We start from the raw sequence: 70362 nt of genomic DNA on the forward strand, positions 1-70362 counted from the left end.
ACCATCTCTTCCCTGCCTCCTCCAGCTCATACCACAAACACCTGGTCTACCTGGTAAACTCAGAGTCTTCCTTCAAGACTACAGTTAAAATGTTTTCTCATTCCCAAGCCTCACTAGGCCAAGGCTGATGCCCCTCTATGATACTTCGTGCCAACTTGGGTTAGAGAATTCACAGGATTGGATTCTGATTATTTGTACACATCAGTCCCACCATTAAACTGTGAGCTCCTCACGAGTACTCACTGTGCCTTATTCTCCTCTGTATCCCCAGCACTTGGTGTGATACCTGATACAAGGTATCAGGATGGATGAATACAATATTTTCTAACAATTTCTGGTTATCGTTTATTGAGCACATCTTTTGCGCCAAATGCTGTGCTAGAAGCTTTCAGTCCTGAATCAGTCTAGGTTCTCAGTTGCAGGCAGCATAAATAGACTTTGGCCATTGTAAACAGAAATGGAATTCACCAGAAGGCTATCAATTCGGTCATAGAATCAATGGAAAGACTAAAGAAGTCGACTGAGAAATTGGCAGGAGCCAACACAGACCAGCCAGCAGAGACAGGCTGAGGTCACATCTGGGCAACGTCCAGCCAGGACGCCACTGCTGGCATCACCCACACCGAACACTCCCTCCACTGATGCCAGAACCTTGAAATGCCCGCTCCCTCCTCCACTACTCTCCAACATGTATGTGTACCCTGCCTCGGCTGATCTACACAGCCCTTTGAAGCAGAGCCTCTCCTCCACTTTACAGATGACGAAATTGAGTCTTAGAAGGCTACGGTCACACAGCCAATCAATAAGGTGGGTAGAATTGGAATCAAGATCTGTCTGACTTCAAGGCCTTCCAACCACTCTGCACTGTCTCCTTCCTGGGGGCACCACTGACATTGTTCTTCATGGAGGAGATCCTTGTGTAACACTATACAGCAGCCCTGAGATTCCACACTGATGTGGGCTGATTGAAAGTGCTTCCAAGAGGTTGTACATCAGACACCCAGAGATCCTGGAAAACAGGAGTCTGGACTAAGGCTCAGGGAGGCCTGCAGAATCTAGTGAAGGACTGCAGTGTCCCCGCCTACCCTTTCCACCTCCTATGTTCCATGGCTCCCTATTAGCCACCCTGGGCAGGCTTAGTAAAGGACAGACAGAGCCAAAGGTTATCTGCTCTTCAGCCCAGCCCACTTCCAGGGTCATAGCTGCCCCCAAGACTGTTCTCTCATATCCTCTGGATGGCATGGCTCTTACCAGGTCCAAAAGATGCCCCCACCAGGGACATCCTCCTTAAACCCAGATGACCTGGGGGAGTCAAGGACAGAGCTCCAGGCAGGGAACCCACACACCCAGTCCTAGCCCAGCTCCACCCCCACTGCTCTGTGACCTTGGCCCAATCATTTCACCCTTCTGGCTTTGGTTTCTTTGTGACTCAGTCCCTCTCTACTGCCCTGCCCTCCTGCCCTCCCACCTTCCACACTAGCCAAATTGTTTCATAAAAAAAGAACTCAGGGTTCTTTGAGCTCTTTGGAGAGACCACATAAATGCAGGGCATTATTAGCATCATTACTATTAAATATTAATAATGACATTAGCATCATCTATTATAAGCCTGAAAAAGGAACTGCAAGAGCCCCGGGTTGAAATGGCAAAGAGAATAATTAGGCCCCTCCGGGCCACAGACCCCTCCGGGCCCTCATGTGGAATTAGGAAGGCAAATGCAGACAGGGCATTGAGATCTTCCTTCCAGCACCCCTGCTAGGTCAACTGGGCTCCTCCAGGCATTATACAAATCATGCTCTTCCCAGGCCCCACTTCTTGGCTCCTGCCACACCACATGCCCCCACGCCAGAAACACATTCCCCACCTCCTCTCTGCCCATCCAGGTTCAATTCAAGATGCACCCACCCCCCCCCACTGAAACCTTCACCCACATCCTGCCTCCCTCTCTCCTCTGAATGTTTACTATAGCTGCTCTCCTTCATTCATTCACCCAGTCAACAAATATCTATTGAGTCTCCACTATGCACCAGGCACAGTGCTAAGCAGGAGGGTGGGGGATTGGGAGAATACGGACTGATGAGATAATCCCTACTTTCTGAAATGCATAGCTGAGGGAATGACCATCAGTATTTAATATGGCACCTTGTAATTCAAAGTGCTTTTAAAAGCCATTATGTTTAATTCACATATCCTCACTACCGTCCTAGATAGGAGTAAGGTCATTCCTATTTTACTGATGAAGAAATGGATTCTCTGGGCAATTAAGTGTCATTCTGTTACCTGCCCAGTGTCATCCAGGTAGGAGTGACAGAGCTGAGACAGAGTCCAGTTCTCTTGACTACAAATCCAGAGCCACCCCAACTACTTGCAGCCCTTCCTGCTCTGCCTCATATCCTTGTTTTACAGAAGGGGGAGGCTAAATCCCAAAAGGGAAATCCTGGCGTTTTCCGAGCACCTGCTGTGCTGGATACTTCACGTGTAATTCAACACTCGCATCAACTCAGTGAGGTATGTGTCTTCATCCACATTCTGGGTGAAGAGGTATGTGGCTCGCCCATGGCCGCACAGCTCCTCGGTAGCAGGATTGGGTGTCAAACGCGTCTGTCTGCAGAGCTTTGCCTCACGGCCATATCAGTCTTCCCAAGAGCTGTGGATGGACGGTCCTGTTACCACTGTTACACTGCTTCCAAAAAGGTCACTGGCACTTTGAAGACTGCATCCCCTGGCTCTTGGATCCCTACATTCCAGGCAGAGGAGCTGCTCCATAAATACATGGCCTCCCGGGTAAAGGGTCTGGGCAAAGATGCTGGTGGCTGAAGAGGCCAGGAGAGGAGAGGTGAGGCGGGGACCGGTGAGGAAAGAGACAGCAAAGCTGCAGCATCCTGGGGCCATGGCAGGGTCTCATCTCCTTCCCACTTGTCCCCAGGGACGGGGCCTAGAGGTCCCTTCTTGATCGGTTAGAGACCCACTGGACTCCATTACTATCAATCTTGTGCGGCTGCAGTAGGAAGAAGCAGATGGTGAGGGCAGGGTTGGGTGGCCCTCAAAATGCCTTCTGACCCCCACCCACCACCACCAAGGGAACACCACATGTTTGCAGACAAATTTATAAGCCATTTGATTAGCCACCTGATTATCTTGAACTGGCCCTTTCTTTCCCTCCTTAAAAGTCTGTGGGGACTCAACTTTGAGATACGGGGTCCCAGTATGACATGGAGTCATACTGATTGGCCACAGAAAGGAGAGGCGGCCCTTATGGTCAGCTGCACTGAAGATTTTGGGCTCTGGCTGTCATCAAAGAAGAAACTGTTCTGCCCCCTATTTTGCCCATCTCAAAAGAACAGACAGTAAGTAGCTAGAGTCCACAGCACGGTGGCTAAGCCAGGATGCTGGAGGCCGATCCCAGGCCTCACTTTGTCATCTAGGCTGGAGTGCAGCGGCACGATCACAGTTCACTGCAGGCTCACCCTCCCAGGCTCAAGTCATCTTCCTACCTCAGCCTCCTAGGTAGCTGGGACTACAGGTGTGCGCCACCACACTGGCTACTTTTTGTGTGTTTTTTGTTGAGATAGGGTTTCGCCACATTGCCCAGGCTTCCACTTGTTTACTGTTTCCTTTGAGTAAGTTCCTTACTCTTACTGAGCAGCATCTGAAAAATGAGGATAAGAACATGGACCTCTTGGGTGAGTAATTCAGATAACGCATTTAGCACAGCTCCTGGCATATGGGAGGCATTCAAAACAGATATTATTTCTGTTATTATCAAGGTAATGGGCCCCATGAGCAAAACTCAGCCTGCACCCCCAAATGCCCACCCCACTCTCTCCTCAGGAACAGGAGCATCTCAAGGCCTGGCGGTGCAGATCCCCCTAATCCCCCCAGACTCATTCATACCAGACTTCACCGAGAGCTTCAGACAAGTGAGAAGATGAGACTTTGGGAACTGTCTCCCCATCCAAGTCTAGGCTTGGCAAACATTCTTGTTTTTACTTATTGTGTCTGCCAGCGTCCACATGGAGCATGCTGGTTGCATTGAGATCTGAGAGTCTTTGAGACCCAAGTCACCTGTGCTAATGACCCTCCCCAGAGAGCCAGCTCCTACCCCAGGGCAGCAGTTGTCCTAAAATAGAGTCACAAAGACAGCTGTCTCCGTCTAGAGCAATCCTTGCAAGCATTTTCAGACAGTTGGTTCCTGGGCCAGCCAATTTCCTGGCCCGTCAGCCCCCTGCAGCAGACATAGCATCCTTTTCTTGGCAAGGACCTGTTCCTGTCGGTTTCTGCTGGGAGAGAACTTGCAGAGCCTCTCTTTGGAGCCCAGGCAGACTTGAGTAGTGTCAAAGAGCAAGGTTCACCTCAGGAGCTCAGAGCCAATGTACCAGCCCTCAGACATACAGACAGGCAAGGACAGTGTGGGCAGGGGCAGGAAGGGAAAGATATCCTGGCAAGGGGTTGATGTGTCTATCTACAGAACAGCATTCAATGTTATTTAAGAAACATCATTAGCAAAATTCAAGTCCTCCCCATCAGGAACAAAGAAGACTGTCTCTCAAGTTGGGCAAGACCTTTGGAGGGGCTCAGAAGGAAAGGAGGGGAGCGCATGTGGGGCCTGGGCAGACATTCCAGCCTTGGGGGCTGAGCAGCAGAACCTCCTTGACTCCTTCTCCTTTTCCAGACCCTCTCATTCTGGCCCGGGTCCCCAGGACCTCCTCCACTCCGGGAGACAAGGAGCCATGATCCAGGCTTGACAGGTATAGCCATTTAAAACTGGGAGGCTGGCCTGGCCCTGCCAGCTGTTGCAGCAGCTGGACTGCTCACCGATCTTGCCTGTGCAAGCTGGACAGCAGGCAGATCAGAGGGGGGTGAGACAACAGTGACAGCCTGACAGGGCCGACTGGTGCTGCAGATGGCTGGTCCCTCCGCCTTCGGACCACAGCCTTCCTGGGCACTCCCCCACATGACAGGAGCAGGGCAGGAGAAATGCATCGCTGACAAGGGTGAGCACGTAGAATCTCAGAGCTGGCGGGACTGTGTCCATTTTTAATCCCTTCAGGTACCAGTGAGGCTCAGAGAGGGCAGGGCACTCAGCCAAGCACACACAGCCAGTTGGTTGCGGAGCCCAGAGAATAAATGCTTCAGACACCCAGACCCCTAATCCAGGGAATTTTTCATGACATCGCACTGCTGATTGCTTAAAAATGGGATTGGATCCAAACCTACTGATGCACAAAAGTGTCCAAGATCAGTTATACAGTGAAAAGTGTTTTGCCAGTCCTACTGTTTTATGTCATCACTTTTGTGTGAAATAACCCTAATAACCCATGTAATTGTATACATGAAAATCATAAACCTGGGGGCATGTGCTTAAATTTATTAAGACCAGCAGTTAAGGGACTTTCACTATGTATTTTTAAATGTCCTCTAACATTTAGATATTTTGACAAAAAGCTCAAACTACTTTTGAACAAGGGAAACAATAAAGAGGAACATGCGGTGGACCGGGAAACAGAGACAGCCCCTCCCTCCCACTTGCCCCACACAGCAAGCTGGGGTTTCTGGTTTGGATCTGTTCCTCTGATAGAGGATTTCTGGGGAAACAAGGAGGTTTGGCTCCATGGGTCTCGAGGATTTGAGGAGTAAGAGCCACTTTCTTTTCCCTCCTCACCCCTCCCCTCTCCTGCCCCTTCGGCCCTGGGCACTAGAAGTGTGGCTGGGCAGGATCGGGAGGACAGGCGGGCCAGACAGCGCCCCGCGGCCTGTCCATGAGCCGCCCATGCATTATGGAAGACGCGCGCTGGGCTCGCTCCCTGGTCCTTAAATGACAGCAAATGAGGTAAAGCCAGGAGGGTGGGGACGGAAGGGGGGTGGGAGGGGGGCAGAAGGAAGCCATCTCCAGGGCCCCCGAGCGTTGGCTGAGGACCGGAGCCAGCCAGTGAGCGGAGCTTGGGAGAGGGAGGAGCACATCTTGATGCAGAGATGCTGCAGTGGCTCCGGGCGCGCTCACACACACGCGCCCTCACCCGCCACCGCCGCCGCGGCCGCCGCCGCACCCGGACAGCAAGCGGCTGAGGCCGCCAGGGCCCAGGGGAGGGCGGCCCAGGGGCTGGCGGCCTGGCCGGCCCTGGCTCACCGACTCGGGCAGTGTCCACCTGCCCCAGCCAACACCCTTCTCTCGCCCCAGGTAGGTGCCAAACCCTTTTGTCTCCTCCAACCCAGGGGCTTCCCCGCGCGTTGTCATGGGCCAGGGCTCCCGGCTCAGTTCCTGTAAATATCCCCCTTGTAACTTGGGAGGGAACAGGGACAGGAACGCTAGCAGGTAGGGGCCATTCTGACTTCTCCCCTCAGCCCCTGTCTACCTCAGGGTGGGTGCTGGGGCTCCCCTCCGCCCTGTCTACGTGGGCGGCATCCCGCAGGGCTCTATCAGGCCGAGCTTGGCCGAAAAGCTGGACCCCAGGAGTATGTCCAGGAATTCGAGTTGGCCAGCGGGCAGTGGCAGCTGCCTGTGGAGAGGGCAGTTTCTCCTGTGCCGGCCCTGAGCACCCGGTCCAGGACAGGACCAGTCCATACGGCCAGGCCCTGGGCCCTGGCCTGTCCCAGAAGTCCCTGCATGGAATTGAGCGGGAGTCCTCAGATTTGAGGTTACCCAGGGTCTACCTCCGCAGGGTGACCTCTTTACAAAGTCTTGCTTCAGTTGGACGGCGGGGGAGGCTGTGCAAGAGAGAGGGGAGAGTGGAGCACAAGTTTGGGCAAAGGCCTGTCCAGGAACTGGGACTCAGGGAGGAGAGTCCTGAGGCCAGTCACATCCCAAAAGGCGAGAGGCTGGGGCCACCAGGCTGAAATTCCTTTCCTTCCCTTCCCCCTCCCAACCTTAGCTTCTCCTCAAATCCCTCCCCTCTATCCTCACTGGTGGGAGGGAAGGATTTGCACAAAGTTTGGCTTTCCATAAGGAAAGGGGCTGGGGCCAGAGTGGTATGGGGAGGGGAAGGGGCAGAGCTGGGGGGTTCTGGAAAGAGAGGGAAGTCCTTCTGCCCAGCACCGTGGGGCTTACGTAATGGGCTAGAGGTGGGGGCAGCCCCGGCCAGTAAGTGTCCGGAGCTGAATCCTGTCACCTTCTCCAAGAGGGTCTCTCAGGTCTGGGAAGCAGTGGGACGTGGAGGAGGCAGTGCCTATGGAAGGGGAGAATCCTGCTGCTACTTGGGGATGGAGTCGGGCACCCTCTAGCCCCAGACCACTGGGGGATGAGCCTGTGTCCTGGGGGTGGGGGATCCAGTGAGATCAGGAGGGAGTGGGGTTGTGCATGCCATGTCCCCAGCCCTGGAGAAAGGTGGGTTTCAGCATCTTTTCCCTCTGCTCAGAAGGAGGTGGGAGGAGGAACAGCTCTAGAAACCCAGTGCACAGGTGATGTTCTGGTCTCGTCTGGGCAACAGTTTCAGCCTCCTCTTCCAACTCTCTGGCCAAAGACCCCTCAGCTCACTTAGCCTCCAAGTCTCTCTACCTCCTGGTCCCATTCAGGGGGGCCGAATGAGCCACTGGAGATCGAGTGCAGCAAAAGGTGGCCCACCTGTGGGAGAGGCTGCTGTGACAGCACCTCCTGGGGGTGGGGCAGGGAGATGGCCTGGAGGTCACAACAGGTGCCCTCACTCCTGGCCTTGGGAGAAGGGAGCTCTCCCCTTAAAGACAGCAGCATCCAAGCCCCTCCCCAGGGTGCCCACCAGTTAACCCCTTTCTAGCCAAGTTGCAGAACCACGGACAGGGCTTTTGCCACAAGGTCAAAGTTCTTCCTAATCGCCTGTGGGAGTCCTCAGCCAGTAAGAGGGAGGCAGGAGGTGAGACAGACAAGAAAGGGCCCCTGAGCCAATGATGTCAAAGTCACCCAAGGTCCACCTGCCTCACAGGTGCAGGGACCACCGTGCTGACACCATGAGCAGTGAGGGAAGCAGAGGCACACTGTTCATGGAGATGAGTGCCCCAGACTCCAGGAGCCTGCGCTCATTCCCGGCTCTCTCTCTCTTACTCTCCTTCCTTCCCCTACTCCTTCTTTCCTCGCACTCCCTTCTCTGGTTGCATGTACTCCACCGGCTTCAGCCCTCGGCCTCCCCCCCGCCAACCATTTCCCCTGCCAGATTTCACTCCTTATGCAACTCCATTCCAGCACCTTCTCTGTCAACAGTTGTTCAAACAGAGACACATGTGGGATAGACCTCCAAGGAATTGTGCTCAACGCGGTGGTTGCACATCTCGTCTCTGGCTGACCAAACTTACTCCTTAGGAGCATGTACATAGACAGGGGACCCCAAGGCATCCTTTCTGCCTCTAAAGCCACCAGGGAAGCAATGCACTTGGGGTGGCTTGGAGGATGCGTAGTCTCCTCTTCAGAAACGTCCTCGAGCCAAACGTTGGTGAGAAAGTGTATTTCAAAGACAATCTCTAAGCCTGAGTGTGGGTGGTATTTGTATTTTTGGAGGGATTCCTAGGGCAGAACCAGGGGGTTGGAGAAGAGGTGGTTGATACACAGGGGAGGAAGAACCAGAGCAAAGAATATGCCAGAGAAGCCAGAGGGACTTATGTTAGATTGCAGGAGATACTTCCTGGCTAGAAGGGTGAGCCATGAGGAGGTGGGGCAGTCTCCTTTCAGATGACTCTAAGGATGGTGTGGAGAACTGGGGTCTGGTCCAAGGTTAAAGAGCCTAGAGGCAAAGGTTGGGCTGGTTGACCCTATAAGTTTCTTCCAACTTCCAGTAATCCTATTTCAAATGGTAAAAGGTGGATGTGACTCAGGAATCCATAAGAAGGCAGACATACTTTTCATTCCCTCGTGCATTCTGGCCACCCCTTCATCCCTCAGGACCACAACCCCAATCTAGACCAACCCCCCAGAGGCTGTTGCTAACCTGGAACATTTATGGGAGTTTCTGTGGGCTCTGTGTCCTGATGGTAATCATCCTGGAATAAGTGCTTTCTTCAGTTTGATGATTCCTTGCTATGAGATTAGCCCATGTTTCTTTGTTTATCAAAGAGGATGCAAACAAAAGCAAGGTGTGTGATGTTCTCACCCGAAACCTGAACACCTACCATCCCAGGACACATTCAGGCCCACACACATCTCAGCGCCCTTCTTACCTAATGAGCCATTAAGTTCCCTACTTAGATGGGGAAGTCAACGCCAGCCTCTCACACACACCCATTTAGTCAAACCTGCTGGGTTTCCTCCAGCCCAAGCCCACATCTTTTCAGTGCCTGCCACCCTCAAGGACCAAGGGGTTCTCCCACCCTGTGCCTGGCTGGAGGGCAGCCTTCCTGCAGTGCTGCCCAAGAGGTGAAGCTAATCTGGACCCCAAATCCAAAGGAAACTAGCTTGAGAGGAGGAGCAGTTTGGACCCCACCTCCACCAGGCTTAAGTGCTGAACCACCCTGGAGGAAGCTGTCTAGGAACTGGGGGGAGCCTCCTTGCAGCAGAGTTGGGGGGACATGCAGAAATTGCTCTGCTAATGCAGGAGGAAATTTTCTTCCTGATTTGCTTCTTCAGAAACAAGTTGAAACCATTGTTCTTATGCCTGGCATCTCAAAAAGGGATCCTTCTACAGCGCTCATTCACTGCTTCACACCACACAGAGAGCAGGGCAGGCAAGTAGGAACACCTGTGGTCTGGGGGTGGCTGGCTCCTGATCCTGAGCTTCCCAGGAGGACGGAAGCCTCTCCTCTTCTGTCCACTCCCTACTTTAAAGGGTCTCTCTGTTAGAGTAGGTCTCTCCTGCAGGGGCAAAGACTCTAGGCTCAGATCAAGGGCCAGACTCCCCCCTGCCCAATGCTGAAAGCTCAAACAAACCCATGAGCCTGGGAGCCACAGCTCGCCCCAGAGGGCACGTAAGCATGAGGGCCGGGCCTCAGGGAAGCAGCTACAGTCACAAAGAGCCTGCAGACAGAGCTGAGCAGCACACAGAGGGGGCTAAGGAAGGACAGAGCTGCACAGCTCCCCTGGTCCCCACTGGGGCTGAGGAGGTCCCTATGCCCCCATATCTCCCCTAAGGATGTCTGCAGCTCAGGGTACCACAGAGACCCCTCAATCACAATCCTTCACCCTGCCCCTTCCAGTTGCTGCCTTGGCCTGGGACGCTGAGATCCTAGCAGCCCCCACCCACTCCACCGCAGGGCCCTGTACTGACCAGAGGGGCATGGGGGTGGTTCAGACCTTCCTGGAGGATGATGGTGCTTGCCTCCTGGGCAATTCTTGTCTTAGGCAAAGGAAAGGGTACTGATCTTAGATCCCACCGGGCAGGAGGTGAGGGCAGTTGAGAAGGAGTACCTGTCCTGGCCGCGTGACCCCCTGAGCACATTGTACCAGGTATAACTCTGTCATGGGGGCTGTGTCCTTGTGCCCTAGTCTGGGGTGGTATGCTAGTGCCTACCTATGACCATTGCACCTGTGGGGTGTAAGAGGCGGGAGGCACCTGCCCAGGAGATTGTGGGTCTGTCAGTCTCCTAAATACATATGAGTGCCACCTGGATGTTGTGACTGTATAGAAGTAAGCCAGACAGGCCCAGTGGCTGTGGACACAAGGCTGTGAGATTTCTCAGTTCTAAGATCTGATCTTTCCTGAGCACTCACTATGAGCCTGTGACGGTGCTGACCTCACAGCAGTCCCATGAAGCAGGTCCTACCCTTCTCATTCCCACTCTTGCAGATGGGAGAGTGAGGCTGGGACTGGTTAAGTAATGACTGTGATAACCAGGATTATACTAGTTAGTTGTATTAGGGGTATTAGGGGTATGCTAGCTAGACAGCACCAGGCAGGTTGACCCAATAGCCTGCCCTGTTAACCAGTGTGCTGTTTTATAGGATAGAGGTCAAGCGGGGAACTGAAGGGCTCCTCAAGTACTTTGTAGGCTGATAATAAATCACTTAGTCTCTGCCTACAGCTGGGCTCCAAACTCTTCTTTCCTACCACCATCCATCGGAAGTTGCCAAATCTCTCATTGCTCTCCAATCTCCATTACTGGGGAGAAGAGGAGAGACATTCAGGACCAGGAGCTGGGCGTCCCAATAGGCAGCACTCTGGGGTGGAGGGTGTACCTTTTATTTTCTGACTGGCTCCGTGCAGGGGGCCTTATCCCAGAAACCCTGTCGTGTGTTGGAGCCCCACTCACAGCCTTCTGTCCCCCAGCTGTCCCCCAGGCCCTTTGTTTCCTGGGCCCGACAATTCGGCCAGCTCCCCCTGGTGCCCTGAACCCCCCAGCGGTCCACTCCCCCTGTGCTGGTGCCTCGCAGGACCAGCCCCTGCTGGTGACAGCCTGTGCTCGCCTGTGCCAGTCTGCGCCTGCACTCCTGCACTAGGGCAGCTGGCCTGGGCGAGACTTGGCTGGCTTAGGGCTCGCAGGGCCAGCTCTGGGCCTGGCATAGCTCCACTCCAGCCTTGCTCCTGACAAAAAAGCCTCCTCCATCCTGGGCATTCTAGAACGTACAATAGGGCAGATGGTATGGGGAGATGACTGATCGGTGAACTCATGAGCACATCCTAGGCTGCACTCAGGTGGTCAGGGAGCTCTGTAGAGGCAGTAACTTTATTACCGTCTCCCTGTGCTTAGCACAATGCCTGGCACATGGTCAGTAAATACTGTGATGGAAATGAATGCAGGGCAGGACTGGACGCCAACTGGCTCACCTTTAGGGAGGCAAGGAGCTCCAACCTTTAGTCCAGACTCTGGTGTGTGTGTGTGTGTGTGTTTTCACCCAAGGCTGTGGCACACAATGGAGCTCAATATACATCTGATCAGGCTGATGGGTCTCCGGTGCTCCTGGAGGGCAAGCCCTGGTGCTCCTGGATCCCGGCCCCTCCCCCGCAGTCTCCTCTAAGGCTGTATGTCTTGATCCCTGGAGGGTACCCAGGATCCTTGGGCTGGATTATTCGTGATTACCCACGGTAATTACTTATGGTAATAGAGATAACAGACAATCTTGACTACTGGAGGTGGAGGCGAAGGATCTATGATGCAAACCTCCTGGTGGGTTGCAGGGAAACAAGGCAAGGGGCTGAGTCCTCACACCTGAGACACACACACACACACACACAAAGACCAGACATCATCATACACAGACACACAGACACATGCATACATGCAGACACAAAACTCAGATCACACATATACACAGGGACATATAGACACAACAGACAGATACCCACAAGCATTATATCCATGCACACTGGGACATAAACATGCACACACACCCAGCTCTCACCAGCACTGCTGTGGGAGCCGGGGACTCCAGGTAGGAATCTGCCCAGAGGCTATCCCGGAGTCTCCAGCCCCTGGTTGTCTGTCTCTGCCTTGCTCTGGCACATTCAGTACAAGTGCCTGGAGCCCAGGCTCCTCCCTAGGCCGGCACCCTGCCCCCAGTGAGCTCCTGGGCCTGGCAGGCTGGCAAAGAGCAGGGAGCAAACGATGATTGAGCACCTTCTCTGTGCCAGGCATCAGGACTCAGCACACCAGTGCCAACGGGGTGATTTTCCAACTTTTTGGAGCCATGAAGTCCTTTGTTTAAAGGGAACTTCATAGGAAAGTCCTGTATATAAAGCAGATACAAGTGGAGCTGCTCTGGCTGGAGTGGAGAAAGAGTCTCGAGCCCCATGCTCTCTCCCTAGTCTCCCATGGTGGCCCTGAGACAGGTACAAACAGCCCCAAGACTTCACAGCAGTTTGAAAACCACTGCAAGGCACTCTAGCACCTCATGGAACCCTCCAAAGAACTCTGTAAAGTGCATGTTATGATCTCCACTTTGCAGATGAGAAAACTGAGTCTTCACAAGGGGCATTAACCTGTCCAAGCTCACGAAGCTGTTCAGAGGTGAAGTCAATATTAACAACTCCTGTTCATCAGATTCAAATTCTGGAAGGTCCCAACACCTCTCTATTCTGAGGATGACTCCCTGCATTTGTATAGCATCCAGGGACATATGTCTGTGATTTCCCCTGACCAGATACCCTGCTGACCCTAGAGCTCTGAGTGTGTGTGTGTATGAGAGAGAGAGAGAAAGAGAAAGGGAGAGTTTGCCTTGGGGTTGCCCCCAGAAAGCACAGAAGACCTGTCAGCTCTGTCAAGTACATACAGACTGTCCCTGACTTATAGTGACTTGACTTACAATTATTCAAATTTACGATGGTGCAAAAGCAATACACATTCAATGGAAACCATACTTCGAGTATCCAACAACTATTCTGTTTTTCACTTTGAGTACAGTATTCAATACATAACATGAGATACCTAACACGCTATTGTAAAATAGGCTTTGTATTTGGTGACTTTGCCCAACTGCAGGGGAATGTAAGTGTTCTGAGTACATTTTATTTTATTTTTTTTTTTTGAGATGGAGTTTTGCTCTTGTTGCCCAGGCTGCAGTGCAATGGCTCACTGCAACCTCCGCCTCCCGAGTTCGAGCGATTCTCATGCCTCAGCCTCCCGAGTAGCTGGGATTACAGGGACCTGCCACCATGCCCAGCTAATTTTTGTATTTTTAGTAGAGATGGGGTTTCACCATGTTGGCCAGGCTGATCTCGAACTCCTGACCTCAGGTGATCCACCCGTCTCGGCCTTGCAAAGTGCTGGGATTACAGGCGTGAGCCACAGTGCCCGGCCTTCTGAGTACATTTAAGGTGGGTTAGGCTAAGCTATGATGTTCAGTAGATTAGGTGTATTAAACGAATTTTCAACTTACAATATTTTCAACTTTTGGTGAGTTTATCGGTATGTAACCCCATCGTAAGTCAAGGAGCATCTGCATGAGCCCCATCACGTGTGCCCACGCATGTGTTCACTGGCTCCTGGAGGCATATAATCACAGTTGTTCTTGACCAGTTAAATGCAACATACAAGTAACAACTATGATGTGCCAGGTACTTTGCTAGGCATAGGTAATACCAAAATGAACACAACACAATCACTCCCCTGGGCAGCTCGGAACCTTCTAATGGAGACGGACACAGTTCCACAGGCAGGGTACCAGAGGTGTAGTCAAGAACAGAGTGAACTGAATTCTTTGTGCAGACAGGGGCATCTTAGGCACTTCCCGGCAGGGGTGAGACATGGACAGGGCCTTGCAGGAGAGACTGCCTTGCCTAGGAAGGGCATTACAGGAGAATGGAGATAGATGGGCTGGGGGAATGTCAGAGGGGTTGCAAGTGCAGAATGTCTTGAGTTCAAGTCTGGAACTGAGAGTGGCAAGGACAGGGAGGAACAGGTATTCAGGGAGAACTGGCACCTGGGCACCCTGCCTGTCAATGGGAAGTGGATATGAGGCCGCAGTCGGGGTGGAGGAGAGAGTGCCATCTGCTCCAACGCCCTGCCCCCTGCAAAACACCCAGCTTCTTGGCTTCCTTGCCCATATCCTTCCTGACAGGCCCTGGGGCCACCTCTCCCTTCTCTTCCCCCAGGCTCCTTTGGGTGCCAGCTGTGGCTGTGAAAGAGGCAGGAAAAAGTTGTGGGGTGATCAGATGTGGAGGGTTAAAGGGGTTCGAGAGCTCTCTTCCTGAGGGACTAGAGTGTGATGTGAGACAGGGCAGACCCTGAGCTTGCACCGGCCTTCAGCCCCTGCACAGGCCCAAGGAGCAATCTTAGGTCCTCTGCAGCCTTCCTTCTCCACCCGAGTCCCCATCCAGGGGACAGCATTCCCAGGCCCTTGGCCACTCTGCATTCTGGGAGCATCACCAGAGGCGGAACACTGAGATCCAGAGATGGGATGGGTCTTTTTGGCAGTTTGCAAAAGGGCCCCCAGCCAGGCTCTCTCCCCAAGCCCTGACCCCCTCCCGCTGCTCTTAGGTTTCTGCAAAGAGGGCAGGTAGAGCAGAGCAGCAGAATCTGCAGCCGGGCTCGCTGGTCCCTGTGGAGGCTCTGAGCTCAGTGATCCAGGTTCACTCTGATAACCAATAACTGGAAAGCAGGCTCCTGACATTCCACACTCCCCTCCGAACTAGGAAAGTCCTCCCAGGGACTGGGAGTGAACGGGGAGGCTGGCTCTGCCCCTGCCCTCACCTCCCAAGAGGAGGCCCCATCTCTCAGACTGATGGGACAGGTGTCTGACTTGCTCTCAGCAGCTACAGGGAACAGGTTCTTCTCCAGAGCTCAAAGATTGAACCCAGCCTCAGGTCATCTCTGTGCAAGAGGGAGGCTCCTCTGGGAGCTGCGTTAACTCTTTCGACCCAGAAAGCCTGCTGGGCCCCTTCACCCATCTGGTTGGGGGCATTGCTAATGGGGCCAAGGTCATGACTCCGCTGGTAAGAGGGTGTGGACAGATCAGTGAGACCCCTCCTCCCTGCTAGGAAAACAAGACTGGGAGACTTAAGGCAGCTCCCAAAGGGGTTTATTAGCCCCCCACCCAGACAGCTGAGGGGAAGGGGCAGGGGGAAAGTCGGCCCCAAGCCCGCCTGCCAGAGGAAAACGTTACTGACTTCCAGCCCAGGCAACGGTCCTGTTCTCTTCCAATCTCGCCTTAAGAGCTGATGGGCGAGAGGGCAGGTGGGTTCTTACCTCCCAATTAATCTCTGCTTTCACTTCTTAAGCGGCACCCCGCTGGCTGGAGTGGGGGCGTGTGGGGGTACAGGGCTGAGCCAGACTCCCAAGGGACCAGTAGGAGGCACTCAGCCCCAGGAAGAGCTTCTCGGTAATAGCCAAGCCCCTTCCTCTGGGGCCCTGGGGAGAATTAGTGCTTGGGCAATTCCGGCAGCTCCCCAGGCCGAGGTAAAAGCTTTAGAGACCCAGATGTGCCTGGAGCTGGGAGGGGCGCTCCTCGGCTCAGAGCCCTCCTGTCTGCCTGCCTCCCCAGGTCCTTCTCAGCCTCCAGCTGGGCTGTCCACAAGCTGAGCTGAGGCTCTTCTCCTCCAATCCCCACCTCTGCCCGGACATCCACCATGGGGACAGCCACCAGGAGGAAGCCACACCTGCTGCTGGTAGCTGCTGTGGCCCTTGTCTCCTCTTCAGGTAAGAGGGCTCATCGGGGCTTTGAAGCCTAGCAGGCATGATTATAGCATTATATCCTTGCTATGATTTGGGTGACAATTACAGAAATCATTGACTCTGCATTGTAGGAGCAGCTAGATTTCTGAGGCCATTTCCTTGCTGAAATTTCCCATTTGTAGATCTTACCTTTCCTTTGAGTTTAGGAGGAAAGGGAATATGTCTTTGCCGTGTTACAGATGAAGGAAGAATGACCCAGAGAGGGTGAGTGGCTTGCCCTGGGTCACACAGCAAGACAATGGCATGCCCAGATCTCCACAATATCACCCGGAGTTGCAGTCTCAAAGGCTGCACTGTCCACTACGGAAGGTAATAGCCACATGGGACTACTACAACTCAGATTCAATTCCATTTTAAAAATAATTTCCTCAGGTGCACTAGCCACATTCGAATGTTCAGTAGCCATATTGGATAGCACAGAGCATAGAACATTTCCATCATTGCAGGACGTTCTCCCAGACAGGGCTCTGTAGTCCCTGACATGAGCAGACAGCAGTCAACCCCAGTAAACGCTGGAAGGGTTTATTAAGGTAATGCTGCATCCCAGCAAATGGATCAAGCATAGAACAGGATCTGGGAAGAGATGTGGCAGAGGAGGGAGCTCAGGTTCTCCTCCCAGGGGAGCTCCCAGCTTGGAGGAGAGGCAGAGGGACACTGGCAGGAGGGGAAGGAGAGGGTGAAGAGGGCGGGCTGAGAGCCACAGGCCAGCTGGACTCTGGAGAGCATGTCAGGCCAGAGGAGCCAGGCAGCTGGTCTGTCCTAGGGCAAGAGGGAGGTCCCCAGCCGCCTCCTGCTCTAAGGGGTCTGCTGGACCCACTGCTTGGCCTCTACCCTGACCCTCAGCCCAGATCAATAGATGCTTCTTTTCTCCTTAAACATCCCCGTGGGAGTCTCCATGGTCCTGGAGTTCTAAGCACCTCAGACTCCACCTTCCCCACCCCACACCCCCTGGAAGGCTACAGCCAGTGCATTTCAGTTCCTTTGTCTCACCAGGGAAGGACTCCACTGGCATACTTGCAGATGTTCTCATTCTGTCCTCACTGCTTCCCAGTCCTGCAGCTCAGTCAGTGAGGCTGCCGGGAAACAGGGCTGACTCAGAGTGTCGGGGGAGCCACCTAGCCCCCCAGGCCTCGCTACCTGTCCCAGGGTCCACCAGACTGGGAAGAGCTACAGGGATGGGGAGCCTCAACTGCACAGAGTGGGAGATGCCAACCCCAGAAGGAGCAGAGGGGAGGCACCTGGGCTTCTAGCATCCCCTCCCTCAGGGACACCTCAGTGCTGGATCCACACCATCTAAGGAAAGGGGTACGGACAGCCTCCAAGGTCCTCAGACCCAGAGACACACGAAGCCAATGGCCAAGGGGCTGGGATCTGTTTTGCCACCTCCCAGAGCTCCAGAGAGAGACAGGGTGGCAAATCCCATCGCTGGCCTCCTCGGAAGGTGCCTCAGCTCTGGGCTTTTCTTGCTGCCCTGTCCTCGGGATATAGCTGTGGATTCCTGGCACTCCAGTGCAAGGAGGAGTATCAAGGATCCCCCTCCACCTTCTCATCTCTCTAACTCCCTTCCTCTGCAAGGTTTCTGATGCCTGTGTTTGGGGGAAGTTACCATGACAGGGCATCAGAAAAGAATCAGAGAGGATGCGGAACAAGAATAAGGAAGGGCTGGCCTTGCCTGGGAGAGTGTGTGTTGTTGTTGTTTGGGGTTTTGGTTTTGTTTTTGAGATGGAATCTCACTCTGTCACCCAGGCTGGAGTGCAGTGGTGTGATCTCGGCTCACTGCAACCTCTGACTCCTGGGTTCAAGTAGTTTTCCTGCCTCAGCCTCCCGAGTAGCTGGGATTACAGACACCCGCCACCACACCCGGCTAATTTTTGTATTTTTAGTAGAGACGGGGTTTCACCATGTTGGCCAGGCTGGTCTCGAACTCTTGACCTCAGGTGATCTTCCCGCCTCCACCTCTCAAAGTGCTGGGATTACAGGCAGAGAGTGTGTTTTTGTGTGTGCATGTGTAAGCACACACACGGGAAGGCTCATGTGTGGGTGGGTGTGTATGTAGCTGAAGAGGTAAGTGTGGGTGTGTGAGGGTGTCTGTGGATATGGATGGCTGAGAGGCTAGAGGTATGAGTGAGGTGTCTGCATGGAGGTGGTGCTATGCTGGGGATAATGAATGTGTCCAGAAAGTCTCACAGCACAGTGCGACCAGCTCTCATACCCCAGCCTCCCTGTAGAATGCCCGGGGGCATTTTCTAAGACTTGGACTCCCAAGCCTCACTCCGAGAGATTCTGACTCCTTATCTGTGAGATGGAGCAGGGCCTCTGGTGGTTCTGATGGGAAACAGAGGTCAAGAGTCAGGGACACTGGGGTTAAGAATGCTGGTGGTGGGGTCAGCCTGGCCAAGGTCCAAACCCCTAGATCTGCTCCTTCAAGCTGTGGGATCTGGAGCAAGTTATTAAAGCTTTCTAACTCTCAGCTTCCACATCAGGAATATAAGAAAATGGCAATACCTATCTTGTAAAGAGGTTATGAGAAGGAAATATGGAGCATGGTATGGGATAAATAGTAAGCACTCCATCAGTAGCACCTATTTTTATTATTATGAATGCATAGATTATATATAAAAGTCTCCATGGCCATCTATAGCTGTGTGTTGGGGGAAAATGGATGTGTGTGTAAATGTGTGTATCTGGCCATTTGAGCAGCTTAGGGAGATGCATATGTACGAATTTATGTATGATATGAGTGTGCATATAAGAAAATGTGTGGAGGTGAGAGATGCAGATGGGCGTGTATGTGAATATTTGGGTGAGTGGACGGCTGAGAGCAGAGGAGAAAGGTTTCTCAGGAAGAAAGAGTCTGAATGTATCAATGTGCCCCAAGCCCACTCAGCCACGCCATCACCCAGAGTTCCTGGAAGCTGCTATTGTATGAGGTGGTTCTCAGCAGCCCGGCTGCCTCCTAGCCCCTCCTTTGCCCCCCCTCCCAGCAGTGCCAGCTGGGGCAGGGCTCATACCCTACACCACCATCATTAACTTGGGATTAAGCTGGGCTCTCCAGCCGAGATGATGCCGTCACCGCCCGCCGCCTCCGCCTCTGAGGCCTGGGGCGGCAGTGAGGGAGAATGGCACGAGGGATGCCTGCACCGGGCCATTTCTGGGAGCACTGCCTCCTACTTCATTCTGAGAGCTGCTTAGCAGCTGCCCTCACTCCCAGGGGGCCAGGACTGGGCCTCAGCTGCAGCATGGGGTCCCCCCCTACCCCTGGAAGAGGACTGATGGCTGGATGCGCCGGGAAAGGAGCTAATTGGTTAATGGGGATCCCTTTCCCCATGACCCACCAAGGAAGGCCTGAAATCAGCTGTGTTAAGAGGTAGAAGCCAATTAGGGATAGCCTGGCTCCCACCTGACACGGCAGAGGCAAAACAGACTGGCCTCACCAGTCAGTAGAGAGCCCACCCCAGCCCTGTCGAAAGGCAGGTGCGATGTCCGGCCAATCTGTGGCTCTTCATCCCCTGCCCTGCCCTGCAGCAGGACAATGATGCATGAAGAGAAGGGTCTGCCCCATTTGCCTGTGTGGTACTCATTGGTCCACCAAGCTCAGGAGGAATTGATCTGTCTGTGCCACAGACTTGCTGGGTGACCATGGGCAAGTCACTCCCTTTCTGAACATTTCTTGAATTGTGATACTGGAATTGTATAAAACTGCCACCAAAGCAAACTGCCCACCCTCCACCCATCAAAGCAAACTACCCACCCTCCACTCCTCAAAGCAGACTGCCCACCCTCCACCCATCAAAGCAAACTGCCCACCCTCTACCCACCTTCTCTTCCAAGTCCCCACCCAACATGTGGCTCCAGCAGACATCTGCTTGCCCGCCACCTTCCAAGGGTTTGTCTGGCTGAATCCTCACGCAGACCCTGGGAGGTGAATTCATATTCTTTTCATATCACAGGTGAAGACATTGAGGCTCAGAAGGGTTCCACAACTTTCCCAAGGTCCCACGGCTAGTAGAGGGCCAGTCTAGTCCCCAGGCCCAGGCCTCGTGGTCCACACTACCCCAGTAAGGGCATTAGGCTCCAGGGACATACATCCTGTCTGCATGTTTGTGGCTGGCAATGTCTCATGCACCTCACACCCCACAGATCAGTTCTTCTGCAAGGCTCCCTTGAAAGCCCCCTGAGAGGTAGAACAGCTTCCATTCTGAGGCCCCAGCACCTTGAACTGTATGGCATTTGCCACCTTGCACTGCCAATTTCCTGTTTCCCTCCTTGGACCGCAAGCCCCTTGAAGAAGAGGGACTGTGTCTTAATCATTTTTACAAGCCAGTCTCTAGCCCAGTGCTGGGTATAGAGCGGGTGCTCAATACCTGAGTGTAAGATGGGTGATTGACTGAACTGATATGGCCAGATGGGGCCTGCCGAGCCTATTTAAATTCAAATTTAAATGAATTGAATAAAATGTAAAATGTCGTCCCTCAGTCGCAACAGCCACATGTCACTTGCTCAATAGCCCCACGTGGCTAGTGGTTACCACATTGAACAGTGCAGAAAATGGAACATTCCCATCATCAGAGAAAGTTTTACTGGACAGCACAGCCCAAGAGGCCAGGCTCCGGCCAGGCCCAGGCTCTGAGGCCTCTGGTGGTGTCATCACCTGCAGTTTGCACTTCAGCCGTGGGATCTCCAACCACCTTTGGGCCTGTCTTTGAAGACCAACCCCTCAGTGTGCTATTCCCAGAGGAGTCCACGGAGGAGCAGGTGTTGCTGGCATGCCGCGCCCGGGCCAGCCCTCCAGCCACCTATCGGTAAGGCCTCTGCAGCGGGTGCTGGGAGGCCCTGGGCAGCCATTGAACCTTCCCTCTCATCAGCCCTGCCACCAGGCAGGACTCAGAGGTCCCCTTCCTCCGTCCCCTGCTGCAGGTGGAAGATGAATGGCACCGAGATGAAGCTGGAGCCAGGTTCCCGTCACCAACTGGTGGGGGGCAACCTGGTCATCATGAACCCCACCAAGGCACAGGATGCCGGGGTCTACCAGTGCCTGGCCTCCAACCCAGTGGGCACCGTTGTCAGCAGGGAGGCCATCCTCCGCTTCGGCTGTGAGACCCGCGGGGGACCAAGACACTGTGCGGGAGGGGGAGAGGGGGCTAGGAGAAAGTACCCAGAACGGACAAGTGACACCCTCAAGCCAGGCTTTCCTGACCTCACATGACATGCCTTAGTGAACTGCTGCTTCTCTGTGAAGGATGAGTCAGGGAGGGGCTCGCAGGCCAGGAGGACAGTGCCTGAGCCCCTGGTCTCTGCCTCCAGTTCTGCAGGAATTCTCCAAGGAGGAGCGAGACCCAGTGAAAACTCATGAAGGCTGGGGGGTGATGTTGCCCTGTAACCCACCTGCCCACTACCCAGGTGAGTCCAGACCTTGGGCCACAGTGAGAGAGGGCACAGGAAGGGCTACCAGAAATTTGGCAGAAGAAGGATGGAATAAAAGGTGATCCCTGCAAATGACCCTTAGAAGCACCCATCCCTGGGACCCTAATTTTAAATGATCTGTGTTTTCTTTATGGGTCTGTCATTTTCCGTCTCTGTGCCCTGCTTCCACCTTCAAACTGGGTGGTCCCTGAGGGCTGCGATCCCTGACAGACTTAGTGCTCTCTAAGGGCAGGAATAGTCACTTCTTCCCTCTACGTCTCCCCTTAGCCCCAGTTCAGAGCATGGTGGCTGTCAGGACAGGGCTTGCAGAACCCCACCAGCATGCTGGGGTCCCACCCAGAGTGGTCCTGTTAGCCCAGCACCCCCTGGTTTCCTCAAACTCCTCACATCCTAGGCTTGTCCTACCGCTGGCTCCTCAATGAGTTCCCCAACTTCATCCCGACGGACGGGCGTCACTTCGTATCCCAGACCACAGGGAATCTGTACATTGCCCGAACCAATGCCTCAGACCTGGGCAACTACTCCTGTTTGGCCACCAGCCATATGGACTTCTCCACCAAGAGCGTCTTCAGCAAATTTGCTCAGCTCAACTTGGCTGCTGAAGGTCAGGCTCGGCCAGGTGTGGCGGGAGGGAGGGAACTGGAAGGGTCAGCGGGCATTGGGAAAAGGGTTTTTCCTTTGGAGATTGGAAGATTGGCTTGCAGGGCACTGATTCTAGGCCCTGGACCCCCAGATCCTCCTGCTTCAAATCCTCAGGCCCTTGCCCTAGGCCTCAGGGAGATTCCACACAGCTGCCAAGACATAGTTGGCTCTGAAAGGTGCTGAGATCCCAAGCACGGTAGCACCTGACCTGGAGTCATCTGCATCTGATTTGTCAAATTCTCTCTCCCCAGATACCCGGCTCTTTGCACCCAGCATCAAGGCCCGGTTCCCAGCAGAGACCTATGCACTGGTGGGGCAGCAGGTCACCCTGGAGTGCTTCGCCTTTGGGAAGTGAGTGTGAAAAGGGAAGGGTACCAGGGCACAGTCTCTTGGGGGCACAGGTGACCCCAGGGTGAGGGCAGGCAGAGTCAGGGCTGTCATCTTAGTGTCCCTCACAGGGTCTAGCAAAGTACTGGGCACATAGTGGGTATTGACCACCACTCACTGGACACTAACTCTCCGGGTGAGGCACCGCATGTGCCAGGGGCCTTCCACGGCCAGAATCACTTGGTCCTCCAGCAGCGTATGGCAGGCTCAGACAGCTTGAGTAACACCCAAGGCTGGAGGCAGGCAGCACAGTGTACAGACTCCAAACCTGTCTGCCTCGTTCAGACCCCAGCTCTGCTACCCACAGACCTTGGGTAAGCTGCCTAACCTCTCTGTGCCTCAGTTTCTTTATGGTGGTGATAATAGTACCCACCTCATAGGGTTGTCATGAGGATTAAATCAGTTCATATATGTGAGGTGCTGAGAACAGTGCCTGGAATTTAGGAAAGTGTTCCGTGAACGTTAACAGTGATCTATTTGAGAATCACAACAGAAAGCGTTCTCTTTCTTGCACTCTTAGAAGAAAGATTCACTGGAACAGGGCTAAGCAACCAGCAGGTGCTCAATAAATGTTTGTAGAATGAACGAAAGAATGTGATTTGTACTTTGGCTCCCTCCTCCTTCAACTATCTCCTGTGGTTACTTGGGATAATCTTTGCCTTGTGGGAAGTTTTGGGCTTCCAGAAAATCCACATGAAAAGCATGTGGAAGGGGGGCCAGGTACAGTGGTTCACATCTGTAATCCCAGCACTTTGGGAAGCCAAGGAGGGCAGATCACAAGGTCAGGAGATCGAGACCATCCTGGCTAACACGGTGAAATCCCGTCTTTACTAAAAATACAAAAAAACTAGCTGGGCGTGATGGGGGACGCCTGTAGTTCCAGCTACTCTGGAGGCTGAGGCAGGAGAATGGCGTGAACCCGGGAGGCGGAGCTTGCAGTGAGCCGAGATAGTGCCACTGCACTCCAGCCTGGGCGAGAGAGCGAGACTCCATCTGAAAAAAAAAAAAAAAAGAAAAAGAAGAAAAGCATGTGGAAGAGGAATGTATTAACCATTAAAATTGATACCTCAGTCCGTTTTAGTGCACAGATTACTAATAGCTAAAGTCCCTTTGAAAAGTAGGGGGGCAAGGCCTGCCCCGTAGAGGCAACGGAAAAGAGAACCCATAAAGACCCAGTTCACAGGCCACTGTGGCGGAGGGCAGACCCCGCTTCAGAGTGCAGACCCCGCAGAAGCCCAGCTTCACTGGCTCGAGGGTTGTTGCAGGAGGGATGGGTAGAGGAGCCCTGCCTCTTGCCCCTTCCCTGCGTGTGCTCCGAGCCTACCTGGGAGAAGAGAGTGAGGACCAGCCAGAAGGCACCCTCTCTCCCTCTGTTCCTCCCAGGCCCAGCGTCTCAGGAGGGCTGGGTATGAGAGTCTGGGTATGAGGAGCTGTGGGCACTGGAGGGGTAGGCCCAGCTTAGCCCACACCCTCTGGCTTTGTCTCTCCTGCCAGCCCTGTACCCCGGATCAAGTGGCGCAAAGTGGACGGCTCCCTGTCCCCACAGTGGACCACAGCTGAGCCCACCCTGCAGATCCCCAGCGTCAGCTTTGAGGATGAGGGCACCTACGAGTGTGAGGCGGAGAACTCCAAGGGCCGAGACACCGTGCAGGGCCGTATCATCGTGCAGGGTACAGAGCCAGGGTCACCTCCTCCGCCCCTCCCGACCCCCCTTCCTGCCTTCACCCTTGTCCCCAAGGAAACAGACCCAAAAGTCAGGGAGGAGACCGGGAGGCCCCCTGCATGAGCCTGCTTGCCCTAGGACTGCACTGAGTCTGGGACCAGAAGAAGCTAGTGCTGTGGTCAGCTCAGAGCTTCAGTCAGGGGTGCAGAAAGCACACAGGTGGCTCCAGAATGATTTAAGTTGCGAAAGCAGCCACTGGCACAACCACAGAGTGCCAGCTTTCTTGTGCCTCCTTCTTCCTGCCCCTCCTCTTTGTCCTCTCCGTCCCGGAATGCTGATGGCACCCTCTGCTGTCTGGCACAGGTACTGCTACCCTGATTTTCTGTTCCTTTTAATGAGCTAGAAGCTCCTCCTAGCTCATGCCAGGTTTTCTTTTCCGGGCTCCCACAGCTCAGCCGGAGTGGCTAAAAGTGATCTCGGACACAGAGGCTGACATTGGCTCCAACCTGCGTTGGGGCTGTGCAGCCGCCGGCAAGCCCCGGCCTACGGTGCGCTGGCTGCGGAACGGGGAGCCTCTGGCCTCCCAGGTAGGAGACATGGGATTCCTCCCACACATAACTGTCCTCTGCTCACTTGGTTCCCTCACCCCCCAGAACTTCCCCTGCACCACTAGTAGCCCTCTGGGCTAATTAGGGTGTCAAAGGGCGGTCCTAGGACCACCTGAGGACTTCTTCCCATCCCAGTCCCATGGCCACAGGCTGGGCCTGGATCCAGGCACAATTCAGCCACAAAAGAAGTAATGTGGTCCTGACTGGATCACCTCACCCTTCCAGCTTTGGGGAGGCCTAGGTAATCTGCATCCTGAGGTTGCAGGTGGCCCAGAGGTAGGACTGGACATACGAGCCATATCCTCTAGGGATTATCAGCCTAAAATCTCCACTGCCCCCACCCCTGCCAACCCCTCCTCCCTGTGGCTCCAGTGGTCCTGATCCCCCTGGGCTCTGGGCTCTTCTGCACAGAACCGGGTGGAGGTGTTGGCCGGGGACCTGCGGTTCTCCAAGCTGAGCCTGGAGGACTCGGGCATGTACCAGTGTGTGGCAGAGAATAAGCACGGTACCATCTACGCCAGTGCCGAGCTAGCCGTGCAAGGTAAGGGGCCCAGGGAGGCAGGGGACATCCCAAGGACATGCATATGGTGGCTTTCACAGCTCTGAGTTTAGGTGTTTCCAAACACACACACATACCCTGTAGCACTTTTCCTTGGTTTTCCAAGTTTCTAAGTAGGAGAACTCAGAGATTTCAGAAAGGAGATGAGACACAGGGTTGAGAGCTGCCAGAGGGCAGGGTCTCTGACTTGTCCCATGTCTGGCACACAGTAAATATTTGCTGCACTGAAAAAAAATGGAAACCAAATCAATCAGATCTGTGTAACCCAACCCTTTCGGCTATGTGAGCTTTGGCAAGTTACTTAGTGTTTCTGTGTTTCAGTTTCTTGATTATAAAATATAGGCAGTAATAGTCCTGCCCTCCTGGGCTGCTGTAGGGAACAAGTGAGATGAAAGAGGTACAGCATAAAAGGCCTGCCCATTTTATGCTGGTGCCTGGGAAATGCCAGCCAGTGCTAATATTTAGTTGTGTGATTTGATCTCACTGAGCCTCAGTTTCCTCATCCATAAAATGGACACAGTGATACCCACCACATCAAGTTTTAGTGAAGCTTTGCTAAGAAGCATTCATTCGTTCCTTCATCCATTCAACCAATACTTACTCAACACCTCACAGAGGACGAATACGAAAGACACAGTCTCTGCCTTTAAGTAGCTTACAATCCAGTAGAGGAAAAGGGACAAATAAACCCAAAATCAAACAATTAAACAATTTCAGCTAGCCATCAAATATAGTATAAAGAAAATCCAGGCAGGGTGCAGTGGCTCATGCCTGTAATCCCAGCACTTTGGGAGGCAGGGGTGGGTGGATCACCTCGAGCTCAGGAGTTCGAGACCAGCCTTGGCAACATGGTGAAACCCCATGTCTATGAAAAATGCAAAAATTAGCCAGCCATGGTAGCACACACGTGTAGTCCCAGCTACACAGGAGGCTGAGGCAGGAGAATCAATTGAGCCCTGGAGGCAGAGGCTGCAGTGAGCTGAGATCGTGCCATTGCACTCCAGCCTGGGCAACAGAGCAAGACTTGTCTTAAAAGAAAAGAAAGGAAAATCCAGTAGAGTGATGGGTGAGATGGGCCCGTTAGATGGGGTGGTCAGAGAAGTCTTCTATGAGGAAGTCCCACTTAGGCTGTGACCTGAATGTTATGGAGCCAGCCGTGTGAAGATCTGGGGAATTTCCAGGCAAGATTTACAGCAAGTGCAAAGGTCTGGAGGCAGGAAAAGACTTCACAACTTCAAAAGAGAGAGGGGAAAAAAAAAGGCTAGGTGATTGGAACATAATGAGTGGGAGAGAGAGTGGAGCAAGATGTGATTGGAAAGATGGAGACTTATTTGTGAAGAGCCGGGCTCCACTGAGTGTGAGTTGAAAAAGCTGTTCATTCCTCGCTGGGTGGAGAAAAGACTGTAGGAGGAATGCGCAGAAACAGGAAGACTGAAGTGGGGTGGCGGCGGCAGCGGGGGGTTGAGGGTGGGGGGCTGGGGAGGGCGGTGTTGTCAATAGTCCAGGCAAGAGATTTGAGAGCTTAGGCCAGAGAAAAAAGGGTTTGGTTCTGAAAGAATTCTGGAAGAGGTGCTGGTAGGAGTCACTCATGAGGCGGCCTCAAAGGGCAGGCCAAGTAACGTCTTCATCAAGGGTGACAGTACTTTTCTCTGTGGGTCTCCCCTTTCCTTCCAGCACTCGCCCCTGACTTCAGGCTGAATCCTGTGAGGCGTCTGATCCCTGCAGCCCGCGGGGGAGAGATCGTTATCCCCTGCCAGCCCCGGGCAGCTCCAAAGGCCGTGGTGCTCTGGAGCAAAGGCACGGAGATTTTGGTCAACAGCAGCAGGTACCACCCACACCCCACCCTGCACAGTTCCTGCTCCTCCTCGTTAGGAGGCTAATTCCCCTCCTGTGACAACCGTCCCTGAGTTGGGCACATCTGCTTTGTCCTTGCCACAGAGTGACTGTAACTCCAGATGGCACCTTGATCATAAGAAACATCAGTCGGTCAGATGAAGGCAAATACACCTGCTTTGCTGAGAACTTCATGGGCAAAGCCAACAGCACTGGAATCCTGTCTGTGCGAGGTGAGGGCTCCCATGTGGGTAGGCCGGGGGCTCAGCCTCCTCAGGGTACTGTCCTCCCCGTCATCCTGCTCCTGTGTCCCACATTGCTCCTAGTCTGGTGTCAAGGCCAACCCCAGATTCAGTTTCGCTTGGGACCACCCCCTGGCCACCATCAAGACTCCGGTCATGCTTCCCTGCCTGCCACACACTCATGCAGTCCTGGGCAGTTGGGACATGTGGGTCACACCGCCTCTTCTCTTTGCTGGACCTTAGGACAGAGCCTCTCAGCCGGCCCTGCGGCCCCTGCCTGTGCCCGTTTCCTCCCCCATCCACCCAGGGGCCTTGTTTTACTTGGCAGATGCAACCAAGATCACCCTAGCCCCCTCGAGTGCTGACATCAACTTGGGTGACAACCTGACCCTACAGTGCCATGCCTCCCACGACCCCACCATGGACCTCACCTTCACCTGGACCCTGGACGACTTCCCCATCAACTTTGATAAGCCCGGAGGGCACTATCGGAGAACCAATGTGGTGAGGCCTACGGCCAGAGCCCCATGGCTTCTCCCTCTTTCCAGAGAGACAGGGGCCCCAGGATATCCTTAGCCATCCCCACCTTTAAGTCCCCCATAGCCTAAGCATCCCCATTCCCTCAGGCCCACGCATGGCAAACTCATCCTTGGATGAATAGCCGTCCTTCCTGGATTCTACCCAGGGACCATGCATATATGAGAGGGTTAGGGACAAACCTGGAATTGTGGGCAGCCACCAAGACACTCCCACTACTGTTCTTGTTGGCCTGCCCCCTAGGGCAAAGGACATTATTAATGTGGACAGTCATTGACTGTCTCCTGAAACAAACTTTGTTGTTTAGTCCCCAGTGGTTCTAAGTGATGAATCATGATTCCTCCCATTGAACAGACAGGAAAACTGAGATCCAGCGGGGTCCATGGATGTCACGGAGTAGGGGACTCCCAAGCTCTGCCTCATGTCTCATAGCCTGCTTCACTGGTCAGGGCCGGTGCTCTGACCTGCCGCCCCAACTGTCCCCATGTGCAGAAGGAGACCATTGGGGATCTGACCATCCTGAATGCCCAGCTGCGCCATGGGGGGAAGTACACGTGCATGGCCCAGACGGTGGTGGACAGCGCATCCAAGGAGGCCACAGTCCTGGTCCGAGGTGAGGGATTTCCCACCTCTACCCCTACCCCAACTCCCTTAAAGCCCAGCTGGGCTGTTCTGACCTGCTCGCCCCATCTCCCCTCCACTCCCTCAAAGCTGTGGGGAAGGCCTTCTGGCGGAACTCCTGTGAGCTGGATATATCCTGCAGTTCTTCACAGGACCTAAATGATCAGGACATTTTTCTTCCAAAGCCAAAGTTTAAAAAATCCACTCCTAAACACATCCCAAGACAGGAGTGCTTTACTGAGCCCTGAAGTTTTCAAAGCCTAGTGCTGGGAAATCTATGCACCTCTCCATGTGACAGCCTCTGTGAGCCCCCCAGCCTTGAGACACATCACTCCACCCTCCAACTGGCACCCACCCTCCAACTGGCACCCGCCCCAACTGCCCACATCCCTTGCTGGCGCTCCCTCCTGGGTGTGTGTTCACTGCGCCCTCTGCTGACCTGTCTTGGTACTGTACCAGCTCAAGCCTGGCTGGGAGGAGGCTGGCTCAAATTGGAAGCTGCCCAATTCTGACCCACTGTGCTCTGACCTCTTGGTGCAGGTCCGCCAGGTCCCCCAGGAGGCGTGGTGGTGAGGGACATTGGCGACACCACCATCCAGCTCAGCTGGAGCCGTGGCTTCGACAACCACAGTCCCATCGCTAAGTACACCCTGCAAGCTCGCACTCCACCTGCAGGGAAGTGGAAGCAGGTTCGGACCAGTAAGTGTGACCCCACCCAGGTCAGTGCTGATAAGGCTTGGCTGGGTGTAGGAGGTACAAAGAGTCAAGGGTTGGGGATCAGGGGTCTGAGGGCCAGGGCTGAGCCTGGAGCTTCAAAGAGGGACAAGCTTTGCCCTCTGCCAGCAGAGAGCATGCAGGCAGGCAGGAAGACAGTCACATAGGAAGTAGGACAGTCGGGAAAGTTAGAAGAGGAGGTGCTTGGTCTATGCCCTTGAAGAATTGGTAGGATTGTTACTGGAGCAATGAAAATATTCGTAGCGGCGTGGGGGTGCACACAGCTGTAGCAGAGGTACCAAGATAGGGAAATTGAGTAGTTTTTCAATAATTTCTGAAAAAGGTACTGAGTGCTTAGTATATGGCAAGTACCGAAGTGCGGGCTGGGTAGATAAGTGGTGATTCAGGCCAGTGCCTGCCCTCTGCATCCAGATGAATAAGCAAATGCTGGAACATGGACTCCCTGGTGCCTTGCAGATCCTGCAAACATCGAGGGCAATGCCGAGACTGCACAGGTGCTGGGCCTCACCCCCTGGATGGACTACGAGTTCCGAGTCATAGCCAGCAACATTCTGGGCACTGGGGAGCCTAGTGGGCCCTCCAGCAAAATCCGGACCAAGGAAGCAGGTGAGAGTCCTGTGTGGCCCAGAGAACTATCATCAGGGCAGAGACCCTGGCACCACTTATAGGAAGTGCCACGCCAGCCGCAGTTACGCTGAGTTCCAACCCTGCTCACAGGCTTCAGACTCTCACAAAACAGATGAGGACAGAACACCAAGTTGGGACCAGGCCCACCGCATGGACAAACCATCTAGTCTAAACTCCTCATTTAAAAACTGATCAACCTTACAACTGCATGCGAATCTATACGTTTTTTAAGTTTAACTTTTAAAAGTGGAAAAACCAAAGTTCGGAGAAGGAAAGAGTCACATTGACATAGCTTGGACTTGAACCCAGGACCATGGGGTGGTAGACAGATGTCCTCCTGGAAAAGTATGCACTACAGAAATCAGTTAATGCTGGCCGGGCAAGGTAGTTCACGCTTGTAATCCCAGCACTTTGGGAGGCGGAGGAGGGCAGATCACCTGAGGTCAGGAGTTTGAGACCAGCCTGGCCAACATGGTGAAACCCCATCTCTACTAAAAATACAAAAATTAGCCAGGCGTGGTGACGCACACCTGTAAATCCCAGCTACTTGGGAGGCTGAAGCAGGAGAATGGCTTGAACTCGGGAGGTGGAGGTTGCAGTGAGCTGAGATCATGCCACTGCACTCCAGCCTGGGCGACACAGTGAGACTCCATCTCAAACAAAAAAGAAAAAAAAAAAGAAATCAGATGATGTGAAAGGTGTGTGTGTGTGTGTGTGTGTGTGTGTGTGTGTGTGTGTGTGTTCTGTGCAGGGGGCTAGAGAAGCAGCCAGTGTCTCCAAGCCCTTTAGATGATTTCTTTGGGAGCAGATGGAATGAATAACCTGCCCACAACCCTCAGCAAAAAGCATGTGGGTGTCAGAACTTGAGGGGAAGGAGGGGGAGAAGAGAATCCAGGAGAGAGTGGGGGAGGCACAGGCTCCAGTCAGCATCTGCTGAGAGGCTCCTGCCCATCTCCAAGCCATTCGCAGGGGAAGGCCTGGAATGAGAGCCCTGGGATCCTGGGACCAGGGGCATAGATTCAGGACCCTGCCTTCCCTCCTCTCACCTGCCCAGAACTGTTGCACTGGATGTGTAGTGAGGGTCCATCTTCTTGTCTCCCTGAAACATGTTCTCCTACATGCCCCAAACTAACTCTCCAGGCCCCTTTTCCAGAAACACTCAACATTTTTAGCTGGTACCTCTCCTGAGTAAGAAATTCCAAAGGGAACACTTTCTTTGATTGATCCTGAACTTCTTGGAGGGTCAAATGTAGAGAAGGGAGGGGACTCCTTTATTCTATTAATAGTATCCCAGGAGCTGACGAGGGCAAAGACAGCTGTGAGGCAAAGGAAATATGACGGGCTTTAAAATCAGAAGGACTGAGATCAGATTCCACCTGTGTCATGTATTAGCTGTGTGACCTTAGGCAAGTCGATTAACTACTCTGGGCCTCAGTCTTTCCACCATGAAAAGGGCAATAATAACACTCACCTCAGAGGATCAAATGGCCAATGTGTTTAGGTGCCTCTTGCAAATTACAGGGCCCTAAACTATTGTCATCAGAAGCAAGTGAAAAATCTCCAGCTGCTGGATTCTCTGCGAAAATATTTTGACCCCCAGCCAAGTTACTCTCTGCTAAGCTACAGGAGCTGATGAAATAAATTCTTGTTTTAATATCAGCCTTGTTTAATACTAGAGACAATTAGGAGATTAAATCTGCAATAAAAAGAAAAATAGTAATATATCACCCTGGAGCCCAAAAGTAGTTTGTTTTGTTTGTTTGCATTAACTGCAGTTTTGGGTTATTTATTCCCCTTATTTTAAAGCAAATGAGAGTTGGTCTCTGTGATTTAGTTTAAGTTGATGGAGTAAGGAGGACAATGATCGTGTGTGCATCATCCGCTCTATGCTAACCATCGTCCTGTTTAATTTCATTCTCATTACGGCCTCTGAGAGAAACATGATTATCTCCATGGAGAAGAGAAACGGAGGCGCAGAAAGGTTACGTAACTTGCCCAGGGAAACACAGCTAGTAATGGCAGAGGTGGGATTTGACTGCCTGACTCCAGAGCCTATGTTCAGAGGGACCATTGGAGGACAAACCCAGAGCCCAGTTGAAGGGGTTCCCCATCTTACGGTGCTCCACAGGCACAGGCTCAGGGCTTTCCTTTCTTCCCTGCTCATTAACAAGCCATATCGGTGTCTCTTGGCGCTTGACAGCCCCCTCGGTGGCACCCTCAGGACTCAGCGGAGGAGGTGGAGCCCCCGGAGAGCTCATCGTCAACTGGACGGTAAGCCGGAAGAGTCAGATATCCTCCTCCCCGCTGACTCCTCTCCTGCTTGAGCAGTTGCAGAAAGGACCACTGCACAGCTCTGACCCAAACGCGGACAACTTCCTGTCCCCCTCCCACGCACCCGCTGCCCCTCACGCAAATCCACGCTGCAGGCGCAGGCGTCCAGGGCCGCCACTCTTGGCAAAGGTTGGGTGGGGCCAGGGAACGGGCAGGGACACGTGCCGCGGATCCTCGCCCATGCCACGCTCTTGCCCCTCAGCCCATGTCACGGGAGTACCAGAACGGAGACGGCTTCGGCTACCTGCTGTCCTTCCGCAGGCAGGGCAGCACTCACTGGCAGACCGCCCGGGTGCCCGGCGCCGATGCCCAGTACTTCGTCTACAGCAACGAGAGCGTCCGGCCCTACACACCCTTTGAGGTCAAGATCCGCAGCTACAACCGCCGCGGGGAGGGGCCGGAGAGCCTCACTGCACTCGTGTACTCCGCGGAGGAAGGTGGGCTGCCCCCGGGCCCACTGCTCGTCCCTACCCCAGCCACTTGTCCACAGGAGTGTGGGGTGGGAGGACGCTACTCATCTCCCAGCTCAGTTCCATAGGAGGAGGTTGAGAGGACACTTGGGTTCCACACCACTGGCCTCATTTCCAGCTCTTGTTACCTTGTCTCCCTTCGGGGTTAGGAAAAGGGAGGCTCTCTGGGAAGAGAAGTGGGCCCTGGAGCATTGCTTGGGGGGCTCCCACTCGGCCTTCATCCTGAGCCCTGGGCTTTCCTCCAAAATCTTAAGCAAAGGCAATCCTGGTTGGGGGGTGCCCCAGGGGGGTCCTGGGAATCCAAACCCATTCTGTATTGGTCCCCAGAGCCCAGGGTGGCCCCTACCAAGGTCTGGGCCAAAGGGGTCTCATCCTCAGAGATGAACGTGACCTGGGAACCCGTGCAGCAGGACGTGAATGGTATCCTCCTGGGGTATGAGGTGAGCACCAACCTGTGGCTTGGGAGAGGAAGGGGTGCTGGGGCTTCAAAGCCAGGTGGGAACAACTTGCAGCTTACTAATCATTCCTCCTGGTGTCCCTGGTTCACTGACGTGGCAAACTGAGCATCCAGTCTATGCAGCACTGTGGATGCAAATTTCACTAAGACCCCAGGGCAGGCCAGGCGCGGTGGCTCGTGCCTGTAATCCCAGCACTTTGGGAGGCTGAGGCAGTGGATCTCCTGATGTCAGGAGTTTGAGACCAGTCTGGCCAACATGGTGAAACCCTGCCTCTACTAAAAATACAAAACTTAGCTGGGTGTGGTGGCCCATGCCTGTAATCCCAGCTACTCAGGAGGCTGAGGCAGGAGAATCACTTGAGTTCAGGAGGCAGAGGTCCAGTGAGCTGAGATTGCGCCACTGCACTCCAGCCTGGGCGACAGAGTGGGACTCCATCTAAAAAATGAATAAATAAATAAAATAAATTTTAAAAACCATGGCTTATGCCCACTGGGGAAGACAGACCCTGGAGGCAGCCTTAAAGTAAATGCTTGGCTAGAGCCAGCACTGGAAGCTGGGAGGGTAGAAGGAGTGGGTTCTGGGAAGGGGCATGGCCTGCCCCTTTCATGCCAGAGCCCATTCAGACTGCCCTATCCAGGGCTGCACAGAGAACAGCCTGAGCCACTCTATGGACAGTTGAACATCCTGTCCCGGGGGAACTTGGGGCCCAGCAGTCTGGCCTGAGTACTGGGTCCACTGAGAACTCCACACGGGTACCTGTGGAGCAAATGGAAAGTGAGAGGAAGAAAGAGGGAGAGAAAGAAGAAAAAGCAAGAAAGAATCATCAGGCTGGGCCTACTAGTGATAGCACAAGTTCATTCCAGTACAGTACTCTAGATTTCAGCACAATAGCTCAGGCAAGCCACAGTGTGGAGATAATTCCAAACTCTGCCCTTGATTTGAAAGCATGTTTAGCAGGTCTTCATGCTATGATTACCATGAAAATGGGTTTGCATGTATTAGGCAGCCTTCAGAAGCTTGCTTGGGGCCGGAGGACTACTTTGCAGTACAAATAAGCATTTTCTAGCCCTTAGCAGAATGCCCTCAGTAGCCCCCCAAGTTATTGAAATGAGATGGGTTCCAGCAGGCCATTGCTAGGTTGAGCCTGTGCCACTGGCTCCCTGCCTGGCCCATGTCTTGAGCACCTTCCTTGAACTAAGCACCAACAGACAGCAGGGACTCACACCCACACGGCCCTGCTCTCTGGGTGCTCATGATCTAGTGTCCAGGTTCTGAGGCCTGAGTCTGGGTCACAAGGACCAGGATGAGCAAGAGAGGAACAGAATATGGGGGGCCGTGGCAGCCCTGAGATCCTGGGCTTGACTACTACCCCTTGGGTACCCCCGCCTCCTTCAGATCCGCTACTGGAAAGCTGGGGACAAAGAAGCAGCCGCGGACCGAGTGAGGACAGCAGGGCTGGACAGCAGTGCCCGAGTCAGCGGCCTGCACCCCAACACCAAGTACCATGTGACTGTGAGGGCCTACAACCGGGCTGGCACTGGGCCTGCCAGCCCTTCTGCCAATGCCACAACCATGAAACCCCGTGAGTCTTTCTGCCTGGGGTGGGGGTAGGGGAATATGTCACTGGCTGGTGCCTCTGGGATCACTCTTTCCCTAATGGTAAGACAAATGCTCTAGCCCACCAGCTCTGGGCTGGCCAGAAATTAGACAGCGAGCCTAATGGAAATAAGAGAATGGAATTCATGACCTCTGAAGCACCTCACACTTCTCCAACCTTTGGATTTTCATGGGCTTTGTTTCGTGGGCATGGGTGACAGAATGTGCTGGGTGTAACTGCTAGAGGCAAACATCCAGAGAAGGGCTGGCTAAAGGTGAGGGGTGCGGGGTGCCAGGGAAACGTTTGGACAGCTCTCCAATTCTTCCTCTGTGGCAGCTCCGCAGCGACCTCCTGGCAACATCTCCTGGACTTTCTCAAGCTCCAGTCTTAGCATTAAGTGGGACCCTGTGGTCCCTTTCCGAAATGAGTCTGCAGTCACCGGCTATAAGGTGAGGAAGGGATCAGCTAGGCCCAGAATGGGAAGGAACAGCTCCTCTGTGTTTCCAGTGAACATAAGAAGCAACAATTTATAACAAGAGGCATCTGAGTGAGACATAAGCAAAGGGTTTGTGACTGTGAGAATGAAATTCATGAACGATTCTCTTGGTAACTCGCAGTAGGAACTATAAAAACAGGGGCAGATGGTGTCACTGCAGAAAGGCAGAATTCATAGGGGCAGTGATGGACTATGAGGATGCAGTATGGGGGTTCTCCTAGCTTCAGGAGTCTACAGAAACAGTTCAGTGGCCTGCAAGCTTTCCTCCCACCGATGAGGAGCTTTGTCAATGGGGAGGAGGGGTGAGGAGGCTGGACCGCAAGGGCCCAGAACCATCGGGGCTCCTCCCAGTACCTAAAGCTGGGGAGGACTACACGATCAGCCCTGGTGTCAGGAAACTCCACCTGGAAACCTCCTTCCCACAGATGCTGTACCAGAATGACTTACACCTGACTCCCACACTCCACCTCACCAGCAAGAACTGGATAGAAATCCCAGTGCCTGAAGACATTGGCCATGCCCTGGTACAAATTCGGACCACAGGGCCTGGAGGGGATGGGATCCCTGCAGAAGTCCACATCGTGAGGAATGGAGGTGCTGCCCCTCCCCTGCCCTTATCCCCTCGAGAGGACCAGGGTCCACCCAGATGCCTGAGGGGATCATTCCCACCCAGGCCAACTCCAGTCTCGACCCGCAAGGGAAAGTGGAAGGCAGGGAGGAACCAAGTGCAAAGTAGTCCTAGAATTGCTCCCACCACCTTTCTACCCACCCTGCAAACCATCCCCGAGGGCCAGGGAAGGGAGCAGGGTGCAGGGGGAGGCTGAAAAGCAACCAGCAAAAGCAAAGGGTCTACAAAACACTGTAGGAGTCGCGCTGAGAAGAACACCCAGCCGTCCGCTCCCAGGCCTGCAGCTGGCCCTGTGAGTCTCCTTAGGAAAGGTCTCAGTCTTGCCACAAGGGTGGGGCTAGGGTAGTCCCTGGCCCAGCTGACTCAGCTTGTGCTGGTTTCAGGCACAAGCATGATGGTGGAGAACCTGGCAGTCCGCCCAGCACCACACCCTGGCGCCATCGTTTCCCACTCCGTGGCGATGCTCATCCTCATAGGCTCCCTGGAGCTCTGATCCTGGCACCCCTCCCTCTGCACCGCAGCTGGACGCCACCTCCGATGGACACAGCCGGCCGGCCCCTTCCTGCTGCCAAGGTGGCCTGACACTGTGCCAGAGAGTGGCTGGTTTTAAATACCTACTTTAAACAGTGCCCTTTTTGTAGGAGGTAGGATATTTTATATTCTGCCACAGGATAGAGCCCACGCAAGGATTTTCTTTAAATCGAGAGGCACCAGGCAGTAACTTCCATGATGACACTGATGCCTATACCTGAGCTCTAGGCTGCCCGGAGGGAAGGAACAGGCCCATGGGAAGAAGGGGGTTTAAAAACGTGTCTTCAACTCAGCAGAGATGGCACTCTGGGACCCTATATGGACTCCGCCACTTGAGAGCAGTCCTAGGTCCAGCGGGAACACCAGACATGAACAGGCTGAAGAACTGGGGCGAAGTGCACACCTCACCGTCCTTCAGTCTAAGGAGAAGGGCAAGCCCTGGGACCAAGAACTCTCCTACCTTCTCCCTCGAGCAGCAGCAAGGACCCTGACGCTGTCCCTGATGATTCCCTAGGGGCTCCCGCCTGCCCAAGCGGCTGAGAACCAGCGCCCCGATGCCTGAGGCTGGGAGCCTGAGCCCCTTCAGCTTTGAGGGGGTGATACTGCTTGGAGTGGGAGCTAAAAAGAGTTGAGAGGCTGGGGCCTTTGGTGGAAAGGGGCACCAGCCTTGGTCTGAGATAGTCACAACCCAGGTGACGTTGCCTTCTCAGCCAACACTGCCAACCTGACCCTGTCATCCCCAGATTGACAGCGCCACTTCAGGTGGCTAGGTGACTAAAGGGCTTGTCTTGGTGGGGTCTCCCACCCCTCCGAGACCCATCCTGCACAGTCCCTCCAGGGTTTGGGCAGGAGACGGCCAATCATGCGCCCACCTCTCCCTCCAGCGCTGCCTGCAGTCAGCTCGGCTTCCCCGACCTGCAGCCCCAGACTCTGCTCTCCCAGAACTGACTCACTCCTGCCTGGGAGGGGAATACAGCATTCATGCTATGTGTCCTAGAATTGGGAGGTTTCTGGGAAGGGCAGAGGATAAATGTGGCCCTGCCTGCTCCCAGGTATACCTAGGACCACCTGGCCAGATCCGCTCCCAGACGGCCTTGGACTGCTTGCATTTCCCCAGAGCAAAAGGGGTTAATAAATGGGCCATCCTTTCCTGAGCTCTGGGTATACCACCAGTCATGGAATGTCAGAGCTGGAAGAGGCCTTAGAGCTCAGTTTCTTCAAGTCCCTCATTTTACAGATGAGGAAATGGAGGTGGTCCAGAGAGGGTCTGGGATTCCCAAGGTCACACAGCCCGGAAGAGATGGGGCCGGGTTAAGAACTCGAGTCTCCCACCTTTCTGTTCAAGACTGTTTGTCTACCCAGAGGAAGGAGGCACTGCTGAATGGCTATGGCCTGGATAAGAAGGTGGTTAGAGTCAGTAGGGTATGAAAATTCTACTTCAAGGGGTTCGGATTGGTGATCATGGGGACTCGCATGGCTGGGTTCCAGTCCAAGGTGTGGGCAGAGCTTCTACTGAACTTCAACATGCAGTGCTGACTTGAAGCTCCCTGTCCCCCTCGCTCTTGCCCCAAGAAAAGAGGCCAAAGCAAGAGCAGATTCCCTAGGCAAGAGCAGCAGCACAACCAGGAAACCCCAAAGCCCGTTCTCCGACAGGTGGCCCTTCACAGGGGGCAGCGGGACAGGCATCTTGAAGGGCATATGTCCTCGGAAGCTCCGAGCCTGTTTTCTGTAGTTTACAGTTAGAGCTCTATTTTGTTACGGTTTTTTAAACTTTTAAGTCCTGCTCTATTTTCCTGGGCAGGTTTATGTTGATGTTTACCCACTACAATTTTTTAAAAATACAAGCTCACATGCCTTTTCCCTGCCACGACCAAACCCCCGCTGCACCCTACCCACCCACCCACCCCCGCCCAGGTCAGCTTTCCTGGAGCTGGCTAATCAAAGCCTCCTTACCTCTTCCCCACCCTTACAAGCAAGGGTGCTAGGAGCTCAGCTATATGACCATTCTCCCTGACAGGGAGTCCAAACTTGGCCTAGCATCCCTCCTGGCTCCCCTCTGGCCATGACTTGGCCTGTGCCTGGTTCTCTATCAGAAAGGGGATGCTGAACAAAACCTCCTTCTAAGTTTTATCCAATTCCTTCCTCATTGACTCGGGCTGCGTCAGGGGAAGCAGGGGATAGGTGTCCAGTTGCTGGGCCGAGGGAGGAGCTGGTTTGGCACAGGACCTAACCAGTGAAGCTGGAGGCTACAGCCCCTAAACTTGCTTGAGGCCAACGATACTTACTCACAACTAAGTACCTTAATGCTAATGAGGTCCACTAAAAAGGGGAGGAAGGCAGACCTCCTGGGAGACCCACGAAGGGTTTTTAAACGGAAAACTGAGCCCCAGGAAAACCTAACCACTGTGCAGGCAGAATTTGTTTGGGGGATAGAACCGACAATAAAATAGATGTTCCTGCAGCCTGAGATTTCAGGTAGAGGACTAAGGTTTAATAAGACAATAGGTGACCTGAGGACATGCAAGTTTGTAAAATGCAACAGCCTCCTGCTAGAGTGACTTATACATGAGCTTGCTTGCGGAAGACTAGATTAGATGCTTCTCAGAGTCCCCTCCTGCCCAGGGGTTCTCTGATTTTCATGTTCTCTGCCCAGATGGGCTGGGGGAGTTGACAGAGTGCTTATTTTCACTGTGATCATGAGACCACGGTTCTGGGTTATCTCCTCTCACATATCAAGCCCCAGAGGAGGCAGCAAGAGGAACAGCCACAAACAAGTACTTTACCCCACAGCTTAGTGGCCAGTAAACACCTTGGGGACTAGGGACAGGAACAACCTGTAGGCACCTCTTCAAGGCCCAGGGAGACAAGTGCCCTCTATTCTGCATACATTTGGGCTCCCCTTACAGAGCCCTTTGCCCTGGCTCCATGGTCCTTGTTGCTCTAACAGTCCAGATGTACACCCAGCCTCAGGGGGAAGGCAGCTCTCTCCAGACGGAGTCTCAGGGGCCAGCAAGATCAGGTTATCTGCTTTCATTCAGGGCAGTAAATGATACAGATGGTGCCAGGGAGTGGCAAGGCCATAGGGGTAGGTGGGGGGTGTCTTTTTCTTTTCATAAAGTAACAACAGATGAGACTGAGGTTAGACATCAGAAAAAAAACCTCTGGAATGACCTTCCTCATTCCAGGAGGCCCTGCAATAAGGAAGACACTTCTTTTTGAGGGACTTTTGAGGAATTTTGGCAGCTGTTGACATGGGGTCTAGGATAAGGTGAAGCTGTGACCGGAGGGGTAGGAGATGCTCCAAGTGTCCATCCAGAGATGAGACTCTTAGAATCAAAGTGTTCAGCCCAGGAAGTCTTGGAGATCCCACCTGCTGTGGCCCCGCAGCCACAGCTTAGGGGCTTAATGGCTTAGGGGAAGCCATTAAGGGGGCTCATCCAGGAATTCTGGTTATAGCCCAGTGCTTACCCAGCCTCTTCAGGGCAGCCCCCAGGGCCAGCCAGCCTGTACTCTGGGCAAGAGCCCAAAATGGCTAAGAATGTTTGACTCCCTTAATCTCTTCCCCAGCTACACAGGAATCTTTTCTCTGCCTGGTCTCAGAAAGGGACTGCCAACCGGCTCGTTGGTCGGAGACGCAGTATCCTCAAACCTGTGGCCACTGGCAGGACAGTGGTGCTCTATCTCCCTGGGTGAGACCTACCTACCCTAGGCTTCCTCCTGGATGTGATGGGGATTGCCAGAGAGGCTCTTAGCATAAAAGGGATTAGATGGGCATTTTTCTATGTGCCTCCAAAAAGCTCCATGGAAACAGGCACCTGGTAGCTGCGGGACACCCGTGGACTTGTGTATATGGTCATAGGCTTTGGGAAGACAGGACGTAAAGGAAAATGAGAGAAACAAAATGGGTCAGATAGCTTTGGCCAGAGCCCCAGGCAGCCTTTGGGGCCTATGACACTTAGTGCCCTTAGATGGGATACAACTTGCCTCAGCCCCAAGATTCCTCCAACTTACCCATCCCATCCAGGGCCTGCACAGCTTAGAGAGGCTCAGCTTGGCAAATGCTAGGGCTTCATCGGGACCACTGACTTGACTCAGTGTTTGTTAAAATTGAACCACTCCCACTGGCCTACTATTTCTCTCTTGTATTTCTTGTAATGGTAGTTATTTATTGATTCTGGTAGCAGGCAGTTCTTAAATAAAGATGGTTTCTCAACCTGTTGGGGCAGCTGGCACGAGCTGTGGGTGTTTTTATCATCAGGCTAAAGCATACCTCCTTGTCCTGTTCTGTCACTCCAGAGGCTTTTATCCAAGAATTTCTTTCACCCCTCACACAGTGAAATATAACGAAGTTACAACATACAGTCTATATTACTTCATTCAGTCCTAGGAGGGGGGAAAAATTAGGCCAAGATCTCAAGGCAGGTCCAAGCAGAACAAGCAGGCATTTGGCTAGAATCAGTTGGCTTTACCTAATACAGTGGCAGTAAACAATGCTTATGAGATGGTACTGCTTCAAGGTTCCCTCATTTTTAAGACATGTCTGAGGTGTTGACTCAATGGTCCCAAAGGAAAGTCTCCCTGCAGAGATACATCTGGTGAGAACGAGGCTGCTGCCTCTACTCTTGGCTCACAGGAGCCACAAGGGTTTGAATTACTAGTCACTTTCCAGCCACACTTTCTCACACATTCAATAACCATTTATCAAACATTTTTTTCTTTTTTTTTAGACGGAGTTTCACTCTTGTCACCCAGGCTGGAGTGCAATGGCATAATCTCAGCTCACTACCACCTCTGCCTCCTGGGTTCAAGCGATTCTCCTGCTTCAGCCTCCTGAGTAATTGGGATTATAGACACATGCCACCAAGCCTAGCTAATTTTTTTAGTAGAGACAGGGTTTCACCATGTTGGCCAAGCTGGTCTTGAACTCCTGACCTCAGGTGATCCACCCACTTCAGTCTCCCACAGTGCTGGGATTATAGGCGTCAGCCACTGTGCCTGGCCTATCAAACTTTTATTACAGATGAAGATGTGTGTGAAGATACACTTGCATGGCTCTGTGTTTTGAGCCTTTCAGTGCAAAGCAGGTAGTGTTCCATGCTGACTATGCCCCCAGCTTTTTTCGGGGAAGAGGAAGACAGTGAGTGGAGGCCCCAGTACTCATTAGCTGTGTGCCCAAAGCCCAGGCTGACAGCAAGCCTCCAGAAGGGGCCTGCACGGACACCAGCATGATCTCACAAAAAGGCCATCTCTTCCACTTTGCCCCCAAAGGGGATGTGGGAACACCAGCCACTCTAAATCCCAAATATTAGTCCAGTCAGCATCTCCTTGAGCCTGCAATGGTAGCTTACCTGCACAGAATTCAACAGCTTTTGCTTTACTAACACAACTGGGCATCTTTTGTTCTCTTCTCTGCTCAATCCCTTCACATCCTTGGAGTCAAAACCCTAGAGCCCAATGCACAGAGGGTTATAATGCGAGAGCTGTGCAAGAGTCCATCTCATACTTGACTACTGGCTGCAACAGAGCACTGGAAAAGTTATTTAGCTCTTCTTGGGTCTCAGTCTCTCCATCTGGAAAATGGGACGACCCATCAGTCCTCCTCCCTCCTCAGCGATGTCATGTTGAGTTCATTACGTATAAAGTAGGATATTGTTTCATGGTCTTCTAGTGTCAAGACTGCTTGCTTAAAGTACAGCAGACTATCTCCTGAATGTCTCAGCAAGTTGTCCCGTACTGAATGCTTCATCAATAATATTCCTGAACTCATGTCCAGTACTTCAGTTTACCTCACAGTATCTCACTGGATCCTCACAATCACCTGTTTCAAAGATGATGTCCGGTAGCTTGCTCCATTACACCATCAATAGCAGAACCAGGACCAGAACCCAGGTCTTCTGAAATCCATCCCCTCTGAAGTAGACAGGATGGGGGTAAGGGTGTGTGTAAAACGTAAGATCTTTTTTAAAATAAGAGCAATAGTAAAATGACTCCCTATGCCTGGGCCTCAGCCAGTGGTTCTCAACCTTAGCTATACATCAGAACCACCTAACAACCTTAAACAACAAAGATGCTCTGAACTCATGATACACATCTAGGACACTGAGACAGCCTAGGAGCAATGACTCCCCAACAGCAATGAGCACACCCAACACACAAACTTTGGTTTCTCAATGCTATTCCCCACAATAAGAGGGACCAGGGTTCCTTGGGGAAAGAGGGCCAGATTCAGGTTTGGGGCAAGGAGAGTCCAAATGTGAACCTGATACCATGTTGCACTAGAAGCAAGAAAATGCTCAATGTCAAATAAAACCTCAGCAAAAGGGCAAAAGAGATTGCCTGAGGGGACTTCTACTGGCCAAAATTGGGGACAATTTGAACATCAAGAAAACCAAACCCCCATTAACTGCAGTTTACTTATGCAACAATCCTGCACATGTACCCCTAAACCTAAAAAGTTAAAAAAGAAAATGATAGTGGATTATATATAGTTCACTGAATAAGAATCTATTGAGACCTCAAAAATAAAAAGAGGGTAAAAAGAGTAAGCTCTTCTTTACAGAGAAATGCAGGCTAATATAGGTAAGATGAACATAAAGAATTGCCAGTTCGCAGTCCCCAACGTGTAATAATGAACAAGGCAAAAACAATGGATGCCAAAATATGTGAACAGTTTTGGAGAGCCATATAATCATAAAGTATTACCCCACAGACTATGAATTACAAAGGGGAAAACACACACACACACACACACACACACCCCACACATCTGTGGCGAGATCTGGCCATCCACCACCTTAACCAAATGATCAAGCTTATTATCAATAGTGGGTCAACCTTGTCTGGGAGCAGTGGCTCACGCTTGTAATCCCAACATTTTGAGAGGCCGAGGCAGGCAGATCACCTGAGGTTAGGAGTTCGAGACCAGCCTGGCCAACATGGCGAAACCCCGTCTCTACTAAAAATACAAAAAAATCTTGCCATTCTCCTGCCTCAGTCTTCTGCCACCACGCCCAGCTAATTTTTTGTACTTTTAGTAGAGACAGGATTTCACCGTGTAAGACAGAATGGTCTCGATCTTCTGACCTCGTGATCTGCCTGCCTCAGCCTCCCAAAGTGCTGGGATTACAGGCGTGAGCCACCCCATGCCCGGCCAGAAATTAATTTTCTTAGTGTGATAAAGATACTGTGGTTACAGAGGAGAACATCTTTATTAGGAGATGCATACATGGTTTAAGAGTAAAAAGTTGCAATGTCTGTGACTAGCTTTCAAATGGTTTAGCAAAATCAATCTATATTGAGAAAGATAATTGTGACAAAATGTTACTACCTGGTGAATTTTGGTAAAAGGTCTATGGATGGTCACCAAACATTTCTTTCAGCTTTTCTATGGGTTTGAAATTTTTACAAGTTAAAAGTAAAAGAAATAATAGAGATCCTCTGACCATAATTTAAACTGAGTTGGCAATGTCTGGATTAGAGCTCAAGAAACTTTATTTTTCACAAGATCATCCAGATGATTCTGACACATGTCTAGAGAATCACTGGTCTTTGGTTTCTGCTACCTCCTGTAGCCAGAGAAAAGTGAGAGGAAGAAAAAAGAAGTAGCTCAGCTGGTGGCCAAGAGCCTTTCCCCTGATGGTTCCACAAGCCAATTATCTCAGACATGGTCCAAATGGCCTTGGAGTCTTAAGACTGGATTTCCTATGGAGGAATCAAAGTACTAATCCTCCCTTGGGGGCCTTGGCTGCTGTAAGAAACCAATACTTGACCTTCCCAGGAATACAAGCTTCAGGGCACTGAAAGAGCTAAAAGGACTGGAGCAGAGGCAAGCCAAGGTGCTGTCTGAATAAGGGGAAACCCGCCAGGTGAAGAATCTAGTGTTTTGCCGAGAAATTCAATTAATACCAAACGGGATTTACCTGGGCAGAACAGGCAATTTGTTAATATTCAGTGACTGTTACACACCTGAGCCGGATGTCATTACTAACAACCCCTGTCATAGGCTTAAGCACTGCATGCCCTGCCCCCAAAAGCAGACAATTTGTTTAATGTCTATTCTAAGATACCTGAGGAAAATGAAGCCAGACTGATTATGGGACAATTTAAACAAATACAAGAAACTAAAGAGCAGAAAAGAAAAAGTTACGTCTCCATACAGCTACCGTGAATTACTTTTATTGAAGAAAAAAATGTTCATTAGAAAATCTGAATACATCCCTCTACATGAATACATAGCTCAGAAGAGGGGAAATGGAGGCGGGGAGGCATCCAAGTTATAAAGGGTAGAAAATGAATGCAAGCTTCTTTGAACTCTTCCAGGAACACAGGCAATGCTTGCAGTTTCCTGGGTACCCAATGGGCAGGGACAATCAGGAAGAGATCCATGGGACATAAGGAAGTTAGATTACTGCCCATAGCTCCCAGAAGGTTGTCCCCTCCATTTCTCCCACTCATTCTTTTGGCCGTGGGAGCCTTCCCTCTAAGCTGATCCACTACCAGCAGCCAGAACACTCCCCTAAAAAGCTAGCTTGGCTTCCTGGGCAGCCAGATCTTCAGGAGCAAGGCTGTTACGTTCTTGAGGCTGTCACTGCTGCAGGCCCCCCCTCAGCACACAGAGGACAATCCTCACTAACACACCACCAACCACTCCACTGGCAATTCCTATCCCCAAGGCTGACGCCACCTTCTTTTTCCACTTTGGGTGGGGAGGCTTGGAGTAGCTGTCCAGATTAACTTCCAATCCCTCATCTACTAACTTCTGATCTTCAGTAAGTGACTGATGGAAATTCAGGTTCACCAAGTTAGGAGGAAGAACCCTCAGCCCAAAATAGAGCCTCTTGACAAGTCTCAAGTTTTTTAATAGCTGCACATCACATCGGTATGTCCCAGAGTCATACTCCTGAGCATATTTAAACTTCACAAAGTGAGAGTTGGCTCGGAAGGGTTTGAAGACCTCATCGTCAGTGGAGATGATACCTCGAGCAAGTCTCCAGGTGAACCGGAAAGCTTCCTGTCCAATCTCCAGGACGTCTGAACTCAGACAGCTAAGCTCAAATTCCTTGCCAATGAGAATGGTGAAATGGAGCATCCCACAGATCCAGTTGGTCAGACATTCCAAGCGCTGAGTCTGACATTTCCTTCTCACTCCATCAGGGCCCACCTCACAGACGGTCTCCTCCTTATAGCCAAGGCCACAGGTGACCGTACAGGTTGTAGCACTGATGATAACTTTCCCCACAGCTTCCTGCAGCTTCTCAGGGATGGCCAGTGTTTTAGGTGTAGTCACCACCAAAGGCAGGTAGAAGGCCAACCCCAGGCTCCCAAGGGCAAAACTAGTGGCCAAAATCTTCATGTCTCGGTAGGCATTTTGCCACCCTTAGCCAGCACCCACAAGCTATTCCAGCTGAATCCTCCACAAATCATAACTTGATTCCTTTGACATGAGATATCCTTCAAAGTCAAAAGATAACGATGCATGTATTGTCAATAAAACAACACAACTTAATAAATAAAAGTCCAGTTCTTATAAACAGATGCCACAAGGCAGGAAAAAAACATAATGGTGTTGCTTTACTATCTACCGTTGTTAATAAAATAACCACCTTACCAGTCTTCATTCTTTTCATTGTTTTTTTTTTTTTTTTTTTTTTTTTTTTTTTGAGACAGGGCCTCACTCTGTCAACCCAGGCTGGGGTGCAGTGACATGATCACAGCTCATAGCAGCCTCAACCTCCTAGGCTCAAGTCATCCTGCCACCTCAGCCTCCTACGTAGCTGGGATTACAGGTGCAGGCTACCACACCTGGCTAATTTTTCTATTTTTGTAGATATGGGGTTTCACCATGTTGTCGAGGCTTGTCTCCAACTCCTGAGCTCAAGCAATTCACCCACGTCAGCCCCCCAAAGTGCTGGGATTACAGGCGTGAGCCACCGCACTGGCCGTTTTCGTGTTCTTTTAATGACTTTAAATCCACCTCTTGGGAAGACAAAGAAGAAAAGACTTCAGAAACTGAAGTAAATTTCCAAATTACCTCAAATGCATAATGAAGTTATGCTCTTCCTCACCCTTACCCTTCCCTTCTATAAACCAGGATCTAAATTAAGGGTTTCAAAAGCCCCAGTTAAATGTCACCAAATAAAAACAAATACTAAAGTCTAAAAAAAGGAAGATTAACTTGAATTATTTCAATGTTCCTAAACCTCCTATAAAAAGGATTAAGAACTCTGGACTGGGAGGCAAGTAACTTACCCTTCTTGAATTTCTGTTTCCTCCTTTGTAACTTCAGACCTCCTTGCCTATCTGAGGAAGGTCACTTAGAGCATCGAATGATATACTGTACGTGAGAACATTTTGTAAAGTGTAAAACACTGTTCAATGTGTAAGGTATTTTAAATAGAAATGGAAGTTCACAAAGACAAGGGCCAAGATGACCATTTCAAATCAGAATGTTTAAGGTTATGTCAAAGGCAGCTCCTCTCCCCTTTTTAGGCACTCTTCCTTCCCAAGGATACCGAAGATATATTTTGAGTGAGAGGATACGTGATGCTCCCTGATGCTTGGCCTACTCCCTTTACCCTACAGAACAGAACTCATCATTCACTTAGGTCAAGGTTGCTATGAAACAGCTATGATGTCAAAGATGGAGTTCTCAATCACATAGAAGATTAATAAGTAGACCCTCAAATTTGACATTAAAATCAAAGACTTACATAGACTTTGTGAAACATTTTATCTTTAGGAGACAATGAGCATTTAATTTTAAAGCTACTTCATTCAACAACAACAAAAAGGCTAATAAGAATGTAACCGTACTTACGTAGACTTGAAGAAAGATCCTTGGAAGGCAGGAACTTCCTAGCATGCATTTTTGTAACCTCCAGAATGCCTAGTCCTACGGCCTCTTCAGAGTAATTACAAAACCATACTGAGTTAAGTAATTGGAAGACAGATCATTACTAGATGATCTTTTTGATCAACAACTTTTCTGCTTGCATCATTTATTTATAATCTCATCTAGAGGCAGAAATCTAGACTACATGTCCACTCCCTACCCCATCCAGATCTATCTTTTCACACCGAAAGATCTAGTATCAACACAGGAAACCACATTTTCCTTTGTACTAAAGCAAAGTGGCCAGAAAGTTCCAGAAGTGAGCAGTGTTTACAAATAAACATCTACACCTGTTCTTTAATAAACATCCGATTTTATTTACAAAGCATTAAAGCTTCAGCAAGAAGTACCCAAGGCTAAGTCTCATCTTGTACAAAACTACAGAATTTTTTTTTTTTTTTTTTTTTTTTGAGATGGAGTCTTGCTCTGTCACCCAGGCTGGAGTGCAGTGGCACAATCTTGGCTCACTGCAACCTCCGCCTCCTGGGTTCAAGCAATTCTCCTGCCTCAGCCTCCCAAGTAGCTGGGATTACAGGCGCCCGCCACCACGCCCAGCTAATTTTTGTATTTTTAGTAGAGACGGGGTTTCACCATGTTAGCCAGGCTGGTCTCAAAACACCTGACCTCAGATGATCCAATAGCCTCGGCCTCCCCAAGTGCTGGGATTACAGGTGTGAGCCACCACACCCAGCCCAGAATATTTTTAAAACCAAATTTTGGGGGTGGCAGGGCAGGGATGACAAAAAGGAAGAGAATATACATATACTGTACAAATCAAATAATTCAAATTGAAATGGATAGAAGGTTTTAAAAGTTGAAAAAAAAATTCCAAAAACATAAATAATTATTAGGAGCTACCGCCAGAGACAATTTGACAGGGCTGAAGATGATTTTCTCAGTAGCCAGTTTAGGAGGTGGACATAGCACAAACATCCAAATGCACAGGCAGAGGAAACCAAGCTACTTCACACATGGAAAATATGGCAGAAACCCTCTAAGTCCCATACTTTGCACACTGCTGCAGTGTATAGTGCAGAGGACTGGAATGCATATAATGTCTGCAAAACAAAAACATGTCTAGTGAGCCACCTACTCATCTCAACCACTGGTCTAACTCATGACAGTCTCAAAACGAGTAAGAAAAAATTAGCGGCATCTAAAAATATAGACATTTTGCAACTGACTCAGGGAGAGCTCTTTCTTCGACTACTGAATATACTGGTTCCAAATGATGGAGTGAGACAAAGAGGCTCTTACTGACGTGCTCTACTTTGATTTCTATCCTAAAATCTAAAAGGTAATCAATGTGTTTGGTTACCTATAGGAGCATCCACCAACTGACATATCTGATATATTTCTTTTTTTTTTTTTTTTTTTTGAGATGGAGTCTCATTCTGTCATCCCGGCTGGAGGGCAGTGGTGTGATCTCCACTCACTGCAACTTCTGCCTCCCAGGTTCAAGTGATTCTCGTGACTCAGCCTCCGGTGTAGCTGGGATTATAGGCATGTGCCACCACGCCCAGCTAATTTTTGTCTTTTAATAGATACGGGCTTTCACCATGTTGGCCAGCCTGGTCTCGAACTCCTGACCTCAGGTGATCCACCCGCCTCAGCCTCCCAAAGTGCTGGGATTACAGGCGTGACCCACAGCGCCCGGCTCACCAACTGATATATTTCACAGTAAGCACAGTATTTAAATTCTCCTTTTAAAATACTGATAAAAAAAGACAATCCAGGTTAAGCACTTCCGGTCAGCTAAAAACGCCACTCAGAGAAGCTACTGAGCCCTTTTCACACCTGGTTTCCCAATGGGATTTTCAGAGAATTTCAAACATCAAACGTACACATCTATCCAATCTGCTATTTTTATATAAAGAACAACAAATGTCAAAAAAAAAAAAAAAGCTAAGCAACCTTTCACAGAAAGGAAGTGACTGAAAACACAGTAAGAAAAAGGAGCACAGGTACAGGAAGGGAAAAAACGCAATGACTGATGAGGCTAGATTTCCACAGGCAGTGATACAAAAAATTCACCTTGATCTTTGATTTGAACTATGTGGTTTGCTGCTTTGATTCTGGATGGTTTTACTTTACTCCTTGCATAGATTCCCCCAACCCAGTAAAAAAGTAGCTTGTTGAGAGACACCTGGGTTTGTTTCCATCTCTGGAAGCCAGCACAGGTAAAGCAATATAAACTATTGATGATTCATTGCTGGAGATGGATAAAACTAGCTATCTTCAAAAACCATGATTAATGACAATGAACCAAGATTGGAGGGAAACATGCAATGAGAGGAAAACAAGGGAACACCCTGAATTGTTACAGCCCGGCTTCTTGGGCAAAATGTGGTATGGGAGGAAGAGAGGGCCTTCATTGTTCCCTTTCTGAAAATTCGAAATCTTTCAAGCACTTTCTTTTCTGCCCATCCTTTGCACACAATATGGAAATATAGGAGGTATTAGGGGAGAGGAGAAGTTTAAAATGAGAGTATGCAACAAAAGTTTTCCTAGGATACCGGTAGCAAAATTTCAGATAAGTCACTCGAGGACATGCATTGAGGACAGAAGGCAAATGGGAGATAGGAAATGACAGGTCAAAATGACGCTGGGTACAATACAGTTAGATGAGCAAAACACAGGTATTTTTTCTCCAGCAACGTAACTAGGCATCAAAGTTTAAATGAGTCAAAATTCCTATCTGATGTCTTCACAAATCTTCATTCCTGAGAGTCTATTTGGACTTATGCTTGAAAGGGAAGGGAAGGTCGTATACTCTTCTTCCATAATTCACTTCTTCATTTAAACATAAAATTCACCCTCCCACCTCCTGGGTGGGAGGCACACGCCTTTGTTTTAAATTAAAGTCAATTTTCAAATGACTGACCACAGTGTCCAGAGGCCACATGATGGCAAAGTGGGAAAGAATGAAGAACTTCAAAGATCTTCATAACAGTTCTGAGATTGCTCCTCCTGCTAAAGAGATTAGACACAAAAAGATTTCTTTTAGCTTCAATTTAGACCAGTTACTTGTAAGAACAGAAATACTGAATGCTGGATGATGCATTACAAGCACACATGGACCAAGAAATTTCCCCTTTTTAAGAAAAGTCATAACCAACTCCAACTCCCAATTACTCTTTATTGAACAAAACAATCCAAATCCAAAACCCCCCACCCCAATACTTTCCTCAGTACTGTCCCAAAGGGTGGGGGGAAAAGCAAAATGATCAGAGTTCTACATTTTTTCTAAGCTGCTAACCATGCTCTAAGGTGCTAATAAATAATGTTTAACATTCCAAAAAGTGCAGTAAGTAGAGGAGAAGAAATTTTAGGGTACCACACCTTTCAACCCTTCATATATTTAAAGATTGATTAGTCACTAAATGATTAACAAGTGAACAGGAAACCCTTCTCCCAGCACCACAGTTCCTTAAGTGACATACTTATCACCTTAGAATCCCAAATACGGTGAAATGTTCATGAGAGCTACTGTCCACATTACTACACACGAACGATGATTGATAAATAATATCCTGAATAGTAAAATGAAATGAACACTTCCCTGATTATTCCAAGAAGCTGCTCAACCTCTGAGAGACATCCTTTAATGAGCTGCTGTGAAATATTAACTAGGAAGTGTAAAAAGAGAAGAAGGTGAAAAAAATCCTCCCAGGTGTCATTTGGAATGGCAGAGAGCACCTGAAGGTAAAATGGTTAAAAAATAATCGCCCAAATTATGAAACAAAAGTATCCATTTATATAACTTTGATTTTTAAAGTTCCTGCACAAATGAAAACTGACAATAAAAATATATTCACATGTGCCTGAGAACACACTGAAGTTACAATGAGATACAAACTTTCTACTGAATGTTATGCTGCTAAAAATCAAATTTAAACTTTTCATAGTTCAGTCAGATTAAAAGCTTACTTAGCACCGGTTTTTCAGATCTCTCTCAACATAAATCACAATGAATTCCTTGCATTGATTTTTTTTTTTTTTTAGACAGAATTTCACTGTTGTTGCCCAGGCTGGATTGCAATGGCGTGATCTCAGCTCACTGCAACCTCCGCCTCCTGGGTTCCAACGATTCTCCTGCCTCAGCCTCCTGAGTAGCTGGGATTATAGGCGCCCACCACCATACCCGGCTAATTGTTTTGTATTTTTAGTAGAGATGGGGTTTCACCATGTTGGCCAGGCTGGTCTTGAACTCTTGTCCTCAAGTGATCTGCCCGCCTCAGCCTCCCAAAGTGCTGGGATTACAAGCGTGAGCCACTGCACCCGGCCGCATTGATTTTTAAAAAACCTCCTGAGATAGAAAAATCCACTCCACAAGACTCAATATCATGCCTTAACTACTTTAAGGCAATTTTCACCAACTATTCCCACAGGTACCCTGACCAATTTAGTTGTAATCGTTTAAAAATGAATACAACATTGCCATTTTAAATCTAAATCATAATAGGAGAAAGTGGTTTGATCACTAATCAACAGCATTAGTAATGGGCACTCAAGATGACTAAGGAGCTGCCTTACACTGGTTAGCTGAGGGCAGCTCATGTTTCTATACCATCCTTGTTCTTCTGAATACACAAAATAAATAAATAAAAACCAAACCAAACAAAAGCTTGTTGAGGCATCCGGCAACAAATCAAAACCAGAGCAAGCAGTACTATGAGCAAGATAAGATACACAGAAATAGCAAGACAGAAGACTCCAGCCAATTTAAAGACCTGACGCAGCAACTGCCCCCAAGGAAACATATTATTTAGCTGCAACATAAAGGAAATCTCCAGGAATGTAATAGGTAGGAAAATTCAGCTCAAAATGACCAGCTATTATTGGTACTTTCCAGTAGCAGCCCAATCGAGGTCGGCCTAAGAGAACACTGAATCAAGATTTCAAACCCTACCTTGGTTAGCTAATAACATCTCATAGAGTGAGAAAGACTACCCTGATTCTAGCAGGAATTCATAAATTAGTCTTCACAAGGAAAGGAAAGAAAAGAAGGAAAGGAGGGAGGGAGGGGAGAGAAAAAGAGAAAAAAGGAAAACAAAACTACCAAGCATTAAAAAAAAAATCCAGATTCAGTTAAGTGACTTGGAGGTGGTTCAGAGCCCTGGGGTGATGGGTTGGCACCAGGGCAGTGGTGTAGCGCAGCCCAAGACAGGGAAATCTGCATGGTGCCTGTCCACTCCCAGAAGTGTCACCTCTGCTCACTTTGGCCCTTGCCATCTCCAACAGACCCAGGTGTGCACCAACCCCTTCAAGTCTACCATCCCATGAGGCCTTTAGAACACGTATGTAACCGACCACACCTTTGTCCCACTTTACTACTGATGTTTACTGTCAAGGAGCCCTACCTCTTGGGCAATCCTTGAGCAATCACAGACCACTAGGAAGCTGGTGATTCTGCTCACATCTCAAGTTTCTGGTCTCAGGACTGTCCTCTGGAGAGTATTTAAAGTAACTAAGAAGCATTTGATAGATAGTGCAGACTATGTTAGCCTTGTCCTTCCAAAAAGTCCCAAGCTCAGGGTTACCCTCACCAAGCTTCACTTTGGGTCCTCACTCACACAGAAAAATGTTCGCATGAATGTGGGCCCTCTAGTGCTAGCCAACACTGACAAGCTATTTGACAGGAAAGAATTTTTCTATAGCCCCAGATTCCAGATGGCCAGATTATCTCTAGAGTGGTCTGTCTGCCAATTTTCCCTTGAAATGCATATTCTCCTGTTAAAACAGACAATAGACTATGGTAGCTTTGTTAGGGCTAATCAGTTTAAGGAACAGTTTCTACCATAACTGGTCAACTACAGATATTAACAAACAGTTGTCATTCATCTAACTTGGGTAGTAACACAGCCTACGACTATAATCCTGCCTTTGAATGATTTGGCTCAAATGCAGAAGTTGTCTATAGGGCAGGGGGCCAAAACCTGGAATCTACACATACAACCCTCAGACTGGAGTGATTTTTGAAGATGGTTTGGCCTCAGAAGTTTTGGATCAGATTTCCTTTCTTAATACCTGGTGGGAAATCTACAATGACTATATAGTGGCTTTTACTGAAAATCTCCAAGGTATGGAAGAATATGAGATCCAAATGCCAGAGCTTCCCTCCGTGGTCATGATAGGCCACATGCAAATCAGCAGCAGGTACCAATCTAACAGCCTGCTCAGGGCCCTCCAAGACGACCACGTTACTGGATGAAGCCCTTCCCGCACCCAAACAATCCCATATAAAAACATGACAGGTTGCCCTAAAACAGACTTTTGATGGAATTATCTGTGATATCCAATATCATCACTCTCCCCAAAATTTTCAACCTCCACAAAGATCCAAACCACACTGCAGCTGGTCAATAAAGGCAGGTGTAATCCTTCTGTGGAAGTCTTGGAACTATACCTCAATGCCCCTTTGAGGTTTTTGGGTTTTTTTTAATTTTTTTCTTTTGTAGAGACAGGGTCTCACTATGTTGCTCAGGCTTGTCTGGAATTCCTGGGCTCAAGCATTCTGACTGCCTCAGCCTCCCAAAGTGCTGGGATTACAGGCACGAGTCATTGCACCTGGCTGATTTTATTTTTGTTTGAGACAGGGTCTCCCTCTGTTGCCCAGGCTGGAGTGCAGCGACGTGATCATAGCTCATGGCAATATCAAACTCCTGGGCTCAAGCGATCCTCCTGCCTCAGCTTCCTATGTTACTAGGTGGGCCACAGGTGTGCACCACCACGCCTGGCTAATTTTTTGATTATTTTGTTTCCCAGGCTGGTCTCAAACTCCTGGGCTCAAGCAATCCTCCTGTCTTGGCCTCTCAAAGTGCTGGCATTACAGACATGAGCCACTGCACCCAGCTCAAGGTTTTTTCTTGTTTGGTTGGTTGCCTTTTACATAGATGGAGTCTGTTGCCCAGGCTGGTCTTGAACTCCTGGGCTCAAGAAATCCTCCCGCCTCAACCTCCCAAAGTGCTAGAATTACAGGTGTAAGCCTTATTTACCATACATTTCCTTTTGAAAAGCACATGATTAGGGATAGACAGGTTTTAAGAAGCTATAAGACTATCCTGAAGTCTTTTAATTAATTATGTTTGGCCACATTTTAAATCACTCTTAAAACATTTTAGCTCTTCGGGCCAGGGAAATCTATTTAAACTTTAAATTGCATTTCTTCTGTAGTGGCATCAGCGTGTGCAAGAAGTGGATTTGGAAGGACTGTTTTTATTTACATCTAGTCAATCTGCAATCTTTGTTGGCAATGCCCACATGACTGCTCCAGGCTACTTTACAATATATACAAACATGCCGGGAGTGATGGCTCACGCCTGTAATCGCAGTACTCTGGGAGGCCGAGGCGGGTGGATCACTTGAGGTCAGGAGTTCAAGATCAGCCTGACCAACATAGTGAAACCTCATCTCTACTAAAAAAATACAAAATTAGCCAAGCATGGTGGCGCACACCTGTAATCCCAGCTACTCGGGAAGCTGAGGCAAGAGAATCACTTGAACCCGGAGGCAGAGGTTGCAGTGAGCTGAGATCGCGTCCCTGCAATTCAGCCTGGGGACAAGAGTGAAACTCCGTCTCAAAAAAGAAAATACACACACACAGCATTATATGTATATATTCACAAACACAGCCTTAGGTGGGTTGAATGTGGAGGTGGTAACCATCAGTGCACCACCATAAATATTGTTGGGAAAAAAATATTGGTACTCAGTGGTATGGTGTTGAGCTATCAAAAACTAAAGTCTAAAATCTAGTAAACTTGAGGTAGAATACTCAAAATGATGAATAACTGAGTCTATTTCAGCTTCTCTGTAAGAGAATTCATGTTTACAGACAATGATTAAATCACGTAAGTTATAAATTAAACAAAGAATTCTGTTTTGCACTCTAGTCCTTATCACATTTGAACACATTCAGATTAAAATTTTAAAGTCAGGGGGAGCCTGAACACAACCACTGACACATTATCAATCCATCTTTGAGTCTACCAACTAGCTACAAAAAAATTGAGAATACTGTATTAACTAAAGCAGTGCTTCTATATAAAGCAAAAAAAAAAATTTCCAAAGCCCAATGTTTACACAGAAATGGATTCTAATTTGATTAACATTTTCTAAACAAGAGACCAATTAGTCTAGGCTCACAAATATTTGGTAAGAAACAGAAATTGTTTACTGTCCCCCAATAAAAATCCCTCAGTAATCTAAAAGTGAGAAAACTCAAATATTATGTATCAAAAGGCTTAGGTGTTAAGATGCTACACAGATACTGTAGTTTCTGTCTTTTTGGTCATTTCCTCCTGTTTTCAGATACTGGAAAAAAATTAAAAACCAAAACAAACCCCATCTTCTTCCTTAACATGTTGGTACTACTAACAATTTCATTATTGCTTCTGGACTACTAAGAGAGAGAGAGCACTACCTGTGGGATTTGAACAATCTGGAGAGGGAGAGAAAAGATGCTACAGTGAACCAGTCAAGAACTATATAAAACAAGCTTGTATTTCTGGCTACTTGTCTGGCTCTTTCATTTGAGACAAAACAAACAAAAAACCTAAGAGCAAATAGGGATGAAGAAATGAATTAAGCCAGGGATTCTTACCCTTTTTTGGGTCATGAATTCCTACAGGAATCTGATGAAAGCCATGGACTTATTCCCCAGAAAAATATTCACATAATATTTTGCATATAACATCAGGGGAATGTAGACTTCTTCAAAACTATTTACAGACCCAAGGTTAAGAGCCACTGAATTAAATCTGGTTTAGCCTGCCCTTAGCAGCAGCTTAAAATTCAGAGATTATCTGCTGCTGGGAAAAAGGTAGGAAGGGAGGGGGAAAAATGTTGCAGTTAAATATAGTCAAGGGCTATACAAAGCAAGGCCACGAAGCAAGCCAGACAGTGCTCCCAATGTGTCCTTACCTGTCAAGGGCTGGCTGAGTTCCGCCTGCACTTTACCCTTCGCTGATCCTTCCAGAGGTAAACCTCTGTCCCCTTTGTAGAGTTTCGGTTTAAATGGAGAATCTTTCTCTTTACCTTTTGATCCTTTAGGCCGGCCTGCTTGCTTCTTCTTGGATTTGCCATCCCCCTTCACACCCAGTAGTGGATGGACTTCTGCAGGACAGACAGGCATGGAAAGGAATCCACATGACACCAGTCCCATCGCCCCAACCACAACTTTGTTGAGCAAAGAATGTTGCTTTGTGTCCCGGATCAATTAATAATTATAAAGAGAAAAGTCTGTCTTATTTGTGTAACTACAAAATAGTGGCCATTAAATGAGAGATAGTTGCTTGGTCAAAAGGCACACATGGCTTATATCAAGCTTGTGCAATCTGTGGCCCACAGGTTACCTGCGGCCCAGGACAGCTTTGAATGTGGCCCAACACAAATTCATAAATTTTCTTAAAACATTATAAGATTTTTTGCAAATTTTAAAATCTCATCAGCTATCATTACTGTTAGTATATTTTATATGTGGCCCAAGACAATTATTCTTCCAATGTGGCCCAGGGAAGTCAAAAGATTGGACACCCCTGGCTTACATGTTCATGCCAAGTCACGGTAACTCTAAATTGAACAAGTAGCTGAAAGATGCACTGATACTATCAAACCAAGCCAGAAGAAGGAACACACATACACGCACACACACATACACAGAGAGGCATGTGAGAGCAGAAAGAGAATGGGCTTTGGAATTAGAGAGACTAGAATGAGAATCCTGACTCCACCACTTCCTGTGAGACTTTAGGCAAGTTACAGAACCTCTTACACGTAACCTCAGCCTAAATTTTCTCCTTTAAAAAGCAGGTAAAACAACTTGCAGGGTTGATGTAAAAGTCAGCAATGGTATATATACCAAAGAGTGTCTGAAACAGAGTAGACACAGAAATCAGTAACATCAGGAAAATATGTAGTTGCAAAATGTGATCTGCAGTTAGCTAAAAGAGAAGAGGAAGGGCCGGGTGCGGTGGTTCACACCTGTAATCCCAGCACTTTGGGAGGCCGAGGCAGGTGGATCACTTGAGGTCCGGAGTTTGAGACCAGCCTGGCCAAAACGGCAAAACCCCATCTCTACTAAAAATACGAAAATTAGCCAGGCATGGTGGTGCATGCCTGTAGTCCCCGCTACTCAGAAGGCTGAGGCAGAAGAATTGATTGAACCTGGGAGGTGGAGGTTTCAGTGAACCAAGATCACACCACTCCACTGCAGCCTGGGCAACAGAGCAAGACCCTGTCTCAAAAAAAAAAAAGAAAAAAACATAGAAGAGGAAGGAGGATGCTCAATAGTAAATGCACACCCCCATCCACCCCTACCTAACCCAAGACATGATAATAAAGGATTCCCAGGTCAGACTGTAAAAGGTGGCAGGAAGGATGAAATGATTGTCCAAGTCTAACTAGTACTTTACATCTAATAAAACCACTCTATGGGGAAAAATTTGAAAGAAGAATGGTGTAATAAACTCTGAGCCAGCTGTCAGCAGAATTAAAGTGCAGCATCTTAGGCAAAGTACTGAAGGGCAGAATTTCTCCATTTTAAGAGAGAAGTGAACACAAATGCAATCATTATAAAGTTGTAAAGCACTATAAAATAGACTCATGGGAAAATTCCTCTAAGGTAAAATCGCTGAAACAGGAAATTACCAGATTGAGCTGGGGAGCAGAGAGCGGCATCTGTCAGGCCAGAGGGAGAAGATGCAGCTCTTACCATCATTTGGTACTCCTTGAAGTTCTATATTGGTTGTTTTGGGCTTCTTCTTAGGTGGCTGGGACCCATCTGCTGAGGACTGCCTCTTCTTCTCTGAACTAGCCCCTTCATCCATCAAGGAGGTTTGGACTGCATCCGGTGGGGGGCCGTAAGGATTTTCTTCTGGGTCTTCTACCTCAGGGGCAATGGGTAAATACAATAGAGCCTTTGAATCTTCCAGCTCTTCATCACTATTTGGAGCAGGATCAGACAAGGGATTGGAAAAAAGAGGAGATAGTTGCTTAAACCATGAGCCCTTCCTCTATCACCTATATTAAGCATAAGCAACAGGTATGGATCTAGAACTTTAAGAAAGCCAAGATGAATAAAAGAGAATCAGACAATGTAATTGATAAAATTGGTGATAAAGATAAACAGGATAAATAAATTATTGTGGTTCCTTAAAATTCTCTATCAGGGAGAAGTGAAGGGAAAATAGGACTAGAGAAGAAAGGCTACATTGGATTTCTTGTACACCAAACGAGTTATCTCTTTTAGCTAATAAGCAGATAGGACTGAAGGGATAGGCCGGGGAACTGTGGAGTACTCCCCCAGAGACCAGGAGCAGCAGTAGCCAAGGTGCCCAGCCTTCCGGGCCAGCTCACCTGCTACAGAAGGCAGCAATAGGGTCCACGCTGGTGACATCCACTTCCTCATCTTCTGCAGCATCAGCCCCTGACAAGACAGAAACACAGGAGATGTTTGAGAAGTGAAAAACTGCTTTTTATTTGCAGCTTCAAGGTTTTCATAAGCTGAAGTTCCAGAGAAAGGAGGAAAATCAAACAGTTCACTTCACTTAATCATTTAACAAATATGTGCTGAATTTCCACCCTATGCTAGGCACTGAAAATAGTGCAATGACCCAGAAATAGTTGGGAACAGCTCTTCAGTAAAAGGTTCAGAGTCTAACTGGGGAGACACATAGTTTCCATTTAATACAGTGATGGTATGTGTAATGTGCTCAGGATATGGGAAGGAGGAACAATTGATGTGGAAATCTGGGAAGGTCTGACAGAAGGTTACCCTAGAATCTAGAACATTCTGCTTCCCTGGAGGTCCTCCTAAAACACATCATGCAAGTTATCTAATATCACAAAAGTGAGGACCAGCACTTTCAAACTAGAGAACCAACCTCATTCCCAATCCCCTGATTCCTGGCACCATCAAGTGTCTCAGGAGTCAATAATCTGTGGCATTAATTACTCACTGGCAGTGCCAACTGAGCATCCTAAGCATTCACCCGCACAAACCTTACTATGTTATAAAGCCCTGTGTTAGATAAAACGTCAAATCTTTATTCTTAAGGAGCTCCTATCTAGAAATTCAGCATAGATAAAATCAGTCATAATCATAATGGAAATTAACATCTTAGTGCTTATTATGGCCTAGGCATATATACTAAGTGCTTTACATAAATTATTTCACTTACTCCCCACAACCCTAAAAAGCAGGTACTATTATTATCCCTATTTTACAGATGAGGAAATTCAGTTTAAGTAGTATTTTGCCCAAGGCAGTCTGACTTCAGAGCTCAGGCTCTTGACCCTTCTCTTACTGACAAAGGAGTGATGTTGTTGGAAGTCAGGGACCCTGAACGGAGGGACTGGCTGAAGCCGAGGCAGAAGAACATAAATTGTGAAGATTTCATGGACATTTATTAGTTCCCCAAATTAATACTTTTATAATTTCTTACACCTGTCTTTACTGTAATCTCTGAACATAAATTGTGAAGATTTCATGGACACTTATCACTTCCCCAATGAGTATCTTTGTGATTTCCTATGACTGTCTTTACTTTAATCTCTTAATCCCATCATCTTTGTAAACTGAGGAGGATGAATGTCGTCGCCTCAGGACCCCGTGATTGTATCAACTGCACAAATTGTTTGTAGAGCATGTGTGTTTGAACAATATGAAATCTGGGGCATCTTAAAAAAAAAAACAGGATAACAGCAATGTTCAGGTAACAAGAGAGGTAACTTTGAACTGGCCGCCGGTGGGCCGGACGGAACAGAGCTGTATTTCTCCTCTTTCATGAGCAAATAGGAGAAGTATCGCTAAATTCTTTTTCTCAGCAATGAACATCCCTGAGAAAGAGAATGCACCCTGAAGGTAGGCCTATAGACGGCCCCTTTTAAGGCGTCCAGTCCACGTCTTTTATGGTCGAAGCCAAAGGGATGAAATAAGCCCCGGTCTCCTATAGCGCTCCCAGGCTTATTAGGATGAGAAAAATTCCCACCTAACAAATTGTGGTCAGACAGGTTATCTGCTCTCAAACCCTGTTTCCTGAGATGTTATCAATGACGATGCGTAGGGGAAACTTCATTAGCAATTTTAATTTCACCTCAATTTCACCTCATCTGGTGGTCCTGTGATCTCACCCTGCCTCCGTTTGCTTTGTGATATTTTATTACCTTGTGAAGTATGTGATCTCTGTGACCCACACCCTATTCGTGCACTACCTCCCCTTTTGAAAACTGCTAATAAAAACTTGCTGGTTTTACGGCTCGGGGAACATCACGGATTCTGCCGACATGTGATGTCTCCCCCGGACAACCAGCTTTAAATTTCTCTCTCTTTGTGCTCTTTCCCTTTATTTCTCAACCCAGCCGAGACACTTAGGAAATAGAAAAGAATCCACATTAAACATCGGGAGCGGGTTCTCCCGATAGTGACAGAATACACGGGAAAAGCTGAGCACTCTTAGCATGGTGAGTTCTTTGCTAGGTCCTGCATGTATGTCCTCAGTCATCTGCAATTAATCAGGAAATACACAATGATATGTTAAAAGAGCTGCTTGAGCCCTGGGAATATCCATATAAGCCCTTAGTTAACACCTTATAAATTAGGGCTCTCCAAATACCATGGAGATTGTGTAAGCTTAAAGAAAAAAGAAGGCCAGGTTCATAGGCCAGGCACAGTGGCTCATGTCTGTAATGCCAGCAGACATTACCGGCCAAGGCGGGTGGATCACCTGAGGTCAGGAGTTCCAGACCAGCCTGGTCAACATGGTGAAACTCCGTCTCTACTAAAAATACAAAAAATTCACTGGGCATGGTGGCAAGCACCTGTAATCCCAGCTACTCGGGAGGATGAGGCAGGAGAATTGCTTGAACCCAGAAGGCAGAGGTTGCAGTCAGCCAAGATCACACCACTGCATCCAGCCTGGGCGACAAGAGTGAAACTGTCTCAAAAAAAAAAAAAAGTGGGGTGGAAAGGGGACATTTTAGATGAAGTGCTGAAATAAATTTACAACACAAATGAAGAATATTAAGTAAAGCAATCATTTTCCCTTTAGGAAATCCTGTCTGCAATTGAGAAATATTACCTGTCTGCTCAGGCTCACTCTTATCTTCATCTTCAATATCAAACTCTGATTCCCTTTCTTCATATTCTACATTTTCATCCAATTCTTTGAAGTCTGGTGCAAATGCACTCCAGTTTTCCTATACGACAAAATATACTACTTAACTATACGTGAAAGCAATAATCTGTAATCTACACATTAATGATAAAATCAAAGATCTGAGCATGAAAGGAATTCACAATTCTTAGATTAAATTTGGCAGATAAGAAAAAGATGGGTATCTGTAAGTTTTACTAGCTTAGGTATTTTCTATCTTAAACGTTCTAAGTTTTTAACTGTAGCTCTTTTGAGTCACTGCCTTCTTTGCTCATTTTAGGAATTTTGAGATAAAATGTTAAATTTTCTTGTAAGTACACTGATTACAAATGTAATTTAAAGGTGATCAAAGTAAAATTAAGATATAAAACAGAAACTGAGCTGAAAGTAAGAAAAGCAAAAGAAAAATGTATCTCAAATAAATAATAGAAAAATGCAACAGAAAGTTCACTAGAGCTTCTCCCTAAAAAGAGCCAGAAAACCAACTTGGGACCAAGACCTTCCCACCAAAATAAAGTGCAACTAGATGCACTGAACCTATGTAATTTAGGTTGTGAGAATCATACGCAAAAGAAAATAAATAAGGTAATTTTTAGCTTCCCATGTATAAAGTTCTTTGATAAAAAGAAGGGGTATCTAGTTTCAAAGCAAGTAAAATAGAATACTTACTACTTGATTCTGTGCCCAGATAGATACCACTCCACTGGAGATGGATGCTATGATGGGTCGAACAGGATGCCACTAAGTTTTAGTGAAGGAAAGAAAAATAGGTTGTTAAGAACAGATTCCAGATTTTTTGGATTATGTGACTAACAAGAGCAATGTCCTAATGTACTCACAGCTACATCCAAGAGGAGTTCTCCTCTCGTCCCATGGAGAATCTTCACCAGGTTGCCAATGCTCTTCTCCCAGATGTACAGGGCGTGCTGCCGCGCAGAACCTGCCACGATGTATTCCCCATCTCCAGAGAAACAACATTTCTTCCACGGGGTCCTAAAGGACAAGGAAAGTACCAAGGAGAGCTGGAACTCAAGCCCAGGTCATGAATGATCACATATTCTTCTAGGCTGTGATACATACCTATTCACCAAATCCTGCAATTTCTGCATAGGTTCAGGCTCTCCATCTCTTCCACATGTTAAGATTTCTCTGCCATCATAAACTCTGATTATTCGATCTGCTGTGTTAATTAAAAAGCAACTACAGGAAGGATAAAAATATCAACACCAGAGGTCAGAAATCTGTTCCTTAGTACTACAAGACGACTAATAAACTGGGGAAGAACTGAGGAAAAATCTAATAGACTAGAATATTTATATATCTACTTGTCATCTCCCTAACCAAAATGTAATTTGAAGTGGGGGTATGTTTTATACTTCTTGTGTATCCCTAAACCCAAAATATACAAACTGTCAGTATTAACTAAGTTCCAAGACCTCTCTACTGAAACCAGCTTACTAAATTCACAAGTTTACAGTGAAATGGATATAAATACTTCATTTCTCTGGTCTGTTTTACATACAATATATTCTTCTAAATGAGGTAATATGTCATTTTGTCATTTTTACTGTAATGACATTGAAAATCTTAAAAATCTGTATAAAATATTAGTTATTTCATCACCTTCTTACAGACTTCACTGACTGTAACCTTTTCTTAATTCAAGAGAATTCTGAACATTAATATCCTCTAAGTCAGCTATCTCCAACGTTTTTGGCACCAGACTGGTTTTGTGGAAGACAATTTTTCCACGGACCAGGATGGCATGAGGGCTATGGTTTCAGGATGAAACTGTTCCACCTCAGATCATCAGGCATTAGATTCGCATAAGGAGCATACAACCTAGATCCCTCACATGTGCAGTTCAAAATAGGGTCCGTGCTCCTGTGAGAATCTAATGCTGCTGCTGATCTGACAGGAGGCAGAGGTCAGGTGGTAATGTTCACCTCCAGCTGTGCGGCATAGTTCCTAATAGGCCAATACTGGTCCGTGGCCCAGGGGTTGGGGACCCCTGCTCTAAGTCATGTATGGGTGTTCCTAAACAAAATAGGAGGACTATTACCTCTTACTGACAACCTATTTCCTATTTCTGTTGATATATTCTATGACTTCTAACTAGGTAACCAACCTTACCAGAATAACATCCAAAATTAAAAGGGTAAATAGGCTGTATTCAGTTACAATGTGAATTTGATGACATCAGTTCTGATGATAATAACAGTTATTATATACCCAGTGCTTAGTATATGCCAGGCATTTTGGTTCTAAGCACTGACCACTTACTTATTTTTCTGTAAAGTAACCACCTGATAACCTCCAGATAAAGAAGATGTAACTACTGCAGGAAATGTTATGAACTCAAAAACCAGATATTGTAAGTTTCTAAAAACCTTAAGTACTTTTATAAAAAAGCTTAATATACATGAAAACTGCAAATTTCCATGTATTTTTGCAATCTACTCACTCTTAAAACTGTCCCTAAAAAGGTAAGATTTCACTCACCTCCCCTTCCGGGCAAACTCAATTGACTTAATGGCCGTGGTATTGCTTGTTCCAGTTGTTACTCTGAAGGAAGCAACAAGATCCTGAGAATCTGTTTTTAGGACCAAAATCTAAAGTTTAAAGGAGGGGGGAGAAAAGTAAGTGTTCCGATAACTAACAGTAATTACATTTGGCTTGTTTCTAATACTGCATAAAGACTGGGTAAAAATGCAAATATCTCTATTCCATATATTTAACCTGATTAGCTGGTATTGCTGTTTTGCCTTCTTAAATAAGACAAGGTCTTAATCTATTTTTTGTTTTTCTTTTTTTTTTTTGAGACGGAGTTTCACTCTTGTTACCCAGGCTAGAGTGCAATGGTGCAATCTGAGCTCACCGCAACCTCTGCCTCCTGGGTTCAAGAGATTCTCCTGCCTCAGCCTCCTGAGTAGCTGGGATTACAGGCATGCGCCACTACGCCTGGCTAATTTTGTATTTTTAGTAGAGGCGGGGTTTATCCATGTTGGTCAGGCTGGTCTCAAACTCCCAACCTCAGGTGATCCGCCCACCTCAGCCTCCCAAAGTGCTGGGATTACAGGCATGAGCCACCACGCCTGGCCAGTTTATTCTTAAAATATTATGTTTAGCATTATTCACAACAGCCAAAATATAGTACAACCCAACTATCCACTGACAGATAAGCCATATAAACAAAAGTGGTATATACATAAAATGGAGTATTATTGAGCCTCGAAAAGGAGGAAAATTCTGACACATGCTACAACATGGATGAAACTTGAGGACATTAAACTAAGTGAAATAAGCCAGTCACAAAAGGGCAAATACGATATGAGGTACTTGGAGTAGTCAAATTCTTAAAAAGAGAAGGTCAAAGGGTGTTTCTAGGGGCTGGCAGAGAGCAGGGAATGGGAAATTATGATTCAACAGGTACAGAATTCCAGTTTTACAAGATGAAAAGATTTCTAAAGATGGATGGTGATCACTGCACAACAGAGTGAATGTACATTAATACCACTGAACTGTACAGTTAAATATGGCTGAAATGGTAACATTTACACTGTGTGTATTTTATCACAATTTCTTAAAAATTGCCTTTCTAGGCCAGGAGCGGTGGCTCACACCTATAATCCCAGCACTTTAGGAGGCCAAGGCAAGCTGATCACCTGAGGTCGGGAGTTTAAGACCAGCCTGATCAACATGGAGAAATCCCATCTCTACTAAAAATACAAAATTAGCCAGGCATGGTGGTGAATGCCTGTAATCCCAGCTACTTGGGAGTCTGAGGCAGAGAATCGCTTCAGGCCAGGAGGCAGAGGTTGCGGTGAGCCGAGATCATGCCATTGCACTCCAGCCTGGGCAACAAGAGCGAAACTCCGTCTTAAAAAAAAAAAATGCCTTTCTAAGGCCGGGTGCAGTGGCTCACACCTGTAATCAAAGCACTTTGGGAGGCTGAGATGGACAGATCACTTAAAGTCAGGAGTAATCCCAGCTACTCAAGAGGCTGAGGCAGGAGAATCGCTTGAACCCAGGAGGTGGAGGTTGCAGTGAGCCGAGATCATGCACTGCACTCCAGCCTGGGCAACAGAGTAAGCCTCCATCTCAGAAAGAAAAAAAAAAAAAAAGCAAAAATTGCCTGTCTAAAATAGCCATGAAATTATACTAGCCCATGTGCCCCAGTCAAAAAATAAAAATAAAAATAAATCAAGATGCCCAGTGGAACTACTCTAAGCATGAAAAGAACCTTTAAAGGTCACCTGACCTGACTTCTTATTCCACAGAAGAAACACTTTCTGCAATGTATTCCAGAGAAAAGGGCCTACACATTCCAAAAGGCAAGGTCAGAAGTTTAACAAGAAGGAAAAAGAAGAGTAAGTCTCAGTACTGTAAGTTAAGTTGGCCTGAATTATACAATCTTTTATAAAACCAGATATTAAGACATTTTGATCAGCAGTGTTCCAGTTGATAACATGACACTGAAATTTTATAATTTCATAATGGCCCTTCATTACTAGCATCCAGTAAAGGTCCTTCCATGCTTTTCTAGGTCAAATAATCTCTATCACTCTAAATCCAAAGATCAAAAATTATTGTTAAGCGATGGAGGAAAATTAGACTACATTTGCTGCAGGAAGGAACTGTGCTTAGTCCAAGAATAAAAAAATTTTCAAAGGAAACAAAACAAGTAAACATTAAATGAGCCAGTGTACAAGATGCCTGATTTGCCGGCTTTTAGGCTTACCTTGCCTTTTGCGTTTCCTGTATAAATATATTCCCCTCGCCTATCAAAAGATGCCACAACGTTCAAATCAGAGTCATCATCCACCGGCAGAACAACATGTTTGGAATCTGAAAGGGTCAACATGACAGGAGCAGATTTCATGGGACACACGAGAACCTTGTTCCTGTTTAAAAATACGAACAGTACGTTGGCTGTTGCTTTGGTATCAGCAAGCTGATTCCCTGTCCTTTTCCCTGATCCCTGTCCATACCCTCATCAACTTGCCCAGCCCAAGCAAATTTGAAACAGTGAAAAAGCATAAAATCCACAGATCAAATAACAGGGAAAATTCGGAGTAAAATTAGTCTTGATGAAATAACACATAATCATTTAAAAAAAAAATAAGAGACCGGTGCAGTGGCTCACACCTGTAATCCCAGCACTTTGGGAGGCTGAGGCGGGCAGATCACTTGAGGTCAGGAGTTTGAGACCAGCCTGGCCAACACGGTGAAACTGCATCACTACTAAAAATACAAAAACTTACCCAGATGTGGTGCCTATGCCTGTAATCCCAGCTACTCGGGAGGCTGAGGCAGGAGAATCGCTTGAAAACAGGAGGAGGAGGGTGCAGTAAGCCGGGACTGCGCCATTGCACTCCAGCCGGGGCATCGCAGCAAGACTCCGTCGCAAAAAAATAAAAATTAAAATTTTTTTTTAAAAAAATTTAAATTTAAAAAAAAAGTATTCAGGGCCAGGTGCAGTGGCTCACGCCTGTAATCCCAGTACTTTGGGAGGCCAAGGCAGGCAGATCACGAGGTCAGGAGTTAGAGACCAACGTGGCCAACATGGGGAAACTCCATCTCTACTAAAAATACAAAAATTAGCTGGGCATGGTGGCACGCGCCTGCAGCCCCAGCTACCCGAGAGGCTGAGGCAGGAGAATCTTGAACCCGGGAGGCAGAGGTTGCAGTGAGCCAGATCACGCCACTGCACTCCAGCCTGGGTGACAGAGCAGGACCTTGTCTCAAAAAAAAAAAAAAAAAGAGAGAAAGAAAGAAATGTATTCAGTAGAGCCAACCTAGACAGAAAGATTATTTTATGTAGAAGTTTTGAAGAGATGCGTATTTGCCTTCTAAAACCATAAACTAAAATTATCATGAGCCCATTCCATATAATCCATATAGAATTAGACCCCACCCCCGGAGAGAAATCGCTTAGACATACTGATCTCGCGGATGATACTGGACTTTTAAGATGGGTGAAGGGAATCGAAACCTCTGGTCACAGTCGCCTGAAAGAACATCCCACTGTGATACTATGTTATCAGTGGAAGCACTCACGAGCTTATGACCGTCTCGGCTCCAGCTGAGGAAAAACAGGGGCAATTTAGCACATATTCTAGGTATACCGTACCGCTCTCAGGAATAAACTGTGTAAGTCACATACACTGCTGCAATTGCACAGGTCAACAATGTTTCTGGTTTTGTTCTGCTTATACTCAAATCCACAAGCTTTTGCAACTAGGCAATAAATAAGAATGTTTTCATGACATTTTATTATCTAGTAATGAAAGCTCATAATATTTCAAGATAAAACTATAAAGTGACTCAGTGATATAAGAGAAAAACATCTTAGAAGAGTCTAAAAATCAGCTGGCCTTTAAGGTTGATATATTTGAACTTTCTGAAGTTATCTCAGAAGTTGCACCATCATGGTATAAACAAAACAAAAAAAAGGTAAGTATCTGTTATTTAAAATAATTTTAAAAGAAACTGAGAAAGAATTAATTCCTTCTGCTAAGTACAGATAAACACACTGGACATCATATATAAAACACAAAAAAGGTTCTGAAGACAAAGGACAGACAAGCCAGAGACTGCAGACTCTTAAGGATGACACAACAGTGAAATCCCGGAATTTTCTTTCTGCCTTATGTTCTCCGTTCCGGGTGAAGGAGAAGTCAACAACCTGGTAATGCTAGTGGACACACACAAAAATCCCCAAGAAGAGCCTGCTTTCCCCAGCTAAGGGACCAGAAAAGGACAGCCTGGCAAGACAGAAAACTTCAAGACAATAACCAATCTACTCCAGCCAAACATCACAGAAAAGAACTGCAAATCCCCCTTTTAGCCAGGTTCAAGCAGATAGCCTAGACTTCACCTTTATCCAGCTATAACAAGGCACCCTCCCCACCTCACTGGGATGGTGTCCAAGAAGGCTCAGGAGGGAATCAGATTTGCATTACCACCAGCAGTAATGAGGTTGCACCACCATGGTGTCAGAGGACACACAGAGAGAAGGAACAAGGAACTCCTATCCTTCCCAGACAGGATGTCATCAGCAGAGACCTAGTAGAGAGCCTAAACTTTCAATCCCCCCCAGCAGTAACAAGGCCAAGTAAGAAGAAACCTGGACTTTCACCCGCCTCTGGCAGTAACAAGATGGCACACTCCATTCCCCCGTGCAGTATCAGAGGAGGCCTGCTAAACTAGAAGATTTAAGTAAGATCTATAGACCAGGCACAATGGCTCACACCTGTAATCCCAGCACTTTGGGAGACCGAGGCAGGCAAATCACTTGAGGCCAAAAGTTTGAGACCAGCGTGGCCATATGGTGAAACCCCGTTGTCTACTAAAAATACACAAAATTAGCAAGGCATGGTGGTATGCGCCTGTAGTCCCAGATACTCAGGAGGCTGAGGCATGAGAATTGCTTTAACCTGGGAGGCGGAGGTTACAGTGAGCCAAGATGGCACCACTGAGCTCCAGCCTGGGCAACACAGTGAGACTGTCTCAAGAAAAAATAAAAAATAATTAAGATCTACAGTCTCATAATACCCAAAATGCCCAGGTTTCAAATGAAAATCACTTGTCAACTCAAGAACAAAGAAAATCTCAACTTGAGTAAGAAAAGACAATCAATAGACACTAATACAGAAATGACATAAATGTTAGAATTATCTGACAAGGATTATAATGTAGCCATCATAAAAATGCTTCAACAAACTATTATGAACATGCCTGAAACAGATGGGGAAAAAACCCCAGAAAATCTTAGCAAAGAAATAGAAGATACAGAGAAGAACCAAATGGGAATCTTAGAACTGAAAAATATAGTAACAGAAATAAACTCAATAGATGAATTCGGCAGCCAATGGAGGAAAAAAAGGGAAAGAATCAGCAAACTGGAAGATGGAATAAAAACTACCCAATCTCAATAGCGAGAAAATAGACATATATATGAGATGTGTCTGTGTGTGTATATATGTGTATACATATATATGTGTGTGTGTGTATATATATACACACATACACAGAGCCTCAGAACTATAACAAAAGATCTAATACTCATGTCATCAGAATCCTGGAAGGAAAGAATACAGACGTGGATGTTAAGGTATTTTGAAGATATAATGGCTGAAATTTTCCTAAATCTGGCAAGAGATATAAAACCTACAGATTCAAGAACATCTACTAGGATGAGCCCAAAGAAATCCACTCCAAGAAACACAGACAACTTCTGAAAACTAAAGACAACGAAAAACTCTTGAAAGCTGCAAGAGAAAAATGATGCCTTATCTACAGAGGAACAACAATGTGAATGAAAAGGGATTTCTCATCAGAAACCATGGAAGCCAGAAGGAAGTGGCACATTTTTCAAGCGCTAAAGAAAAGAACTGTCATCCCAGGAATAAACAGGCAAACTGAGACATTTGTTGCTAGCAGACATACTCTAAAGTTGGCTACATAATGTTCAGAAAAGATTAAAGGAAGGGTTTAGAACATCAGGAAGGAAGAATGAACAATGAAGAGTATAAATACATGGGTAGATAAAATTACTTTTTCTCAGCCAGGTGTGGTGGCTCACGCCTATAATCCCAGCACTTTGGGAGACCAAGGCAGGCAGATCACCTAAGGTCAGGAGTTCGAGACCAACCTGGCCAACATGGTGAAAACTAATCTCTACTAAAAATACAAAAATTAGCCAGGCATGGTAGCACATGCCTGTAATCCCAGCTACTTGGGAGCCTGAGGCTGTAGAATTGCTTGAAACCAGGAGGCAGAGGTTGCAGTGAGCTGAGATCGGCGCCATTGCACTCCAGCCTGGGTAACAAGAACGAAACTCTGTCTCCGGAAAAAAAAAAAAAAAAAAAAAGGCGGGTGCAGTGGTTCACGCCTGTAATCCCAGCCCTTTGGGAGGCCAAGGT

General features: G+C 48.6%; 3 protein-coding genes across 6 annotated transcripts in view; 1 reads left to right on the forward strand and 2 right to left on the reverse strand.

Annotated features, from left to right (window-relative positions):
• The first annotated feature begins 5999 nt into the window (after positions 1-5999).
• Positions 6000-40611, forward strand: CNTN2 (contactin 2). The gene is made up of 23 exons (XM_023187001.2): positions 6000-6178; positions 15809-15963; positions 20657-20801; positions 20917-21092; positions 21304-21399; positions 21818-22027; positions 22317-22416; positions 23947-24122; positions 24566-24702; positions 25135-25264; positions 26957-27107; positions 27221-27348; positions 27686-27861; positions 28387-28507; positions 29056-29214; positions 29707-29856; positions 32078-32148; positions 32411-32645; positions 33006-33118; positions 34532-34718; positions 35070-35182; positions 35655-35823; positions 36241-40611. Exons 2-23 carry the CDS (start codon positions 15894-15896, stop codon positions 36348-36350), a joined length of 3123 nt encoding a protein of 1040 aa, XP_023042769.1. The 5' UTR covers positions 6000-6178; positions 15809-15893; the 3' UTR covers positions 36351-40611.
• A 3936-nt stretch (positions 40612-44547) lies between these two features.
• TMEM81 (transmembrane protein 81) lies at positions 44548-47417 on the reverse strand. Its single transcript, XM_023186894.2, has 2 exons — positions 46637-47417; positions 44548-45838 (listed from the first exon to the last, which is right to left on the reverse strand). Exon 2 carries the CDS (start codon positions 45738-45740, stop codon positions 44973-44975), a length of 768 nt encoding a protein of 255 aa, XP_023042662.1. The 5' UTR covers positions 45741-45838; positions 46637-47417; the 3' UTR covers positions 44548-44972.
• A 155-nt stretch (positions 47418-47572) lies between these two features.
• Positions 47573-70362, reverse strand: part of RBBP5 (RB binding protein 5, histone lysine methyltransferase complex subunit) — a 36649-nt gene continuing 13859 nt past the window's right edge. Inside the window, exons 4-14 of one of the 4 annotated variants that reach the window (XM_023186893.2) lie at positions 67380-67520; positions 66177-66339; positions 63938-64047; positions 62516-62635; positions 62275-62428; positions 62105-62176; positions 61361-61478; positions 58638-58707; positions 57994-58223; positions 56319-56396; positions 47573-50249 (exon numbers count right to left, since the gene is read on the reverse strand). In XM_023186893.2, coding sequence (XP_023042661.1) covers positions 50224-50249; positions 56319-56396; positions 57994-58223; positions 58638-58707; positions 61361-61478; positions 62105-62176; positions 62275-62428; positions 62516-62635; positions 63938-64047; positions 66177-66339; positions 67380-67520 — 1282 coding nt within the window. In that variant the 3' untranslated portion in view covers positions 47573-50223. Of the gene's footprint in view, positions 50253-56204; positions 56397-57993; positions 58224-58637; positions 58708-61360; positions 61479-62104; positions 62177-62274; positions 62429-62515; positions 62636-63937; positions 64048-66176; positions 66340-67379; positions 67521-70362 lie in introns of all 4 variants that reach the window. The other 3 variants (XM_023186892.2, XM_023186891.2, XM_023186890.2) reach the window with 3 other exon arrangements.

This window comes from Piliocolobus tephrosceles, chromosome 1 (assembly GCF_002776525.5).
Source record: "Piliocolobus tephrosceles isolate RC106 chromosome 1, ASM277652v3, whole genome shotgun sequence".
Classification (NCBI taxonomy): domain Eukaryota; kingdom Metazoa; phylum Chordata; class Mammalia; order Primates; family Cercopithecidae; genus Piliocolobus; species Piliocolobus tephrosceles.

Excerpts from the sequence above, each read along its gene's own strand:
- CNTN2 (XM_023187001.2), top strand. The coding sequence starts at position 15,894 with ATGGGGACAGCCACCAGGAGGAAGCCACACCTGCTGCTGGTAGCTGCT. Across the intron at positions 21,093-21,303 it reads GGCCATCCTCCGCTTCGGCT|TTCTGCAGGAATTCTCCAAG; the intron begins GTGAGACCCGCG and ends CTCTGCCTCCAG. Across the intron at positions 32,646-33,005 it reads CGTGTACTCCGCGGAGGAAG|AGCCCAGGGTGGCCCCTACC; the intron begins GTGGGCTGCCCC and ends ATTGGTCCCCAG.
- TMEM81 (XM_023186894.2), bottom strand. The coding sequence starts at position 45,740 with ATGAAGATTTTGGCCACTAGTTTTGCCCTTGGGAGCCTGGGGTTGGCC.